This window comes from Triticum aestivum, chromosome 3D, assembly GCF_018294505.1.
Source record: "Triticum aestivum cultivar Chinese Spring chromosome 3D, IWGSC CS RefSeq v2.1, whole genome shotgun sequence".
Classification (NCBI taxonomy): Eukaryota; Viridiplantae; Streptophyta; class Magnoliopsida; order Poales; family Poaceae; genus Triticum; species Triticum aestivum.
Genome location: NC_057802.1, coordinates 514,532,671 through 514,603,896, shown reverse-complemented (window position 1 = coordinate 514,603,896; position 71,226 = coordinate 514,532,671). Strand labels below are relative to the sequence as shown.

The window sequence follows — 71,226 nt, the reverse complement described above, 5'->3', positions numbered from 1 at the left end:
TATTCAGGTCTAAAACTAATCCCGAAGGTAGATGTAGAGTTAGCGTGCCGACCGCGATCACATCGACTTTGGAACCATTTCCCACGCGCATCGTCACCTCGTCCTTAGCCAATCTTCGCTTAATCCGTAGTCCCTGTTTCGAGTTGCAAATATTAGTAATAGAACCAGTATCAAATACCCAGGTGCTACTGCGAGCATTAGTAAGGTACACATCAATAACATGTATATCACATATACCTTTGTTCACCTTGCCATCCTTCTTATCCGCCAAATACTTGGGGTAGTTCCGCTTTCAGTGGCCAGTCCCTTTGCAATAGAAGCACTCAGTCTTAGGCTTAGGTCCAGACTTGGGTTTCTTCACTTGAGCATCAACTTGCTTGCAGTTCTTCTTGAAGTTCCCCTTCTTCCCTTTACCCTTTTTCTTGAAACTGGTGGTCTTGTTGACCATCAACACTTGATGCTCCTTCTTGATTTCTACCTTCGCAGCCTTTAGCATTGCAAAGAGCTCGGGAATTATCTTATCCATCCCTTGCATGTTATAGTTCATCATGAAGCTCTTGTAGCTTGGTGGCAGTGATTGAAGAATTTTGTCAATGACACTATCATCCGGAAGATTAACTCCCAGTTGAATCAAGTGATTGTTATACCCAGACATTTTGAGTATATGCTCACTGACAGAACTATTCTCCTCCATCTTGCAGCTGTAGAACTTATTGGAGACTTCATATCTCTCAATCCGGGCATTTGCTTGAAATATTAACTTCAACTCCTGGAACATCTCATATGCTCCATGACGTTCAAAACGTCGTTGAAGTCCCGGTTCTAAGCCGTAAAGCATGGCACACTGAACTATCAAGTAGTCATCAGCTTTGCTCTGCCAGACGTTCATAACATCTGGCGTTGCTCCTGCAGCGGGTTTGGCACCTAGCGGTGCTTCCAGAACATAATTCTTCTGTGCAGCAATGAGGATAATCCTCAAGTTACGGACCCGGTCCGTGTAGTTGCTACCATCATCTTTCAACTTAGCTTTCTCTAGGAACGCATTAGAATTCAATGGAACAACAGCACGGGCCATCTATCTACAACAACATAGACATGCAAAATACTATGAGGTACTAAGTTCATGATAAATTAAAGTTCAATTAATCAAATTACTTAAGAACTCCCACTTAGATAGACATCTCTCTAATCATCTAAGTGATCACGTGATCCTTATCAACTAAACCATGTCCGATCATCACGTGAGATGGAGTAGTTTTCAATGGTGAACATCACTATGTTGATCATATCTACTATATGATTTCACGCTTGACCTTTCTGTCTCAGTGTTCCGAGGCCATATCTGCATATGCTAGGCTTTTAAAGTTTAACCCGAGTATTCTGCGTGTGCAAAACTGGCTTGCACCCGTTGTACGTGAACATAGAGCTTATCACACCCGATCATAACGTGGTGTCTCGGCACGACGAACTTTCGCAACGGTGCATACTTAGGGAGAACACTTGTACCTTGAAATTTAGTGAGAGATCATCTTATAATGCTACCGTCGATCTAAGCAAAAATAAGATGCATAAAGGATAAACATCACATGCAATCAATATAAGTGATATGATATGGCCACCATCATCTTGTGCCTTTGATCTCCATCTCCAAAGCACCGTCAAGATCACCATCGTCACCGGCGCGACACCTTGATCTCCATCGTAGCATCGTCGTCGTCTCGCCAACTATTGCTTCTAAGACTATCGCTACCGCTTAATGATAAAGTAAAGCAATTACATGGCGATTGCATTTCATACAATAAAGCGACAACCATATGGCTCCTGCCAGTTGCCGATAACTCTGTTACAAAACATGATCATCTCATACAATAAAATTTAGCATCATGTCTTTGACCATATCACATCACAACATGCCCTGCAAAAACAAGTTAGATGTCCTCTACTTTGTTGTTGCAAGTTTTACGTGGCTGCTACAGGCCGAGCAAGAACCGTTCTTATCTACGCATCAAAACCACTATGATATTTCGTCAAGTATGTGCTGTTTTAACCTTCACAAGGACCGGGCGTAGCCACACTCGATTCAACTGAAGTTGGAGAAACTGACACCCGCCAGCCACCTGTGTGCGAAGCACGTCGGTAGAACCAGTCTCGCGTAAGCGTACGCGTAATGTCGGTCTGGGCCGCTTCATCCAACAATCCGCCGAATCAAAGTATGACATGCTGGTAAGCAGTATGACTAGTATCGCCCACAACTCACTTGTGTTCTACTCATGCATATAACATCTACGTATAAACCTGGCTCGGTATTGTTGGATGAAGCGGCCCAGACCGACATTACTGAAAGTGCTAGTTATCGACTAGAGGGGGGGTGAATAGGCGATTTTTATGAAAGTCTTCAAAACATGAGAGTTTCGAAGACAAACTGTAACAGCACCAAAATTGGGTTATCAATTTTTGTGCTGTTATTCCTTCCTGGCACTCATTTTCAAAATCTTTCTCCTGAGTTTGTTGGATGACTCTGATGATTCTTGTCATTTTCAACCTTTCAAAACCTTGCTCATGTCCTTTTCAGTGGGCAAGACCTCACTTGCATCAGCTCAAATCCTTTCAAACCCTAATTCCAAATTTTTGGAATTTGGATATGTCCTTTGTGCTTACAAAGGAGCCATCGTTTTCCTTCATCTGTTGATCCTCCCAATTGTTCCCAGACATCCTCCTATCGTTCTCAACCTTGGATATGCAAAAATATTGCTAAGTCCAATGCAATATTTTTGAATTGTGATTTATTCCTTTTCTTGCCTTTCTGAGGAATAAAATCCAAAGGCATAGCTAGCCATCTCCTAAATTCATGAGAATTGGTGGAGTTGATACTTATGCCTAATCCAAGCTCTGGCAAGTATATTGGCCATAATTAAATAAGCAAAATTGCTTTTTCCTATTTAATGCCAATATTGCATTTCTGCCATTTTCCAAAGGAACTACTATTTTTATAGCAGAGAAAATTCCCACATAAATTGTGGAGCTTTTCCTTGCTATATAATCACTAGTTCCATCCTAATCTCATATTCCTCAGTTCAAAAATTTGGCACATGATCCAATGCAAGTTTCTGCCTTCTTTGAAATTTTGCAAAGGAAGTGCTTTATTACTAATTCCAATGGAGCTGCAATTTGGCAGGGTGATTAACATGGATAAATAACCCATGGATGACAAATATGAGCTTAATCCATTCATCCTAGCTCCCTGTGCAATTTTTCAAAGTTTCTGACCAGAATACAACTTTGTGAAGGAAGTACCTTCATAGGGTTTCCAAATGAGATGAAACTTTTCAATCCTCTCAAGTATCTCAAATAATTAGCCTCCACCCAAATTCAGTTCATTTCATTGAACTATGTGAGCACATGAGCAAATCTTGGTTTCTGTCCAATTTTTTAGTTTGTGAAGCAAGTGCATTTTATCTTGCTCCATTATGGCTGATAATTTTCCCAAGATTTCTCCTATCTATATGATCCATCTCCACAAGATTTTGGCTCATTTCATCTATCCATTTGCTGTGAGGAATTTTCTAAAGTTTCTGGGCAAAACTGATAGGTGTGAAGAAAGTACCATTTTGGCAAGTCCATTTGGTATGGTATTTTTGCAGCATCTACCTATGATCAAATCATCAGGCTTTGCCAAGTTTTAGCTTAATCCATCACTCCTAGTGAGTGCTTCTTCTTGATTCAGTTTCTGGGTCAGATTTGGTAGTTGTACAGCAACTATGGTAAATAGTTGTCCAGCTTACCTCATAATTTCCAGGACCGTAGTCCATCTATCTGCCCCGCGTTGACCCCGCCTCTGGGCCCCGCCTGTCGGCCTCTGCGCGTTGACCGGGCCGGCTCGCTGACCTGGCGTAAGTGGAGACGCCCCACGAGAATGCGCTTTCGTTTCTCGAAAACGTATTTCGTCGCGGCTTCAGAGAGAAAGGCGTTTTCGTTTTCTGAAAATGTACTTTCTGTCGCCTGCGGTTAGTAATGCGCTTTCCCTTCTCTGAAAACGTATTTTCCTTAGTGCGCTTTCTGTTTTAACCGACAAGGGCCTGTCTGTGAATATTTATTTTACAGATTAGTCCCTGTCATTCAAACGGCCGTATCTTTGCAAGCACAACTCCGATTGAGGTGATTCCAACGCTCACGTTCTCTGTTCGTCGAGCTCTTTCCTTTGGTATCATTTTCATAATATTTTCACACAGTGAAAATGACCATTTTGCCCTTGCCCGTAAACAGCCCCCTCCGAGAGAGAACTGTTTCCGGCAAATCTTTCCGCGATCATTCTGCACTTCTTCCCGGATTATTTGTCGACCCTAGGCAAGCCAACCTCTTATCATGAGCCCCGAACTTGCATGTCGACTTTGCTTGCACCTTGTGTGTGTGTAGTTGCAGTTGTTTCATATCGTTTTCGTCTACAGTTATTCCATTATGCCTGTCATGCATGGTTGTGTTTTCACGATATCGTTTGCCATGCTAATTAGAATGTTGTTATTGATAATGCCATGTCACTACTCTACTTTATTTGCATGTCATTGTTATAAAATGTTACTAGGATTGTAATGCACCATTGATATGCTATTACTTGGTATTGTCATGTTCTTTATGCTATAGTTGTGCACTTGAGAAGTTCAATAGTTTGTTCATACATTTGTATGTTGCATGCTCATTGTTGCATTCATGTTCATGATGATGGAGAAGAAATTAAAATGACTTAATAATAACAAACCTTCTCCGTCCTCGATGGGATCGAGTCATAGTGCCACCGAATCGAACTTTTGCAGTGCAGCCACATTTGCCTTTTTGGGAAGGCCTTAATGCGATCTATTGTTGTGCCTCTCGCTGGTGCCTCCCACTAGGGAAGGTTATGGGCATGCTTACCCTGATCAGGTAGGCGGACATAACCTTGTGTGCCCGTTGTTAAATTTTTTGGTACCGATCCCCGTGAGGGACGTTTCGGCCATGACGGTGGTCGTTGTGTCTTTGGTAGACACGGGGCCACCCAGGACTAGCCCAGTTGGGAGTGGGTCCGAGTGGCCGGGAGAGTGTCATGGCAGTAGGTCGGTTTCATCGGAATGCCGTTGGTCCACCCGAATGGGATGACGAGGCCATGGGTTCCGTGGTGTGGGTACAGTGCGCTACCTCTGCAGAGTGTATTCAATCTATCGATAGTCGCGTCCTCGGTCATGGGCATAAGTTCATAGTAGGTCCCACTATCAGGTCTTGGTCGAAAGGGAGGATAAACCTTAAGTAACTAAGTTGATAATGAAATTGTGTAACAAATAATGTGATGACTTGGACTATGAGGTAGTCCTGAGACAAGGTCTCGATAAGTGTTGGAGACCAAGTGATTGGTCATGGTTGTGATCGCCGGAAAGATCACCGTTCGGTTGCGAGACGACCCGTTGGTAAGAGAGTCCGAGGGACTCGGTGTACAAGTTTGGTTGCATTGCATGAGTAATATGTTGCATTTAAAGAACCAAGGCAGAACAGAAGATGGTTGCATATAGTTAACATGCTATGTCTGCATTGGATATAATCGGTAGTTTATTCTCAGCTTAGTTTCATGATGCCACGCCATGCTTCGATTGACATGTTAAATTATGCCATGATTGAGATGATATGCTATGTCTTGCCATTGCCATGTTAGAAGCAGGTTTTGATATGCCATGTCATTGCCATGTTAGTAGATGCTATGATGTTGTTCATGCTTAGTTGATTTGTATCATGCCATGTTTAGTAATTGATATGAGATAGGCTGTTGCATACGCTCGGTTCTCGCTTTGTCTTCTGCTTGTTTGGACGCTATGTATTTGGTTGTCTTGCAAGTACATTCAATGTACTGACCTGGCGTGTCATGCCAGTTTTGTAGGTCGTACCAGAATTGTTCGCTTGATCCGTCGTGCTAGGCCGTAACCTTGCCAGTCCTGTGAGTTGTGGAGCCCAGCCAGAGTTGTTATGTTGCCAAACCAAGACTTCCGCCGCCTTTTTAATAGACTTCCGCTGCCATTCAAATAGCCGTAGGGCTATGCCAGATGATTGTATTCATCAATGATGTAAGCTTATGCACATATATTTGATGAATATTATTGTACCTGGAATGCTGTATTATGGACCTGTCGTGCGTCAGGTGTTATCCTGGGCTGACGTGCGAAGGCCCCCTGCTCCATGCGGATCGGGGTGCCACAGGACATGGTATCAGAGCAGCCAGGCTGGCATAGGTTATCCTAGTATTGGAACACCGCTACCATTAACCCGTAATGGCCCTAAGGGTTTTGACCCATCCCTGGCATCCGGCATGGCCACTGTTAATCAACAGGTGGCGCAGTCGGGACCGACACGTCCTCACCCCGCTGTCCCCGCCTAGTTATCCGTGGAACGAATAGCAACCATATCCTTTCTGGTCGGCCGCACCGCTCACCCTTCGCCATTCAGGGAAAGGGGCCACACCATGTGAGCATGTCCCGCATAGCTGCCTATAAAAGCCCCCTTTTCCGCTCGCCATATCGCTCACCCCTCAGTCAGCCATGTCCCTGCAGAGAAGCCTAGCTAGTAGCACTCCAGCCATGACTGGCACTTTCAAAGCTCCCAAGTTTTACACCCGCATCGGTGCCGTCAACCACACCGGCTTTCCACCCCTTCTTACTGAGATGCTCACCAAAGCCTTTGGTTGTAAGGCTAGCCCCGATTACCTGGTGTTCCAATCGGCACCCGTCCCTCACCTTCATCGCTTTGATGCAAGAGTGCACATCAGCCTAGGTCCCGCAGCAGACGGCCAGCCCTTGGCTTTTCAGGGGAGAGCTATGCCTACCTCTGATTTAGCCATTCAGGCCGCTGCCATGGAGGCTATGCTTCACCTCCGAACCAGGTACCCGCATATGGCAGCGAGGCGGGATTTCTGCTTTTACCCCATTGTGACAGAAGTAGGAATGCAGCCTTCTCCCGCTATCCAGGGAGATGACCCCGCAATCGCTCGCCTGGTGCAGTATATCACCGCCCAGGGGATGATGATTTCCAAGATACTTGCCGAGTTTAGAACCTTGGACAATGATGCGGTGAGAGTCGTCAAGGAAGCTTACCGTGAGGCTCATAAATTCGCATCTCAAGTCATTTGCCCAACGCCATCCGAACCAGTGCTATCCTCTCAGCCTGTGTTGTGGCCTAGACCCGACATCGTTACCCTCGACAAGGCTCTTTTATGGATCCACCAGCAGCATTTGCTCGTATCAATTTCATCCACACCCCCAGCAGCTGAACCCCAACCCATAGTGCTGTCAGACGATGAAGATGGAGATTGGCTCAGTCTTCGTCCTCCCGGAGAGCCCCAGCAAGGGAAGTCCGCTGCATGACCTCAGTCACGCAGTGAGATGAGCAGTCTGTTGGTTCATCCCCGATATGAGGATAGAACTATGTATCCCGGAATGAGTTGTTTCGTTTAGCGCGTAGCGCGTTCGTGCTTTGTTGTATGCTTGTACTGTTGTGATCCGTATGTTGTGTTCTATGTATGTTTTTGTGCTTTTGTTTTTGTGTTGTTTTTTCTTGTCTCTCTGTCAAGTAGAAATGTTTGACAGGGTTGACACTGTTGCTAACAAGATTTTAATTAGTAGAGCACATACACTAAAAACAACATTGACTCGTCTCGAGCACTAAGCAATGTCAAACTCTTCCATGACCTCCGACAGGTTTCATGAGTGACAAAGGCATTCTTGGTGGCAAGATTGCGAATGCGATTGACATCCACCAAGAGACTTTGCATCTGTCGCTTCAGCCAGTAATGATGCTTATCCTGTTTCTGATGAAGGGCAACGAGAAGCTCTCGGTCATTGAGAACACGAGATCGCTTCCGAGGCCTTTGTGCAATAGTGCTTTCAGTGGCTGCCTGGTGAGGCAGGCGTGTATTGCCGGCCAATGGATAAACACGAGTGACTGCCTGGACTCCTTCAATGGGCCGTGTGAAGCTTTGGTGATCAGCATTGTGAAGACAAATAGGCTCCTTGGCAGGCTCGGGGTATATGGCTTCAACTGACATATCAACCTTTGGCAGAAAGATCAGATGGTTGCGAGCAGAGGGCTAATAGTTGAAAGCTGAATGAAGCTTGATGAGGCACATAACCCATGGAGCGTAGAACTTCAGTCCAAAGAGATCAGAGCCTGATGCAGCCAACTGCCTGATAAAGAAGTCTTGAGCATTGAAGCTGATGCCGTTAAAGATATAAAAGACCAAAGTCTTCATTGCTCCTTCAAGTTTCGCTGCTGAAGAATGTCCTTTGACAGGCCATAGAGTTCGCCTGATGATATGATAAATAGTGCGGGGCAGATACTCTAGGTCTTCAACAAAGAACTCCTTTGGGTAATCAGCGTCATGTGGCAGAGGCTTCATCATGCTCAGCATTTGGCTCATGTTAGGCTCTGGCTTCTAAAAGATGCTCTCCAATGCATTGCGGTGAAGTTGACAACCAGGTTCATATAGTTCACCTGGAGTGGGCAGACCAGTGAGCTCAATAATGTCAAGAGCTTTAGCTTCATGATGGATATTGCCTGTCATCCACTCAAGCACCCAAGTCTTCGGATCCCTGTTGTAGCTGCGAATGTGGAGGGTAGCATAAAATTGTAGCAGTAGCTCTTCATTCCAATGCTCCTTATCCGTCACAAAGTTCAGCAGTCCAGCATCACGGAAGCAATCAAGGGCTTTTTCAAGGCATGGCAATCCAGCAATGGCTTCACAGTCAAGACGCATATGAGGGAAGATGCGTCCTTGATCATATAGAACACATGAGTAGTAGCTGTGCTGCTGATAGCTCCAGAACCGATCAGATGAAATTCTTGGTTTGGAATAGGGGTTCTTGGCGCTATTAAAGAAAGTGTTGTGCGCAATGAAGCCATTTGCATTAAAGGACCCTGGTGAAGTAGCAGTACCTGGAAACCTGGGCAGTCTTGGCTTAGGCTTCTGGACCTGAGGCCTGTGCTCGACATGGTAATCAAATTGTGAACCAGCAGCAGGTGGAGGAACCAGAATAGGCCAACTGACATTGACCAGCTGACCATAATTGTATGCTTGCTCGATAGTATGTGGCCTAGGAGGCGGTGCAGGAGCAGGGGCAGTGGCAGTGGCTTCATGCTGCAGATTTGCATCGGGTGCAGTATTGGCTTCAGGTGCAATCACTTCGGGCACCACATTAACTTCAGGCGCCACATGATCGTCAGCCATGACAACGTCATTGGCTTCAGTGTTGGATTTGGTGGTCGCCTCAATGTTGTTAACCTCCACTTGAGTAGCTGGAGGGTCGGACACGTTCTCCTCGAGAACAACTTCAGGGTTGGACGGGGGTGTAGCAACACGTTCTTCTTCCAATCTTGGCTCTTCTTGTTCATCGGCTGATGCAGCCGGAATATCTTTAGCCGCGTTGGCTTCATACTCGGAGTTGTTCGCAGTTGGAGAGGCTTCAGGAAATACTTGGCGTGATACTGATTGGCGCTCTTCTCCTTCTAGAACACTCGAAAGAGTGACTTGTGGCCTTGGTCCTTTACGAAGCCTGCAGAATGCTGGCGACGCTTGTGGAGATGGAGTAGGTTGGGCCACAAAGTCTTCATCTTCAAGCACCGGAGGGGTGACTTGAGTTGGGGGAGTAACTGGTTGAGGGTGATCAGCCCATGAGTCATCCTGAGCGATTGGCGTCAAAGGACGACCAATGCTGATGAGTTCGCTGTTCGTGAGAACAGGCGATGATACCACATTGTGCTTGATCTGAGGAAGGACTTCATCATCTTCAACATTGTCTTGATGACCAATGTCTTCAGCTGCGGTGGGGTCAACAGCTGGAATGTCTTCAGCTTCAGGAGCCTCTGGGGAAGCAGGCTCATGAACTATCAAATGGCGCTCTTGTTGTGCAGATGCAGGACGAGCAACAGAAATTGGCTCGATGACAAGGGGCTCTGTGGGAGCAGCCTGATCTTTCTTCTTGGTTTTACACTTCTTGGTGGGTGGAGCATCGTCAGTGGTGTTCTTGGTCTTGCGCTTTCTGGCTTTGGCTTCAGCTGCCCTTGTCTTCTGAAGCTCTGAAGCCACTGTGGGGACCTTAGGCTTCACGCCTGTCATACTGGCTGGGAAGACAATGCGAGGTTCTTCCCGCCTGGATGGTTTAGCTTGGTCCATAGTAGGCTTCTTCTGCTTGGCAGCCATTTTGGGGTCGATGCCAGGACGCCCAAGTGCCTTGCGCTTCTCAGCTTCATTGTAAGCTTGAACACACTTTGCAGCCAGAAGCTTCATTCGCTCTCGAGAACCTTTGGCTTCTTCACGTTTCTTGTGAAACGCTTCCTTGAGCTCATGCAGCATGGTCTTGAAGTTTTGGACGTCTGTTACGCTGAGCTTGGCCATGTGCTTCTTGAACTGAGCCTTTTCATAGTCGATCTTGTGCTTCAGCTCAACAATTTTTTGAGCTAGAGCCAGCTCAGGAGCAATGGCGCCATGGAAGGAGACGCTTAGGCCAACGGGAAGTTGCAGATCATCAAAGCTGAGATTGGGGGTGTCAAACCACTCATCAATGAAATTGTTTAACACTTCCACGTCAAAGAGAGGCAAATCATTGAAGATTTCCGCCTCTTGCTTGCTCTTTATCAGCAGTTCAAGAGCGTCATCAGCAAGATCGTCATCACTCGACAGATCAATGGCGTCGTTCTCATTCCTCAGAACAGCAGCAGGGGTCAGAGCTGGACCAATGGTGTGCATGAGCTTCTTTTTGTGCTTCTCAGACTTGGAGATGCGTGAGAGATCTTCTGACTGCACACTTGGTGCAAGAGGAGTAGTGGCCAGAGGCTTCGCTCGCGAAGCTTTTGGTGTAGGGGAAGGCTTCGAAGCCTTGGATTTCTTCAGCTTCTTAGGCTTCGGTGGAGCAGGCACTTCGTCAGAATCAGCGTCATCTGCAGGTTGATCCACGGCTGTCCCTTGAACCAAAATGTGAGTGATGAGACCTTCTAGGTTGTAGAAGGGCCCAACAAGATTGGGTTCAGCTTCGCGTGAGCCATCGGCACGAGGAGCAGAGGGACCTGGGTTGAAGTCTAATCCCCGCGACTTCTTGTTCTCTTTGGCCGAGTTCTTGGCAAACTGAAGGTTGCGCTTGAACAGATTGTCGTCACGACGCCATAGCAATGAAGATGGGTCGGCATCAGCTGGCTGTGGTCCACGGACCATGCAAGGGAAGAAGCCTTGTTCAATGGCTTCAGCTCTGGACCTGGGTGGAAGATTTTTGTACAAGATGTCTCCCCAGGTTCGCTTGATGGCATTCTTCTCAGCATATTCCTGGGTCACAAACCTGTACTTGTACCATTGTTCTGCCCAATATCTTCGAGTCCATTGGATTCGGGTTTTTCGCAGATTGTAATCCTCTTCTGGATCTGTCTTGTATAGCTCATAGAGGTCTGGTGGCAAATCCTTCGATGTATTCCCACGGCGCTGTCTGCCACCCTTCCTTGCTGACTTATCTGTTTCCATGAAGTTCAGTCTGAATGGCTTCAAAACTGTCAAAGGCTTCCGTCTGCTGGTCAAACAGGAACTGCCTTCGGGAGAGTTGATATGATGATGTAAGAATTCTGCAAATGAATGCAGACTATGAGAACCAAGGAATTCTCCCACAGACATGTACCTGTGACAGCATTAGAGATGCGAGGGCAGGGGAAGAGGTCATATGCATTCTTAGAAGATTTTGAAGATAAATCAGTTTAGAAGACATTGACCTCATAGTGCGAAGACATTCACTTATATGTTGAGAGTTGGTTCCAGATTTGTACGAATTCAAGAATAAGTACAAGTGTGGAATCTAACTACGTGTGAAGCATAAGTGAATATACTTGGCATCATATGAGATGCAGAACAGGATAGATCCAAATTTGTGGAGGCAGAAACCACTTTTGGTAGAAAGGATGAATCTTTAGGATAAAAAGACGGTAAAAAAGAGAGTTTTAATATACCACACGATGAACTGCTAGACGGAGTAGAAGATGAGGCCGAGCAGTTCGATCTTCCGTGCCCTAACTTGGCGACGGAGGACACCTACGGCGGCGGCGGAGAAGACGATGCCTGCGGCCGGCGTGAAGACGGCGTCGGTGAGGTTGCAGCAGCTAAGCGCTTCGTCGTCGGTGTCGTCGTGAGCTAGCGGTGGCGCTAGGGTTTGTTGAGGTGGAGAGGTGGAAGAAGTGTTTTGACCACGATGGGATGTGCATATATAGGGAGAGGGACGGCACCATGCAATTACGCAGGTGCCCCTGGCGGTTCACATCTGAGGGACACATGGCGAACATGCAACACATTGGGAGTTGTCCCATGTTCCCACGCACGCCTGGACTGTCGGGTGGTCGTTCCGGCTTCTCTGGGTTTCAGGCAATAAGAATTGAGCATTTAAAACAGATTTAATGTTTGTCTCTGTATCTTCTGCTGACAAGGACGTAGAGAAGACATTCGACGGTTTCAACAGAATGCATATGATTTGGATAGATAGAGTTTGAGATAGGAAGCATAGAGAGGTTAGGGTCCGATCACATTCACTTAGTTCAAAAGGTTCAAACGAGAAGACATAGCTATAAGTGAATGCTGTAGAGGACAGAACACTAATATATGTATATATCAGAATAAGACCAAATCAACATTGTGAAGATAAATATGAAGTCATGATGATATTGAAGACAAACCAAATGCGAAGACTTAGCAAATGTAACGCCAGGGAAAACACTTCAAATAAGGTTTGGTGGTGGCGTTACCCACCGTATAGGAAGTATTAGACCCAGACACGGCGCACAATTATCGTGGCGCTCCGAAGTCAAATTCCGCATTAATGTATTCACACTCAGAGTGTAAGTCTTCATTGATTGAAGACATACATTACTTCGTGTGTTGCACATCTAAGTCATCAACATGCATAAGTGTTAGGATGTGTGCCTGATCACAGGACATTCGAGGATTCCAAGATATTTAGCTCACACCGCAACTTGCAAACATTTTCTCATCCAAGGGCTCTGTGAAGATATCTGCCAATTGCTCTTCAGTGTTGACGTGTATGATATCAATATCTTCCTTCATGACATAATCTCTGAGAAAGTGATGACGAATTTCAATGTGCTTTGTCTTCGAGTGCTGAACTGGGTTGTTGGCAATCTTGATGGCGTTTTCGTTGTTGCAGTAGAGTGGTACTTGTTTCAGATGGATGCCATAGTCCTTGAGTGTTTGCTTCATCCATAGAAGCTGAGCGCAGCAAGATCCAGCAGCAATGTATTCGGATTCAGCAGTGGAGAGTGATACACAGTTCTGCTTCTTTGAAGACCAACAGACAAGTGATCGTCCGAGAAAGTGACATGTGCCTGATGTAGACTTGCGATCCACCTTGTCACCAGCATAATCAGCATCCGAGAATCCAACTAGATCAAACTCTGAGCCCGTTGGATACCATAATCCTAATGTTGGGGTGTAAGCCAAATATCGAAGAATTCGCTTCACAGCTAAGTGATGCGATTCCTTTGGTGCTGCTTGGAATCGACCACACATGCAAACACTAAGCATGATATCTGGCCTAGATGCACATAAATAAAGTAAAGAACCAATCATGGAGCGGTATACCTTTTGATCAAACTCTTTACCATTGGCGTCAGGACTCAGATGACTCTTGGTTGGCATTTGGCGTCGTATAACCTTTGCAGTCTTGCATTACAAACTTCTTCAGGCAATCTTTGAGATATTTCTCTTGAGATATGAAGATGCCATTACTTTGCTGACGAATTTGAAGACCAAGGAAGAACTTCAGCTCACCCATCATGGACATCTGATATTGCTCTTGCATCATATGTCCAAACTCATCACTGTATTTCTGGTTGGTGCAGCCGAAGATAATGTCATCCACATATATTTGGCACACAAACAGTTCACCATCATATGTCTTCGTGAAGAGTGTGGGATCCAGGGAACCAGGTTTGAAGCCTTTGCTCTTCAGGAAGTCTTTGAGTGTGTCATACCAAGCGCGAGGGGTTTGTTTGAGGCCATACAGTGCCTTGTTTAGCTTGTACACCATAACAGGATGTTTTGGATCTTCAAAGCCAGGAGGTTGTGCAACATACACTTCTTCTTCAATCTTTCCGTTGACAAAAGCACTCTTCACATCCATTTGATACAGCAGGTTGTTGTGATGATTTGCATAGGCTAGTAATATGCGAATAGCTTCAAGCCTAGCCACGGGAGCAAACGTTTCATCGAAGTCAATCCCGTCAACTTGAGTGTATCCTTGAGCAACAAGGCGAGCCTTGTTTCTGACAACTTGACCATGCTCATCTTGCTTGTTGCGATATATCCATTTTGTGCCTATTATGTTGTGCTTGCGAGGGCCAGGACGCTTGACAAGTTCCCAGACATTGTTTAGCTTGAACTGTTGAAGCTCTTCTTGCATAGCTTGAATCCATTCAGGTTCCATGAAGGCTTCAGCAACTTTCTTGGGTTCAGATATTGAGACAAATGCAAAGTGCCCACAGAAATTTGCAAGCTGTGTTGCTCTTGAACGAGTGAGTGGACCAGGCGCATTGATACTATCAATTATCTTCTCAATCTGTACTTCATTTGCAACTCGAGGATGAACTGGACGAAGATTTTGCTCTTGCTGATCATTGTCATCATTTGGAGGATTTTGTTCAGGCTGAGCATTGTCTTCAGGTTGATTAGGTGCAGAAATGATAAGTTCCTCTTCAGGTTGTGCTTCATTTGGTATGATTTCTCCAGTTCCCATGAGCTTGATGGATTCACTAGGTGGAACTTCATCTAGCACATTTGGCAGGTGCTCTCTTTGCGAGCCGTTAGTCTCATCGAACCGCACATCCACAGTTTCAACCACTTTATAGTGAAAGAGGTTGAAGACTCTGTAGGAGTGCGAATCCTTTCCGTAACCAAGCATAAAACCTTCATGTGCTTTAGGTGCAAATTTTGAAGTGTGATGTGGATCCTTGATCCAGCACCTAGCACCAAATACTCTGAAGTAACTGACATTTGGCTTCTTACCAGTGAGGAGTTCATAGGATGTTTTCTTCAGAATCTTGTGAAGATAAACACGGTTGATAACATGGCACGCAGTATCAATAGCTTCAGGCCAGAACTTTCTTGGAGTCTTGTATTCATCGAGCATCGTCCGAGCCATCTCAATGAGTGTTCTGTTCTTGCGCTCCATGATGCCATTCTGCTGAGGTGTGTACAGAGCGGAGAACTCATGAGTGATTCCCAATGTATCCAAGTAAAGGTCGAGGCTGGTGTTCTTGAACTCAGTGCCGTTGTCACTCCTGATATGCTTGATCTTGACGCCATAGTTGTTCATGGCACGGTTGGCGAAGCGTCTGAAGACATCCTGCACTTCAGTCTTGTAGAGAATTATGTGCACCCATGTATATCTGGAATAATCATCAACAATGACGAAGCCATAGAGACAAGCAGTAGTAGTGAGAGTAGAGTAGTGAGTAGGGCCAAATAAGTCCATGTGTAGCAGCTCGAAGGGTTGAGATGTCGTCATGATTGTCTTCGAGGGATGCTTGGCCCTAGTCATCTTTCCGGCTTCACAGGCACCGCACAAGTGATCCTTCTTGAACTTGACACCCTCGATGCCTATGACATGCTTCTTCTTTGCGAGAGTGTGTAAGTTCCTCATGCCAGCATGCCCTAGCCTTCGATGCTAGAGCCAGCACTCTGAAGCTTTTGCTAGAAGACATACGACAAGCTATGGACCTGCTGAGAAATCTACCATGTACAGATCATATTTTCGGTACCCTTCAAAGACTAGAGATTTGTCAGATTCCATTAGTACAAGGCAACGATATTTTCCAAATATCACAATCATGTTCAAATCGCAAAGCATTGAGACAGACATTAAGTTGAAGCCAAGGGATTCAACAAGCATCACTTTATCCATGTGCTGATCCTTTGAGATTGCAACTCTACCTAGACCCAATACCTTGCTTTTACCAGTGTCAGCAAATGTGATGTGACTCTTGTCAGATGGACGTAAGGTTGAGTCCATGAGAAGACTTCGATCACCAGTCATATGATTAGTGCACCCGCTGTCCATAATCCATTCTGAAGCATGAGGTGTCATACCCTACAGTACAGTTAGGGGGATAGGCTTCACCAAGAGTATTGTGAAGCATAAACATTTGACGGGCAAGAGGATTATCAAAGCTCAGATCAAGATTAGGACTGATAGGATGATTGGCAAACGATTCAGGAACAAAATACATAGTAAGACCATTTGGGCATTTGATCTTGCGCCCTACAAGATGTTTTAGGTCCCCAGCAATAGCATCAGACGCCTTTGATTTCCGGCTAGAGACCTTACCCTGCAAAAGAAAGTTAATTCTTCTTAACCACCCACATCTTCAGGGGTGGCTTAGAAGCAATGAGTCTAAGTGCAGCATCTGAGAACTTCGGCTTTGGAGCCCTAGCAAATAGCCTTGTAGGAGATGAATGATACTCATATGAATAAGCAGAAAAGTTCTTAGTTTTATGAACATAGTGGTTTGAAGACACACGCTCATATTCATAAGTTTGAGTACGATGTCCCTGCAAAACATTGGCGTTAGGGTGACTTAGTTGAGTCCTGTATCTGTATGAAGCCTTTGGACCGTATGAAGCTTTTGGTCTGGGATTTGTCTTCTTCCCAGGCGGTGTCATGATGACATTCACAGGAAGATTCTCAAGACAACTTTTGGGAACCCAGATCTTCTTCATAGGTGGCCAATTCCTGCAGTTAGTACCAATATACCTGGCAAACACTACACCATTCTGATCCTTAAACAGTTTATAGTTTGCATCAAAGGATTCATCAATGACAATAGGATTAGCACAAGTGAAGCCAGATAAGGTGGATGGATCCACTGAAGGTCCCTTTGCAGCAACCCATGTGGTTTTGGGGTACTGCTCAGGCTTCCAGTAGGAGCCATCAACATTCATTTTCCTTTCGAACCCAACACCCTCTTTCCTAGGGTTTCGGTTCAGAATCTGCTTTTTGAGGACATCGCACAGTGTCTGATGCCCTTTGAGACTTTTGTACATCCCTGTTTCAAGCAATGTCTTCAACCTAGCATTTTCATTAGCAATAGTAGTGGTATCCTCAGCAGAGGGGTTAGTTACCACATCAACAGTTCAAGACATTGCAACAGTAGCAGCAGTAGAACATTCAGCAATAGAAGTAGTGTTATCACGCTCAAGGCATTTTAGACATGGTGGTTCAAATCCTTCCTGAGCGGGACTGATCTGTTGAGCGCGAAGTGACTCATTCTCTTTTTGAAGATCTTCATGAGCCGCTCTCAATTTCTCAAGCTCTTGCTTCCTTTGAAGATAATCATAGGAAAGCTTTTCATGAGTGGTTGAGAGCGTTTCATGACGACTTTGAAGTTCCTGGTACTTAACATGAAGATTTTTTATGTCTTCAATTAAGGACTAAGAACGGGTCATTTCCGCGTCCAACAGGTCATCGCTTTTGTCTAACAGTTTTTAAGTATGTTCCATAGCTTTTTGTTGTTCAGTTGCAATTTTAAGGTTTGGATTCACAATCAGAGTCATCTTCACTTGATGTTTGAAAGTAAGCATCGCGTGATTTTACCTTGGCACCACGTGCCATGAAGCAGTAGGTGGGAGCAGAGTCGTCCTTGTCATTAGCATCAGCGTTGGTGACGGGGCCATTGTCTTTAGTGTTGAAGATGGACTTGGCAACGTAGGCTGTAGCTAGAGCCAGACTTGCAACGCCAGGTGTTGGTGTCAAAACCGGCGGATCTCGGGTAGGGGGTCCCGAACTGTGCATCTAAGGCGGATGGTAACAGGAGGCGGGGGACACAATGTTTACCCAGGTTCGGGCCCTCTCAATGGAGGTAATACCCTACTTCCTGCTTGATTGATCTTGATGATATGAGTATTACAAGAGTTGATCTACCACGAGATCGTAGAGGCTAAACCCTAGAAGCTAGCCTATGATTATGATTGTTCTTGTCCTACGGACTAAAACCCCCGGTTTATATAGACACCGGAGGGGGCTAGGGTTACACAGAGTCGGTTACAAGGGAGGAGATCTACATATCCGAATTGCCAAGCTTTCCTTCCACGCAAAGGAGAGTCCCATCCGGACACGGGACGAAATCTTCAATCTTGTATCTTCATAGTCCAACAGTCCGGCCAAAGTACATAGTCCGGCTGTCCGAGGACCCCCTAATCCAGGACTCCCTCAGTAGCCCCCGAACCAGGCTTCAATGACGATGAGTCCGGCGCGCAAATTATCCTCGACATTGCAAGGCGGGTTCTTCTCCGAATTCTGAGTACCTGTCGAGTAGTGTCCGGCTTCCCATAAATGTTGCACTCCTTGGCTTCCACGCCTAATAATGGCTATCTTCCACGTGTCGAGCGAATGCGAGAAGTCGGGGCATTTTTACACTTGCCACCCTAACCATGTGAGTAAATCGTCTATTTAAGGGGCCAGGGATCCTCATATCTAGGTCACACCATCCTCCCTCAGCGAGTATCCATCGGAGCGCGCCTGAAAAAATCCATCCCATCATGGCCGGCCATCGCAACTCCTCTTCTCGCTCCCGTAGCCCTAAGCTAGGCAATTGGAAGAAGTGTTCCGTCTCCCACAGACAGTTAGTAGAGTTACAGACCCAGGGGTTTCTCCCTCCTGCGTATATGGTCCCCGTCCGAGCCGGACTAGCCACTTACAATGGCGGGGAGCAAGCGGAGAGCTTTCCCAATCCATCTATGGGGGAGCGGGTATGCCTTGTCCCTTACTTACTAAGGGGACTTGGATTTCCAATCCATCCGTTCCTCCGCGGGCTCCTGGAGTTCTACGGCCTCCAGCTGCATAATTTTACTCCCGCCTCCATATTACACATCGCTGTCTATGTCGCCCTTTGTGAGCTGTTTTTGGGCTGCGAAGCTCATTTCGAGCTATGGAAGAGGCTATTCTGCCTCGTACCCCGTACATAGGAGGGGTCATTATATCAAGTGGGCGGAGCCGAGATATGGCGCCTCGCCGGGACCGGATACCTGTCCGGTACTCCGAAGAAGACATCCGAAGACTGGCCTTCGGAGTGGTTTTATATGGAGGACGTCCCCCTTCCGGACCCTGTTCGGATGGGCCTTCCTGAGTTTAATAACGCCCCTTTGAAGAAACGCCGCAGCTGGCGCCCTCGGAGCCCCCAGGAGGAAGACAACAGAGAGGTCCTTTACCTGATGGGCTGGATACAAACGCTGGCCAAATCAGGATTGACAATAATCGAGGTTATGTCAATATGTATAATGCGGGGGGGGGGGGGTGCAGCCACTTCAATATCGGGGACAACCCATGTGGCACTTCAATGGAGAAGACGATGCCACCCGCTGTGGTTGTAAAGGTCCGGACTCCGTCGCTGCTCTAGCGAAAATAATGTCCGATTTATATAAAGGAGAGGAAGAGGAGTTCATCCGCATCAAGCCACGGGATGGATTCTCCATGTACAACCCCCCAAACTGGGTGAGCTGCTACTTTTTACTCCAGACCTTCCCGCATTCTTTGTCATAAATATTTACCTTGCTATTTCATAGCAGGAACTGCGAAAAGCTGTGAGGGAGGTCCACAGCCCATCTCCACAACCAGAGGACCCTGACCGGGCCCTCGACCCCGGACTCGAAGAAGATCCTGACACATTTGTGGAGCTCATCGACAGGACGTTCTATCAGTTAAGCTGCGACGGTGTCTTGGTGGCCATCATAGCCGATTATCCCGGACTGCTCCCTGCATCGCATGTAAGTAAAACCGGAGTCCCAACTTCTGAGAAGGATTCCGTTTTTTGCACTTCACCTACCTCACACATTTGGTGTCTTACAGGGAAGGCCCTCGGGACGCCATGCCGAACCCGCAGTGACTCACCAACAAGGGGCACCGAAACCGGGTAGGCTTAAAAGGAAGGCGGTCAGGACTGAGACGCCGTCGCAGAGGTATGGAAAAGGACCCTGCTCCGTGGTTATCGTCTTTAAAATATAATAACGTCCATGGTTCCTGGCAGAAAAAATGCTCGCCGGACTATATCCGGAGAGCCTGCCGGCCACGCCTCCACCAGCCGGGCTCCAGAGCCGGACTTAGAGGCAGACGCTAACGTGGGGCCAACACCGGATGCTCCTCCTACAGAGGATGCGGATAGGCTGTCCGCTACGAATTACGAAGTGGAGAGTGCCATGAATCACCGGCGTCGCCGGGCCGTACTCCGCGACGCTTGTTTCTCTCAAGAGGCGTTCGGTGCCTTCAACTCAGGAGACGCGTACATTCAAGCTGCTCAAAATGGTCTTGCCAGAGCCACGGACCAGTATGTAAAGGATATACGGGTAAGAATATCTGATAATTATGTATATCAGTAGCACGTGAGACTTGAAACAGTTGACACAACTGATTTAAGGATCATTATTTGTGTAGGTTCTTACGGAGAAGAATACCCAGTTGTCTCAAGAGCTGGAGGAGTGAAAAGCCCAGCTACGGGCCGCAATTGCCGCAATGAAGGAGTCCGAGAAGGCCCCATCTGGTAACACTTGTTTCTATCGAAAAGAATGACATGTACCGGTTAGTATGCGGCATGTATGCAAATCTAACAATAGATTCTGCAGATGATCCCGAAATGAATCCGGAGGTCGTGCGAGGGGATGAGCAACATGCTCAACGACAGTTAAAGGCTGGCGAGTGCGTGCTTAAGCAGGTTAGGCGGGAGAAAAACGATCTCCAAGATGCCAATATCCGGCTGAGTGTTGAACTGAAAGATGTTCGGGCCCAGCTTGCTGACTCCGTAAAGGAGAATAAGAGGCTTTGACGCAGCATTTTTAGTAAGTGCTTAAACGAACTTTTATAGAGTTCGGCGAAGAAACCGGCTAACAGAGTTATATCTGTAGGTATGCTGACGGGTCGTCCCGCAGAAGAGATGCATGAGTCTGCAGGTGATCTTCTGCCCGAGCTCTCACAACTGCACGAACAAGTTTGGCAGGTGATGCAGGGCATTTCCCAGGCCTTGTGGCCATCCGCCTCCCTGCCAGGAGGCATGGGGGAGCTCGTAGAGATGCTCTCGGGAGCACGGCGGCGCTTCCGATTATGGAAGATATCTGCCTGCCGACAAGGTGCGAGGGAAGCTTGGGCCATGGTGAAGACTTGATATACCAAGGCTGACCCGAACCATATGGCCGAAGTCGGACCTGTGGGGTCTGATGGGAAAGAAATCCCCGTCAGTTTGGTGTATGACCAGGTGAAATTAGCCGCAAAGTATTCCCAACAGGATTGTAGGCTAGACAGCCTGTTGGATGGTATAGAAGAAGAATTTAGTCAGTCTAAGTGACTGTGTACTTCAATTGACATATATTGTCACTAGCCGGATTGTAAATCATTTGTCATGGCGGACCTTTTCGCTTCGACCTCCGGACCCGACAGTCCGAAGTGTATCCGAATACCCGCTCAGTTATGTAAAAACCGGGGTACGCGTGGAAACCAGGCATAGGGGTCATAAGTGCTTGAACAGACAAGTACCCAACTAGCTATGTTATATTACATGGATAGTAAGAAACATCTTCCAGGGAGAATAGTTTCGTTAAGGGTTCCTTTCCCTGGGTACGCATGCATTAATGTGCATGTCCGAACTGCGAAAGGAGACGCAGGATATAAACATCTCGGGGCATGTTTTACAATAAATAAAAGTCATCTTTTGTTCACCGACCGAATATTCCCTTAAGAACGCTAGCTTTCGGCTTCACCCAGTCTGAGGTACACATCCAGCTGACCCGGCAGTAACAATCGCAGAGGTGCTCCCCTTATGCCCTAGCCGAATTAACGGGAACGTAGGGCATAAACACAAGAGCCAGGCAACCCATCTTGGCCAAAACTTAAGTCATATCGATGCATATAATGGCGAAGAAAAGGTACATGTGGAAAAGTAACACATGTGCGGGGGGCATAAAGCCCGAAACATAATTATATTAAGCTTCTGTATAAGAAGCCCCCAGGTATAATGAGCACGCCTAGCGTGTCAAGATTGTGTAGTCAAGACACATTTTAACCTTTTAAGGCTGTGAAGAAAAAGGGAAGAAAGAAAGAAAAGACAAATAACGGATATATAAAAAATTGACGGAGGTAAGGAGACGAACACATAGTTCGGAACTAGGCGTAGAACCTTCGGAGTCTGGCTGCGTTCCATGGGTTTGGCTCGAGTTGATTGTCCGATGCATCCCGCAGATGGTACGCTCCACCGGTTAGAACTTGGTCGATAACGAAGGGACCTTCCCATTTGGGCTTGAGTTTGTTCTTTTTCTTCTCTGGTAGGCGTAGAACTAGTTCGCCAACATTATAAGTTTTGGCCCGTACTTCTCTGCTTTGATACCGTCGAGCCTATTGCTGATAGAATGCGGAGCGGGCTTTTGCCACGTCACGCTCCTCCTCCAGGGCGTCAAAACTGTCCTGCCGATCAAGCTCGGCTTCTTTCTCTTCGTACATGCGCACTCGAGGTGAGTCATGAATGATGCCGTAGGGCAGTACCGCCTCTGTGTCGTACACCATGAAAAACGGTGTGTATCCGGTAGTGCGATTCGGCGTGGTCCGCAGCCCCCATAGTACGGAGTCGAGCTCCTCTACCCAGTGTGTGTCTGATTCCTTCAAGGATCGCACTAATCTGGGTTTAATGCCGCTCATGATAAGACCATTTGCCCGTTCGACCTGACCGTTTGTTTGGGGGTGATAGACAGAGGCATAATCGAGCTTAATGCACATGTTGTTGCACCAAGTTTTTACCTTGTCGGCTGTAAAGTTCGAGCCGTTATCGGTGATGATGCTGTGGGGGACGCCGTAACGGTGTACAACCCCGGATATGAAGTCTATCACTGGTCCGGATTTGGCCGTTTTAACTGGTTTGGCTTCTATCCATTTGGTGAATTTATCCACCATGACCAATAGGTATTTTTTCTTATGGCTTCCCCCTTTAAGGGGTCCGACCATATCAAGCCCCCAGACCGCAAAGGGCCAAGTAATGGGGATTGTTTGGAGAGCGGTAGGTGGCATATGGCTTTGGTTTGCAAAAAGCTGGCAACCGACGCAACGTTGAACGAGGTCCTGTGCGTCTGCTCGGGCCGTCGGCCAGTAAAAACCTGTGCGGAAGGCCTTGCTTACAAGGGCCCGGGCTGCGGCGTGGTGGCCGCCAAGTCCAGCATGAATTTCTGCCAAAAGTTGCCGTCCTTCCTCTTCGGAGATGCACCATTGAAGTACTCCGGTAGCGCTTTTCTTATAAAGCTCTCCCTCGTGGACCTTGTAGGCTTTAGACCGCCGCACAATGCAACGTGCCTCGTTTGGGTCCTCAGGGAGTTCTTGCCTAGTTAGGTAGGCCAAGAAGGGTTCTGTCCACGGGGCGATGACAGCCATAATCACGTGGGCCGAAGGCGTTATTTCGGTGGCAGAGCCTCCGGTTACGTCAGAGTGTTCGGTATCTGGTGTTGTGGCTGGGTCCGGACTGTTGTTGCCGGCCTCTCCTTCCCATACCACGGATGGCTTAAATAGCCTTTCCAAGAAGATATTAGGTGGGACAGGGTCGCGCTTAGCGCCGATGCGGGCGAGGATATCCGCCACTTGATTGTTTTCTCGGACCATAGGGTGGAATTAAAGCCCCTCGAACCGGGCTGACATTTTGAGGACAGCGTTGCGGTAAGCCGCCATTTTCGGATCCTTGGCGTCGAAGTCTCCATTTATTTGAGATATTGCGAGGTTCGAATCCCCACGCACCTCCAAGCGTTGAATGCCCATGGAGACTGCCATCCGGAGACCATGTAACAGGGCCTCATATTCTGCTGCGTTGTTGGAGTCTGTGTATAGTATTTGGAGGACGTATTGGACTGTATCTCCGGTGGGGGATGTCAGGACGACACCAGCCCCCAGACCAGCCAGCATTTTAGAGCCGTCAAAGTGCATGATCCAATTGGAGTACGCACCGTACTCTTTAGGGAGTTCGGCTTCTGTCCATTCGGCGGCGAAATCAGCCAGTACTTGTGACTTAATGGCTCGCCGTGGTTTGTATATTATGTCAAACGGGAGGAGCTCAATAGCCCATTTAGCAATCCGGCCCGTGGCATCGCGGTTGTTTATTATGTCGTTGAGTGGTACTTCAGAGGCCACCGTAATTGAACACTCTTGAAAGTAGTGTCGTAGTTTCCGGGATGCCATGAAGACCGCGTATGCTATCTTTTGATAATGTGGGTACCGTGATTTGCATGGAGTGAGGACAGTGGATACATAGTATACCGGCTTTTGAAGCGGGAACTTATGTCCGTCCGTCTCTCGTTCGACGACGAGCACTGCGCTTACAACTTGGTGTGTTGCCGCTATATATAACAGCATTGGTTCGCCGACATTTGGCGCGGCCAAGATTGGGTTGGTGGCCAAAACGGCTTTTATTTCTTCCAATCCGGCCGTGGCCGCATCCGTCCACTCGAAGTGTTCGGTGCGTCGAAGAAGGCGATAAAGGGGTAGTGCCTTTTCTCCTAATCAGGAGATAAAGCGGCTTAAGGCAGTCACGCATCCAGTTAATTTCTGGATTTGCTTGAGGTCTGTTGGGATAGCCAACTGTGACAGAGCTCGGATTTTAGCCGGATTTGCTTCAATTCCTCTATTGGAGACGATGAAGCCCAAGAGCTTTCCGGCGGGCACGCCGAAAACGCATTTTTCCGGATTGAGCTTGATGTCGTATGTTCGGAGATTGTCGAACGTGAGCCTCAAGTCGTCTATTAAGGATTCGACGTGTCTGGTTTTAATGACCACATCGTCTACGTATGCCTCCACTGTTTTGCCGATCTGTGTTTCCAGGCATGTCTGAATCATGCGTTGATAGGTTGCACCGGCGTTTTTGAGCCCGAAAGGCATGGTGTTAAAACAGAAGGGGCCGTATGGGGTGATAAATGCCGTTGCGGCTTGATCGGACTCCGCCATCTTAATTTGATGGTATCCGGAGTATGCGTCGAGGAAACACAATGAGTCGTGTCCTGCGGTAGCGTCGATAATTTGGTCGATGCGGGGGAGGGGGAAGGGATCCTTGGGGCAAGCCTTGTTAAGGTCCTTGAAATCGACACATAGGCGCCAGGATTTGTCCTTCTTTGGTACCATCACCAGGTTTGCTAGCCAGTCCGGATGTTTTATTTCGGATGAATCCGGCCTCAAGTAACTTGGCTAGCTCTTCTCCCATGGCTTGTCGCTTAGGCTCAGAGAAACGCCGAAGAGTCTGCTTGACTGGCTTGAACCCCTTTAGAATGTTAAGGCTGTGCTCGGCCAGCCTGCGTGGGATTCCTGGCATGTCTGAAGGATGCCAGGCGAATATGTCCCAATTCTCGCGCAAGAACTCCCGCAGTGCGGCGTCTGTTGTGGGGTTCAGCTGTGCCCTGATGGATGCTGTTTTTGTAGGGTCCGTTGGGTGGACCTGGAATTTGACTATTTCGTCCGCTGGTTTAAAAGAGGTGGACTTGGGTCTTTTGTCGAGTATCACGTCGTCCCTGTCCACTGTGGAGCGCAGCGCAGTTAGTTCTTCGGCCGTGCGGCGGTTTTATTTTCGGCGCGGAGTGCTATGTCCGGATCACTAGCTAGAGTGATGATTCCATTGGGCCCGGGCATTTTGAGCTTCATGTACCCGTAATGGGGTATAGCTTGGAAGATCGTGAATGCCTCCCGCCCTAAAAGGGTGTGGTATCCGCTACTGAACGGGGCCACTTGGAATGTGATTTCTTCGGACCTATAATTCTCCGGCGTGCCGAATACCACATCTAGTGTGATTTTTCCCGCACATCGTGCCTCCCGACTAGGGATGATTCCTCTGAAGGTCGTGCTGCTTTGCTTAATGTGGATCTTGTCTATTTCCATTTTGTTAAGAGTCTCCTCGTAGATGAGGTTTAATCTGCTGCCACCGTCCATGAGCACTTTAGTAAGCCGGAAGCCGTCCACAATTGGACTAAGGGCCAAGGCGGCTGGTGCTCGGGTTGTTCGGAGTTGAGGTTCGTCACTAGCATTGAAGGTTATAGCCATGTCGTTCCATGGATTTATTACTGCGACGTGGCAGACTTCGGGAAGGCTGCGGAGTGCTCGCTTGCGCCTATTGTTTGAGGAGAAGGTCTCGAAGACTGTCAATACTGTATTGTTATTTTCCACGGGATGGTGCTCTGCGGTATTGTTGATGAGGAGATCCTCACCGCTCTTGGCCACCTGCCGGAGTATCCAACATGCTCTAAGGCTGTGTGTTGGCATGGTACCCGGTGTGCTGTGAATTTTGCATGGCCCATTGAGCCATCCCTCCAATATAGTTCCACACCCTGTAGTAGGCTTTGGTTTCTTTGTGATTGGATCGGGTGACTTACGAGAGTACACCCTTTTAGTTCGGACGGGGGTCTAGTGAGAGCCGGGGGATCCCAGAATTTTGCTTGGGTTTTCCAGGCGCTTTCCATCGCACAGTACTTCTGTACTATGGACGCCAAGTCAGCGAAGTGTGCTATGTCACGGTGACTTAAGGCGTTGAGAATTCCCTTGTCCGTGCAATTTTTGCAAAAAGAATGAAATTGCATCTTCCTCGCGACAGTCCTTGACCTTGTTCATTACAAGGAGGAATCTGGCCCAATAGTGATGTACTGTCTCTTGGGGCTCTTGTCTAATGTGGGAAAGATCACTTATGTCTGGGTGGGTGGGTAGATTTAGGTCCAAACCCTGACCCGATCTGGAACCCAGGGGCGGAGGAGTTTCCGAGCTTGGAAGTTCGGGCTCCGGGATGTTGCCCAATAGTTCTGGCCCCATGCCTGATTCTAAGTTCGAAGCTTGGGCCATGTCCTCCCGTAGACGGGTATCCGGCTCGGAGAGCTCGGGAATCCGGACATAGTTCATCCTCAAAATAGAGGAAGAATCGCTACATTGCTCCTCCACCACCGCTATCTGATGGGTGACCGGCGGAGAGTTAATCTCCCTTTGGTCGGGTTTGAGCCCGATCCGATCATAGTCCGTAGCGACTCCCAGGGCGGCGATGCGATCCAAGAGCTCGTTCAAAGAAGAGAGCTCCATTGGGTCCATCTGCTCGGCGAATTCCGAGCCGACGTGGAGGCTGTTTTTGATGACCTGAGAAGTCATCGTCGGCGCGACGGCCGAACGGGCGGTCATGACGAAGCCGCCTAGTCGGAGAGTTTGGCCTGCAGCCAGGGCTCCCCCAGAGGTAATGCTGTCCTTGACGACAAGGCGAGCCATCAAGCCTTATCGTGACGGCACAGTGGAACTCTCAACGAGAGCACCAATGTCGGTGTCAAAACCGGCGGATCTCGGGTAGGGGGTCCCGAACTGTGCGTCTAAGGCGGATGGTAACAGGAGGCGGGGGACACAATGTTTACCCAGGTTCGGGCCCTCTCGATGGAGGTAATACCCTACTTCCTGCTTGATTGATCTTGATGATATGAGTATTACAAGAGTTGATCTACCACGAGATCGTAGAGGCTAAACCCTAGAAGCTAGCCTATGATTATGATTGTTCTTGTCCTACGGACTAAACCCCCGGTTTATATAGACACCGGAGGGGGATAGGGTTACACAGAGTCGGTTACAAGGGAGGAGATCTACATATCCGAATTGCCAAGCTTGCCTTCCACGCAAAGGAGAGTCCCATCCGGACACGGGACGAAGTCTTCAATCTTGTATCTTCATAGTCCAACAGTCCAGCCAAAGTACATAGTCCGGCTGTCCGAGGACCCCCTAATCCAGGACTCCCTCACCAGGGTCGGACTCCTCCTCAGACTCCACCTCCGCCTCCTCAGAAGCAGACTCCTCCTTTGAATCCATCTCCTTGCCAACAAAAGCACGAGCCTTGCCAGATGAGCTCTTCTTATGAGATGAAGACTTGGATGAGGACTTGGAAGAAGACTTTGAGGATTTCTTCTTCTTGTCACCAGAATCATATTCCTTGCTCTTCTTCTTCTTCTTCTTGTTCTCATTGTCCCACTGTGGACACTCAGAGATGTAGTGTCCAGGTTTCTTGCACTTGTGACATGTTCTCTTCTTGTAGTCATGAGTGGAAGATTCATCATTTCTTGAGCTGGATCGTGAAGACTTTCTGAAGCCCTTCTTCTTAGTGAACTTCTGGAACTTCTTCACAAGCATAGCAAGCTCCTTTCCAATGTCTTCAGGATCACCAGAACTGCAGTCAGATTCTTCTTCAGATGAGGAAACAACTTTTGCCTTCAAAGCATGAGTTCGGCCATAGTTGGGGCCATAGATATCTCTTTTCTCAGATAGCTGGAACTCATGTGTGTTGAGCCTCTCAAGTATGTCAGACGGATCGAGTGTATTGAAGTCAGGACGTTCTTGTATCATCAGGGCAAGGGTGTCGAGCGAGCTATCAAGTGATCTCAGCAGTGTCTTGACGATTTCATGCTTGGTGATCTCGGTGGCGCCGAGAGCACGAAGCTCATTTGTGATGTCAGTGAGGCGATCAAACGTGAGCTGGACATTCTCATTGTCGTTTCTCTTGAAGCGGTTGAAGAGGTTGCGAAGAACACTGATCCTTTGATCTCGCTGGGTTGAGACGCCTTCGTTGACCTTGGAGAGCCAGTCCCAGACTAGCTTCGACGTTTCCAGAGCACTCACACGGCCATACCGTCCTTTGGTCAGATGACCATAGATGATGTTCTTGGCAGTAGAATCCAGTTGAATGAACTTCTTGACATCAGCAGGGGTGACACCTTCACCAGTCTTGGGGACACCATTCTTGACGACATACCAGAGGTCGACATCAATGGCTTCAAGATGCATGCACATCTTATTCTTCCAGTAGGGATATTCAGTTCCATCGAAGACGGGGCAAGCAGCGGAGACTTTGATTATCCCTGCAGTCGACATAGCTAAAACTCCAGGTGGTTAAACCGAATCACACAGAACAAGGGAGTACCTTGCTCTGATACCAATTGAAAGTGCTAGTTATCGACTAGAGGGGGGGTGAATAGACGATTTTTATGAAAGTCTTCAAAACATGAGAGTTTCGAAGACAAACAATAGAAATGAACCTATTGATATGCAGCAGAAGGTAGACTACACTAAGCAAGCCATAGTCAAGTATTCAATGAAGTGAAAGCACGAAGACTAATAGCAGCTAGGTAGTAAAGATCGGGATGGAAGACAGTATGAAGCCAAACAATGATAGTAGTCACACAGTGAAGTCAAACAGGTAGTGCAAGCAGGCAATGACTTCACGAAGACAAACTGTAAGTAAAGAGAGGGAGAGGATAGAACCAGTCACTTGGTGAGGACAAGGATTTGTTGGACCAGTTCCAGTTGTTGTGACAACTGTACGTCTGGTTAGGGAGGCTGAGATTCAGAAGACCGTGTCTTCACCTTATTCCCCTTGAGCTAAGGACACCCAGTCCTCGCCCAATCACTCTGGTAAGTCTTCAAGGTAGACTTCCAAACCTTCACAGACTTCGTTCACCGGCGATCCACAATGACTCTTGGATGCTCAGAACGCGACGCCTAACCGGCTGGAGGATTCACAGTCCTCAAGTGTAACAAGTCTTCAGGTCACGCGAACAGAAAGACTTCAGTGATGCCTAACACTCTTTTGGCTCTGGGTGTTTGGGCTTTGTCCTCGCAAGGATTTCTCTCTCTCAAAAGCTTCGGAGGTGGGTTGCTCTCAAACGACAAAAGCCGTGCACTAACTCTGAGCAGCCACCAATTTATGGTGTAGGGGTGGGCTATTTATAGCCACTAGGCAACCCGACCTGATTTGTCCGAAATGACCTTGGGTCACTAAGGAACTGACACGTGTTCCAATGGTTAGATTTCAAACACACGCGACAACTTTACTTGGGCTACAAGTAAAGCTGACTCATCCAGCTCTGGATAAGGTTTGCTCTCATTGTCTTTGCTCAAAGACATAGGATTTGGTTGAGCATCACTTCAATCACTCTGACTTTGTTCACTGGGACCCCACTTAACAGTACGGTGGTTCCTATGACTCAACAAAGAAGAAAAGGAAACAACGAAACAACTAAGTCTTCACGGTCCATAGTCCTCACGCAATGTCTTCTCTTGTCATAGTCTTCAATGTGAATATCTTCACATACCACCATTGTCTTCAATGTCTTCATACATTTTTAGGGGTCATCTCTGGTAGGTAAACCGAATCAATGCGGAACTACTACCTGTGTTATCCTGCAATTCTCACAAACACATTAGTCCCTCAACCAGGTTTGTCGTCAATACTCCAAAACCAACTAGGGGTGGCACTAGATGCACTTACAATTACGTGTACGCTTACGCGAGACTGGTTCTACCGACGTGCTTTGCACACAGGTGGCTGGCGGGTGTCTGTTTCTCCAACTTTAGTTGAATCGAGTGTGGCTACGCCCGGTCCTTGTGAAGGTTAAAAAAACACATACTTGATGAAAAATCGTTATGGTTTTGATGCGTAGGTAAGAACGGTTCTTGCTCAGCCCATAGCAGCCACGTAAAACTTGCAACAACAAAGTAGAGGACGTCTAACTTGTTTTTGCAGGGCATGTTGTGATGTGATATGGTCAAGACATGATGCTAAATTTTATTGTATGAGATGATCATGTTTTGTAACAGAGTTATCGGCAACTGGCAGGAGCCATATGGTTGTCGCTTTATTGTATGAAATGCAATCGCCATGTAATTGCTTTACTTTATCACTAAGCGGTAGCAATAGTCGTTGAAGCAATAGTTGGCGAGACGACAACGATGCTACCATGGAGATCAAGGTGTCGCGCCGGTGACGATGGTGATCATGACGGTGCTTTGGAGATGGAGATCAAAGGCACAAGATGATGATGGCCATATCATATCACTTATATTGATTGCATGTGATGTTTATCTTTTATGCATCTTATTTTGCTTAGTTCGACGGTAGCATTATAAGATGATCTCTCACTAAATTTCAAGGTACAAGTGTTCTCCCTGAGTATGCACCGTTGCGACAGTTCTTCGTGCTGAGACACCACGTGATGATCGGGTGTGATAAGCTCTACGTTCATATACAACGGGTGCAAGCCAGTTTTGCACGCAGAATACTCGGGTTAAACTTGACGAGCCTAGCATATGCAGATATGGCCTCGGAACACTGGAGACCGAAAGGTCGAGCGTGAATCATATAGTAGATATGATCAACATAGTGATGTTCACCATTGAAAACTACTCCATCTCACGTGATGATCGGACATGGTTTAGTTGATTTGGATCACGTGATCATTTAGATGACTAGAGGGATGTCTATCTAAGTGGGAGTTCTTAAGTAATATGATTAATTGAACTTTAGTTTATCATGAACTTAGTCCTGATAGTATTTGAATATCTATGTTGTAGATCAATAGCTCGCGTTTAGCTCCCTATTTTATTTTTGATATGTTCCTAGAGAAAACTAAGTTGAAAGATGTTAGTAGCAATGATGCGGATTGGATTCGTGATCTAAGGATTATCCTCATTGTTGCACAGAAGAATTATGTCCTTGATGCACCACTAGGTGACACACCGATTGCAAGAGCGAATGCAGACGTTATGAACGTTTGGCAAGCTCGATATGATGACTACTTGATAGTTTAGTGCATCATGCTTTACGGCTTAGAATCGGTGCTTCAAAGACGTTTTGAACGCCATGGAGCATATGAGATGTTCCAGGAGTTTAAATTATTATTTCAGACTCATGCCCATGTCGAAAGGTATGAGACCTTTGACAAGTACTTTGCCTACAAGATGGAGGAGAATAGCTCAGCTAGTGAGCATGTGCTCAGAATGTCTGAGTACTACAATCACTTGAATCAAGTGGGAGTTAATCTTCCAGATAAGATAGTGATTGACAGAGTTCTCTAGTCACTATCACCAAGTTACTAGAACTTCGTGATGAACTACAATATGCAAGGGATAACAGAAACGATTCCCAAGCTTTCGTGATGCTGAAATCGACGAAGGTAGAAATCAAGAAGAGCATCAAGTGTTGATGGTTGACAAGACCACTAGTTTCAAGAAAAGGGCAAAGGGAAGAAGGGGAACTTCAAGAAGAACGGCAAGCAAGTTGCTGCTCAAGTGAAGAAGCCCAAGTCTAGACCTAAGCCTGAGCTAAGTGCTTCTACTGCAAAGGGACTGGTCACTGGAAGCAGAACTGCCCCAAGTATTTGGCGGATAAGAAGGATGGCAAATTGAACAAAGGTATATTTGATATACATGATATTGATGTGTACTTTACTAGTGTTTATAGCAACCCCTCAGTATTTGATACTAGTTCAGTTGCTAAGATTAGTAACTCGAAACAGAAATTGCAGAATGAACAGAAACTAGTTAAGGGTGAAGTGACGATGTGTGTTGGAAGTGGTTCCAAGATTGATATGATCATCATCGCACACTCCCTATACTTTCGGGATTAGTGTTGAACCTAAATAAATGTTATTTGGTGTTTGTGTTGAGCATAAATATGATTTGATCATGTTTATTGCAATACGGTTATTCATTTAAAGTCAAAGAATAATTGTTATTCTGTTTACATGAATAAAACCTTCGATGGTCATACACCCAATGAAAATAGTTTGTTGGATCTCGATCGTAGTGATACACATATTCATAATATTGAAGCCAAAAGATGCAAAGTTAATAATGATAGTGCAACTTATTTGTGGCACTGCCGTTTAGGTCATATTGGTTTAAAGCGCATGAAGAAACTCCATGCTGATGGGCTTTTGGAATCATTTGATGCTTGCGAACCATGCCTCATGGGCAAGATGACTAAAACTCCGTTCTCCGGAACAATGGAGCGAGCTACTGACCTATTGGAAATAATACATACCGATGTATGCGGTCCGATGAGTGTTAAAACTCGTGGCGGGTATCGTTATTTTCTGACCTTCACAGATGATTTGAGCAGATATGGGTATATCTACTTAATGAAACACAAGTCTGAAACAGTTGAAAAGTTCAAAGATTTTCAGAGTGAAGTGGAGAATCATCGTAACAAGAAAATAAAGTTTCTACGATCTGATCGCAGAGGCAAATATTTGAGTTACGAGTTTGGCCTTCATTTAAAACAATGTGAAATAGTTTCACAACTCACGCCACCCAGAACACCACAGCATAATGGTGTTTCCGAACGTCATAACCGTACTTTATTGGATATAGTGCAATCTATGATGTCTTTTACCGATTTACCACTATCATTTTTGGGGTTATGCATTCGAGACAGCTACATTCATGTTAAATAGGGCACCATCTAAATCTGTTGCGATGACACCGTATGAACTATGGTTTGGCAAGAAACCTAAGCTGTCGTTTCTTAAGGTTTAGGGTTGCGATGCTTATGTGAAAAAGTTTCAACCTGATAAGCTCGAACCCAAATCAGAGAAATGCGTCTTCATAGGATACCCAAAGGAAACTGTTGGGTACACCTTCTATCACAGATCCGAAGGCAAGATATTTTGTTGCTAAGAATGGATCCTTTCTAGAGAAGGAGTTTCTCTTCAAAGAAGTGAGTGGGAGCAAACTAGAACTTGATGAGGTAATTGTACCTTCTCCCGAATTGGAAAGTAGTTCATCACAGAAATCAGTTCCAGTGATGCCTACACCAATTAGTTAATGATCATGATCATGAAACTTCAGATCAAGGTACTACCGAACCTCGTAGGTCAACCAGAGTACGTTCCGCACCAGAGTGGTACGGTAATCCGGTTCTGGAAGTCATGTTACTAGACCATGACGAACGTACGAACTATGAGGAAGCGATGATGAGCCTAGATTCCGCGAAATGGCTTGAGGCCATGAAATCTGAGATGGGATCCATATATGAGAACAAAGTATGGACTTTGGTTGACTTGCCCGGTGATTGGCAAGTCATTGAGAATAAATGGATTTTCAAGAGGAAGACGGACGCTGATAGTAGTGTTACTATCTACAAAGCTAGACTTGTCGAAAAAGGTTTTTGACAAAGTTCAAGGTGTTGACTACGATGAGATTTTCTCACTCGTAGCGATGCTTAAAGTCTGTCCGAATCATGTTAGCAATTGCCACATTTTATGAAATCTGGCAAATAGATGTCAAAACTGTCTTCCTTAATGGATTTATTAAAGAAGAGTTGTATATGATGCAACTAGAAGGATTTGTCGATCCTAAAAGTGCTAACAAAGTGTGCAAGCTCTAGTGATCCATTTATGGACTGGTGCAAGCCTCTCAGAGTTGGAATATACGCTTTGATAGTGTGATCAAAGCATATGGTTTTATACAGACTTGCGGTGAAGCCTATATTTACAAGAAAGTGAGTGGGAGCACTACAGCCTTTCTGATAAAGTATATGTGAGTGACATATTGTTGACCGGAAATGATGTAGAATTTTCTGGAAAGCATAAAGGAGTGTTTGAAAGAAGTTTTTCAAAGAAAGACCTCGATGAAGCTGCTTACATATTGAGCATCAAGATTTATAGAGATAGATCAAGACGCTTGATAAGTTTTTTCAATGAGTACATACCTTGACAAATTTTTGAAGTAGTTCAAAATGGAACAATCAAAGAAGGAGTTCTTACCTGTATTGCAAGGTGTGAAATTGAGTAAGACTCAAAGCCTGACCACGACAGAAGATAGAAAGAGTATGAAATTCATTCCCTATGCCTCAGCCATAGGTTCTATAAAGTATGCCATGCTGTGTACCAGATCTATTGTATACCCTATACTGAGTTTGGCAAGGGAGTACAATAGTGATCTAGGAGTAGATCACTGGACAGCGGTCAAAATTATCTTGCGTGTGCGTAGATTTTTTTTGAAATTACTACGTTCCCAAACAGTGATATCAGAGCAACGAGAGGGGAGAGTGTTGTCCACGTACCCTCGTAGACCGTAAGCGGAAGCGTTATGACAACGCGGTTGATGTAGTCGTACGTCTTCACGATCGGCCGATCCTAGTACCGAACGTACTGCACCTCCGTGATCTGCACACGTTCAGCTCGGTGACGTCCCACGAACTCACGATCCAGTAGAGCTTCGAGGGAGAGTTCTGTCAGCATGACGGCGTGATGACGGTGATGATGAAGTTACCGACGCAGGGCTTCACCTAAGCACCGCTACGATATGATCGAGGTGGAATATGGTGGAGGGGGCACCGCACATGGCTTGGAACAATCAACTTGTGTGTCCTAGGGTGCCCCCTTGCCCCCGTATATAAAGGAGCACGGGGGAGGCCGGCCGGCCCTTGGTGCGCCCCAAGGAGAGGAGGAATCCTCCTCCTAGTAGGAGTAGGATTCATCCTTTCCTAGTCCTACTAGGAAGGGGGGAGGGGGAAGGAAGGAGAGGGAAAGGAGAAGGAAAGGGGGGGCGCGCGTCCCCCTCCCTAGTCCAATTCAGACTCCCTATAGGGAGGGGGCGCGGCTGCCCCTTGTGGGCTGCCTCTCCTGTTCCCTATGGCCCATGAAGGCCCAATAGTCCCCCCGGGGGTTCCGATAACCCCCCGGCACTCCGATAAATATCCGGTGACCCCCGGAACTCATCCGGTGTCCGAATATAGTCGTCCAATATATCAGTCTTTATGTCTCAACCATTTCGAGACTCCTCGTCATGTCCGTGATCACATCCGGGACTCCGAACTATCTTCGGTACATCAAAACACATAAACTCATAATACCGATCGTCACCGAACGTTAAGCGTGCGGACCCTACGGGTTCGAGAACTATGTAGACATGACCGAGACACATCTCCGGTCAATAACCAATAACGGAACCTGGATGCTCATATTGGCTCCTACATATTCTACGAAGATCTTTATCGGTCAAATCGCATAACAACATACGTTGTTCCCTTTGTCATCGGTATGTTACTTGCCCGAGATTCGATCGTCGGTATCTCCATACCTAGTTCAATCTCGTTACCGGCAAGTCTCTTTACTCGTTCCGTAATGCATCATCCCGCAACTAACTCATTAGTTACATTGCTCGCAAGGCTTATAGTGATGTGCATTACCGAGAGGGCCCAGAGATACCTCTCCGATAATCGGAGTGACAAATCCTAATCTTGATCTATGCCAACTCAACAAGTACCATCGGAGACACCTGTAGAGCACCTTTATAATCACCCAGTTACGTTGTGATGTTTGGTAGCACACAAAGTGTTCCTCCTTTATTCGGGAGTTGCATAATCTCATAGTCATAGGAACATGTATAAGTCATGAAGAAAGCAATAGCAATATACTAAACAATCAAATGCTAAGCTAACGGAATGGTTCAAGTCAATCACATCATTCTATAATGATGTGATCCCGTTAATCAAATGACAACTCATGTCTATGGCTAGGAAACTTAACCATCTTTGATTCAACGAGCTAGTCAAGTAGAGGCATACTAGTGACACTCTGTTTGTCTATGTATTCACACATGTACTAAGTTTCCGGCTAATACAATTCTAGCATGAATAATAAGCATTTATCATGATATAAGGAAATATAAATAACAACTTTATTATTGCCTCTAGGGCATATTTCCTTCAAGAAGTACCCATTTTCTCAAGGATAACTGGATTCCCTCTACCCCTCCAGCTTTGCTTCGGCCCCTATCTCCTATCCCAGAGTCTGCCAAAGGTTCATTGCTTGATCGATGAGGATATTAGGTGTTGGAATGTGGATACTGTGAGAGCTTTCTTCACGGAGGAGGTAGCCAATGATATTCTCCAAATTCCAATAAACTTGGCGGGTGGACCGGACTTTGTGCGCTCGCCTTTCACTAGATTTGGTGAATACACTGTCTGTTCTGCTTATAACATGGCCAGGACGAGCCGTTTCTTGTCTGGCCGGAGTGGAAATGGTAGGGGGCAGCACTCCAGTTGGTCTTTGGAGGAAAATTTATGGAATATCAAGGCTCCAAACAAGATGAAAGTGATGCTCTGGCGGTTTGCTCATGATTGCCTACCCTCGGGAGAGCAACTTCTCCGCCGCTAGGTGCCGACGAGGACTGACTATTACTCCTGTGGCCGATCGGAAGGCATTGAGCATGCTTTGCTTTTTTGTGGACATGCCCGTGCTATCTGGGAGGAGATCAAGGGTGCGTTTGGGATCAAGCTGTATCGCTCTTCCTTTACATCTCCAAAGCAATGGCTGTTCAACTTCCTATCCTATGGATCTGATCGAGATGTCTCTATCCTGACTGTCACTCTATGGCACATTTGGGAGGCTCGGAATTCTGCTCCTAATGAACCTGTTGCTCCTCTCCTGAAGCATACAGCTGCGAGGGCGCGTGCTTATATTGATTTGATTTTCCAGCATCTTTTCAAAACTCATCCTGCTGCTAGACGTGAGACCCCTGCTTCTAGCTCTCATTGGTCTCCGCCACCACATGATACTTTGCTGGTGTCTAGATGCAGCTGTTTCGCTGGACCGGGGCTCTTCGACAATAGGCATGGTGATTCAGGACCATACCGGCCAGTGTGTTGCTGCTGCTTCAGAACCCTTGTCGGGTGTTTCATCCTCGGAAGTGGCAGAGGCGATGGCTCTTCGTCGTGCGGCTACTTTGGCTCGCCAAGAGACTATATATGCATGTGATCTTCCAATCCGATTGCCTCTCGGTGGTGCAAAGGTTGCACTCTTCTGCACGAGACCGCTCCATTGTGGGTTATATAATCGCTGATATCAAGTTGGCGTGTGGGGCTCCGTCTTCTGTGACTTTCAAGCATGTTCATCGGCAATCTAATGTTTTAGCTAGATCTAGTATGAACTCAGTGAGTCTTTGTATTTTCCATTCTGCTCCGGATTGTATCCGGGAGACTCTGTGTAACTTAGTTGCTTGATCAATAAAGGCCGACGTTCTCTCTAAAAAAAGGTGGCAAGTTTAACGGGCAAACATGGCAATTTTCACAAAATTTGACGTTCAAAACTAAGACAATAAACAACAAAAGAAAAGAGCAGTTGTTGGATAATTGAAAAAGGGAACTTATGACCCGTTGACGCGAAATGGTAGACATCCCTTGCACGTGACGGAGAAAAACAGAACTCGTGGACGGCGGAGATTGACCGGAATGCATCCGCACCACACCCCACTTCCGTTCCGGGATGCCTCCTCCCACTGTTTTTGTCGCCTCCGCTCCGGCCGCCCATCGCCAGCAGCACCACCCGCCCTCTCCCTCCCATTGGGTCACCCACCAGCGCCTCCGGCATGGAGCTCCGCCTCTGCCTCCACCTCCACCTCCACCCGCACGCCCGGCCCGCTTCCGCCCCGACGCCGCCTCCATGCCCCGCGGCCGTGCTGCTTCCCGCGTCCCGCCCCGTCCGCCGCCTGCGGATTGGTAAAGGACTGCTCCTGTTGCTCCAGGCCAATCGCCTCTAATCCCTTCGTTTTGGCGCCCCTGGAGCTGCGTATTTGCCGGAGCTCCAGTCCGATTGTCTGTAAATTCTTATCCGCTGCTGCTGCTGTACTGAGGCCTTCCTGTTTTTTGGGGTCAACGGTGGCCAGGTGGGAGCTGCGGGGTTGCTCAGCGGCGGAGCACGAGGCGTTCGCATTCAGCCATCTGCGGTGCCGAACCGGACGGCGCGCAGGTACGTGGATTTTGGATGACACGCCTGTGTGATGTGAGCTCTTTTGGCTGACGGAGGGTTCTGTTTCGCCAGGGCGGGGAGGCTGTCAAGGAGAGGAGCGTCTCGGTGATCCTCTTGTCCGGAGGGCAAGGGAAGAGAATGGGGGTATTTCTCTTATCTCATCATCATGCTCCAAACTTAGCTTCCACGAAGTGGCTGTTGTTCTCAAGTGTATTATGTCCTTGACAGTGTTCTGTGTATTGCTCCGGGTCATGTTCATTACATTAGTGTGACAATTCTGGTGGGAAATGCCATAGCTGTCCTTCTATTGCTGATATGCACTCTGATGGTGTATCTATACGACTTTTTCGTGCTATAAGTGAAGATAAATGCAGTGTACAAGAGATTTTGTATATTTCTTGAACATTAGGAGTAGTGTTAAACAAAATGAACAGGCATCAGTGCAATGCTTGATGATATCAATTTTAGATACGCTGTGAGTTATGCTGCTTCTGAATAGTTTTACTATTTCGCAGTGAACTAGCGAATCATTTCAGTGGATGATGAATGTACCTAAATTTCTCTCCATCTTTTGTAACAGGCCAATATGCCTAAGCAGTATCTACCATTACTGGGAGTACCGATTGCACTGCACAGGTTCATTTCCTTAGCTTAGAACTCAATAGTTCCCTGATTTGGCAATGTCATTATGTCCCGCAGACATGAAATACTTACATTTCTGTCCCACAGTTTAAGGACATTCTGTGGAATGAAGGAAGTGAAAGAAGTCGTGGTGGTGTGTGATCCATCCTACAAAAATGTATTTGAAGGTTCGTCTGGATCCATCCTATACTCATTGTCTTTACTATTCTTTTATCTACCTAGCATCTACGCCTTATTAAAATTAAGTTCTGTGACTACATTTGAAGAATGATACAGTACAGCCTCCGAGTAAGATGTTCATCAATTAACTGTTTCTACAGGTTCTGTTGAAAACTTGCAAATACCTATTAAATTTACAACCCCGGGAAAAGAGAGACAAGACTCTGTTTTTAATGGACTTCAGGTTAGTGTTAGCCTACTTGTTAGGTTGCTTGCTTTTGTACAGCCACACAGTATCTTCAGAATTTGTAAATCTTGCGAACAAAAAAATTTGTCCGCAGGAAATTGATGGAGATTCAGAGCTTGTTTGTGTCCATGATTCTGCAAGACCCTTGGTATCCTCTGAAGATGTGAAAAAGGTTACCTTCTATGATCTAGCCTGAATTATCCATCATATCGTGTCTTGTAAGATGTTCTTGAATCTGTTTTTTTTCTATAAAGGGAATTCTTGCACAATCATCAACTAACAGAAAACTCTCCCTTCGAAGTTACAAATGATATTTTTGAAATTATACTACATGCATGATAAATTATCTGGCTTTGAACTTACTTAATCCTGATGCTTTGGTATTTCACAGTAACTTTGTAAAGAGAAAAAAGTAATATTTGTAAAATCTTGCAGGCTGCTCAAGGAATAATATTGGTTTTGATTTCACTGACTAGGTCTTAGAAGATGCTGCGGTGCATGGAGCAGCTGTTCTTGGTGTTCCTGTCAAAGCTACTATAAAGGAGGTGACTGTTTATACATCCCGATATTCATCAATAAGATGAGCTTGCAAAGATCCTTGGTCAACTTCGAGATATCTAATAATAATAATGCATAAATGACAACGGAATTCTGGCTGTGCAACCATAATCCTCTCCCCCCTTCTGTCTCCAGGCCAATAGCGACTCGTTTGTCGTAAAAACTCTTGATAGGAAAACCCTCTGGGAAATGCAAACTCCACAGGTAGTATTGCCTCTGTAACAAGAACATTTCATGATTTGTGTTTCCATTTCCATTTTTTATGTGGGCAGAACAGATATGACTAGGAAATGTATACTGATTGTAGGTGATGAAACCCAATTTGCTCAGGGATGGTTTCGAGCTTGTTAAACGGTTAGCCGATCACAGCATATAGTCCACTGATACACTAATTCCCATCTCTCCTTGCTGACTAAACTCTGCACTCGCAGGGATGCCCTTGAGGTCACTGACGATGTTTCCATCGTAGAATACTTGAAACATCCTGTTTATATCACCGAGGGCTCTTATACAAACATCAAGGTATCATGTTAGCTATTTGAACTAGTCTGTTCTGAACCGTTAAGTTTGAATAAACTGATCCTTAAAATGTGAACTTGTTGCAGGTGACTACTCCTGATGACATGCTCCTAGCTGAGCGTTTGATGAACGATAAATAGGGCCGATATTAACAATGTTTACTTGATTTGAGAGGCACCTGTATGAATTTGTCAGTAAGATATCCATTGCCTTTCCACAGTTTTGGCCTCTTGGGAACTAGAAAAATAAACATGTACGTAGCTCACACACGAGATAGATAGCCTGTATGTAACATGTGCCAATGAAAATATGGCAAGGTTTTCTGTTTGAGTTCATACTTGACAGTTGACACAACGCAGCAAATGTACACACAAATGTGAAAAGTAGTTTGGTAATAAAAAGGCGCTGTATCGCTTAAAAGTAGATCCAATTTGTTGAAGGCATCATCAAGCGATGGCGACATGTGAAAGTACAATTGCACTGTACAACAAGAAGGTTACAATGGTGTGCGACAAACAAGCAGGCATGATGATGGCCCTGTATAGCAGTATAGGACAGACCCTGTGTATGTTTTGCATTTCTTGCGCCAGGGAATTGGGCATAAGCTCCAATGGCATGCCATGAAATCATAAGCAATCAGACACCTTGGCACCTGTGGCGCAGCTGAAGATGATAACATTGTAAAGGGGCATCATCTTAGTGGCTTCAGTCCCTGCAGAGACAGATATGTGGTTAAGATCTTCATTAGAGTAGCAAGCATGCAACAAATTGCAGAATTTGGGACTGAAATGTGGCTTCAGAGTTCAGCCAAGACTCAAAACTTAGGGTGTGATGGGGAATATGACAATGCGGTTTCAGTAACACAAATTGACCCATGATTTAGCTAGCATAAATTTTCAAATAATCTTATTTCTAAAAAATGCTACTACACCTAAGCTTGGGTACCCTGGAAGCTGGGTGACATAACTAGTTATTGCTGGAACTCGATTATGGAGTGCAGATTTTTTGCATGCGATCTGTATTGTTCTTTTCTGAACGAACAGACATGTATAACCAGCTGGACACTGATTTGCAAGAAAGAATACCTTGGAGGCTCGTAGTTCATTGGCAGCCGCTCGGAGAGAATCATCTGATAGAATTAACCTTGACAGGGCACCAGTGCTTAGGCTGCATTATGTCAAGTAGTTCAACATATTGTATAGAAGATGGTTTCATAAAACCAAATGGAGTGAACATGTTGTAAACTAGCACCCATTTCTGATAACAGGTTGTTTTGTTACACTTGCCAAAAAGACTAGAAAGTCACGCATTACCCTAGAATTTTCGCTGCCTCTGATACAGAACCTTCAACAGCAAATAGAAGATCTAATAAAGCTTGCATTCCCTGCTCACCAAAAGAAGAGAACGTTGGAAACGGAGGCATTCAAATTGGCAACATTGAGCATGAGATAAGAAGAGAAGCATACTGGAGAAAATTTTGGATTATTTGGGCCAATTTGGTTACCAACATCCTTTGATCGAATGGTAGACTTCAGTGGCAATATCTGAAGAAGTTCAACTGGAGGAGTGTAGTTATCAAGGTTTATCGGCCTCCTAACTGATAAGATGTGAACGACCAAAATGTTAAATGACTACCATGGAAATTGAAAACGAACGATGTAAACATAACCCGATCATTCTTGCTGCTGTAAATTATGAGTAAGTGCATGGTGATCAAGATAAACAATTATTGTCCCTAAAAAAAGATAAACAATTATTGAAACATTAGGTTGCTGCTTGGGGTTATTTGCAACTAACATAATAAGTTTTGAGCCATTTAGGTCACGTCGTGGTATTGGGTGTGCATGATATTACTTAAACATTTACTGAGCTAAAACATGCATAACTTGAAGCACATCAGATTTACCTTTAAGAGCAATCAGGGTCCGAAGCCGAGATAAAGCAGATGATCGATTCTTATGTTGTGACCTATCCTCCACAGCCTGTGGGGAACCATGATGAGATAAACTATCACACAAAGGAGTGGAGAAAGAGCTAGTTCTACCACATAAGATGGCTGACATGAAGGGAAAAAATGATTAAGAATCAGACATTTGGTTGGTTTGAACTTTGAAGTTCAGTGTGATGATCGTATGAATTCAGTGGGGAAAGCAACATTCCATACTTGTCAAACACGAACATGGCAAGCATTGCATAGAATGTTCATTTAAGAGGGTTAGTGCAAGATGCTGTTTGGGTTCAAAGACATCGATGAAGGTTGTCGCGGCACTAACTGAAACAATGATAGATTGATCTTTGTTGGTACAAAAATAAAATCCTGTCCGCCATGATGGCTACATATATTGTTGGTTGATGTTGTGGACACACTAATTATGCTAGTTGACTTGAAACATAAATCTCTCAATTAGGCAATGCGCCTCTAAAGCTCAACTGAAAATGGTATGGATATTCTGGGAAGTGCCAAGTACTCCTATTTGAGATGAGAGGAAGCCCCACCTCCCGGAAGCTACAAGTCCACCGTTAGAACCAACATCCGTCAAGCACTCAAGCACTGGGCTGGACATCACGGCTAAATTAACCACTCTGTTTTGGGCAGCACACTCCCAGAGCAACTTGACAATGGAAGCTGACCTGGGCGACGATACCGGTGGGGTGGTGGCGGAGCCGGACGGCGGACTCGCGCTTGTTGCGGTGCTGGCCGCCGGGGCCGGAAGACTTGAAGGTGCCCATGTCGCACTGTGCCATGAGCTCGTCGTCGCTCATCCCCAGGTAGTTCTCGTACCCTCCCTTGTCATCCTCCCCTTCGGCGCCGGCGTCGCCGCCGCTGGGGCCGTGCGAGCTGGTGGACGCGGCGGAGGCGGAGAAGGAGAGCGCGGGGAAGCAGAGCTGGGGAGCGGCGGCGTGGCTGCGGAGCCGCGGGTGGAGGCGCGGGGCGGCGGTGGGGGAGTGGAGAGGGGAGCAGCAGCGGGCGGCTGTCCGGAGGAGGAGGGCCCGCGCGGCCATCGCGCCACCGGAGCGGCGGAGGAGGAAGGAAGGACGATGGGTTGGATGCGGCGCGGCGGATGGGTCGCCTTCGGTCGGACGGATTTTTTGGTGGGTTTGGCTTTGGGCTCCGACAGTGGCCGGGCTTCGCTACTTGGTGGGCTTCGCCGTGCGGCCCGTTCTCGGCCTCGGCGTCGCGTTGGCCCAGACCTGTGAGGAGGGTGCCCCTAAAAAAACCTGTGAGGAGGAACCCGTGTATCCTGTAGGCCAGTTTTGCAACACAAGCAAGACATACAGCAGGGGAAAAAATCACTCAACTATTCCAGTGTCAAAAAAAAACACCACCCAACTACCAAAGTAGTACTCCATATTTGCAAGGATGTTTGGTCAATACTGCTACGAATGATGGAATTGTAGTATTAACCAAACATCCTTACAAATATGTTTCGATCAACAGAGCAAGACGGCTTGAAGCAACCCAGGATCAGTGCAAATTCCAACACGAATGACGGCAACAGAGTCACGAACTACAGAGGATCCACGAATAATGAAGAAATGGTCAGCTGGCAGTCGACAGAGTTTACATGCTAGAAAGAAAGGCTGGTTGATGTCAACACACACGAAAATCTCAGGTTTTTTAAAACATGATAAAAACACGCTTACAGACTAGGAAGGAAACTAAGCCATGAATAAATGATATCTAGAGGCCGGGCGAAGATTGCTTGGTTTTCCTCGCAGCAAGCGCGGCGCGGCTTTCCTCCGGCGCCGGCGCCGCCCGCTCATGTCTTGACCCTCTTGTTGCTGTTGGAGCCGCCGTTGGTGCACTCCGGGCACCGGTAGTGCTTGATGTGCTCCGCCCGGGCGGGCGTGATCTTGACGCACTTGCCGTGGTACCACTTCTCGCAGTTGTCGCAGCAGATCCAGAACTCGTCCTTGCCGTCGTTGGTGCCGCAGGTCCCGCACAGGGTGTTGTCGTGCTCCTCCTCCTCCTCGTCGCCCTCGTCCTCGCCGCTCTCCTCCTCGTCCTTGGGGGCTGGCACCTTGGCCTTTGCACGGGGCTCGGCTCTCGAGAGCTGCACCCAGCAAACATAAGCAAGAGTGGATCAGCGGCGATTCCAAAACACCAATACACCATCCATGGCAGCGAAAAAAAAGGGGCTGTTGCACTTACCACTTTCATACTGGGCTTGCTGCTCTTGCTACTGCTGTTGGGAGTCTTTTCCTTGGACTGCTTCTTGGCGATTCCTGTCACTACCTCGTATATAGTGGGCAAGTTGTTTATCATGTTGAACAGTCGCCTCCTGCACAAGAAAATAATAAAGTAGCATCAAAATGTAACATTGGAATTTGGAAGGTAGGCAAACTTGACTTGGGATAAAATAATCAGTTGCAGCAGGGATATGTTTTCTAACAAACAGATGAAAATGAGAACACAGCAAATTCAGATAGAGTGCTCCCCATTCCCCTAATAGCAAAGACTTCTGGGTAAAGACTTTGCAGAGCAACTTTTGGCAAGATACAAAGTGCTCCCCATTCCCCTAATAGCAAAGGTAAATACTTTAGATAGTGAAGATAATCTAGTTGGTTTGTATTTCCAGCACACCCAACCAAATTTCCATGCATGGCACATGTTCTTTTATCACACTGTAAATCTGTCTATTCTTTTCTCAGTCTAGTTGGTTTGTATTTCCAGCACAGCCAACCAAGTTTTCATGCCCGCCCAATGTTCATGTAAACATGGCTATTCTTCCCCGCAAGCTTCAAGCCATTTTTGACAACCACGCAGGAAACTCCTCTCCTGTTTTTCTCAATGGTTGTGAGATTGTTTTGACTCTGGCTACAACTATCAATACTATTATCCCCGCATTAGTCAGACACTCGGCACTGTTTCTTACTTGGAAAGAAGTGGATACAGGCTGGCATCCTAGGTTCTTATGGAACACCCAGGAGAAACAAAGTACAAGAGAACAGCAAGATGTGCAAAACAGAAAAATAGCAAAAGTCCTTTGTAAAAGAAGACCAGAGAACACTAGTATGATTTGATTCATCCCGATACCCCATTCTTAAGCCCTGGGCATTCTATCAAATCATCTGCACTGAGAACTACAGAACACTGACGACTCTAATGTCCAGAAGGAGGTCTTCATGCTTCTAATATTGAGTCGGTAAATTTTTACAGTATATCAGAAACAACTCAGTGCAAAAGGAGAAAGGATACAGAAACAGGAGAGGGAAAAAACAAAAGTGTTTACTGATAGTGAAGCTATAACTTTTAAGGAGGTGGACATAGCTCTATATCTCTACTACAATGTCTTTCAGACCAAAAAAGAAATCCATGGTTGCCAAAATCATTTAAGCATGAGTTGTTCAAACAGACAAACAGCCAATGGCATTTAACACCTTAAACAAAGAAACTCTGCAAAAATGGACTCAGCCTAACACAGCAAACAACAAAACATTCTGTTTCACAGCCAAGATTCATTCTATTGATCAGTAGACTCTGTGCATGGAATAGAGCAAGCAGTTTGTGTGTGACTGTGAGAGTGGCTAGAGGCGTGCACGTGCTTACGCCAAGAAAACAGAAACATCTTAAGACTTCAATGTCATTGCTTTCTTGGTGAAAGATCGCCACAAAATTGCAAACAACTTATTGTAGTTCTTACTTCAACTGTAGAAATCATGGTTGCAATCACATTGTCTAAAACAAGATAACTAGTTGCCATAGAAAACGAGTGGTTAATATGGTGAACTATGTTTATTTTGTAGGATACAAACCCTCTTCAACCATTGTGCACATTTTCTAAAGTGCCTGGCAACATTTTCCAATATCTGTGAAATGTGAGTAGCAGTGGATATACACCATGCTGTGCCAACAAGTACATTACGCTGCTACAAAACAAACATAACTAACTGCAGTAAGGCAGCGCCTACTCCAAATAGTAAAAGATCCATTTTCTCAACTAAAACCATCTTTTGAACCACACAAACATGAATAATGAATCAACTGTCAAAAAACATATTTAAGTCTCGTATGATATAGCAAGGAAAGATGAGAATTAATGGAGTAACCATGAAGCATCACGTAAAGCCTATATTCCAAGTAGCAATTCAAAAGTATTTGCAGCAGTAATAGCATGTGAACCAACATCATCATCGCTTCGCTCTATGCAGCACAACTGACATCCACAAAAGGTAGACACTTGTTGATGCACTAATAAAGTAATAAGCAGTGCCCTAAACTTCAAACATGTCATATTTCTGACAGTAAAGTAGACAGGACAATGACGTGCAAAACTGCAAATCATGTCATGCCGCAGCTCTCACCAATACATGCATTTAGCATTTCAGATACAGAATGACTCATATTATACATGAAAAGACAGAACAAGATACTGGAAGGTAAACTACATTATGTAATCTCTATGAATCATGATGGTAAAATAACCTATAAAAATCATGCTAATACATGGTTCTAGTGTCCAATCACTACTGACAAAAAGATGTGAAATTATAACTGCCAACAGAAAACCCTGAGAGAACATAATTAAGTAAAACGCATTTCCAGAATCCCAGGCCCTTCTTGTTCATGTCACAACAGGGCCTGGAAACTCATAACTTTCAGGCTAAAATATAAATTTCAAATATGACAAAGCTATAAAGTTTATAAACATATGCTATAACCAATTTAGGTTTTGATATTTCTCACTAGTTTAACTTGCCAGTGTAATATCATTTTTTTACATGGTCCACAGTAAGAAATAGAAATATGCACAGAACACATTCCATTTGACAATCCCGACAATAAACGATTGTGTGTGTGAGCAACAGTTAACATCCATTAACAGGAATCCTAACACATGAACCATACTAATTTAGTGTTCACAATGAGATGAAATCAAGATGAAAAAAAGGAGTGCACAGGAGAGGGGAAAAGAACCCCGCATAGTTCAACAATAGAATAATTACCTATTCTCTTTGTCGAAGCCAAAGCGGGCTCCAAAGTAGAATGCGACGGACAGTAACCAGGAATCACTGTGAACTGCAACTAGCGCCAACCAATCCTTCTCATTCATTCCATCCCTTGCGAAGTTGATTCCTAATGCTGGTTCAGGGATCTCTGGGGGCACTTCCTCAGCTGGCAAGGTCACTTCCCATGTCTCATTGGGATATCCATAAAGGCACAAGTTCTCCTTTTCTGTTCAATAACATGGGATTAGTAGCAGTAGCAATAATACCCTGTACAGCATCAGTCAGACTGAGTAAACATGCCCAGAACTACAGTGCTCACTAGAGTGGAATTGTCATGCATATACCGATGTGGACCAAATCGTAATATAATGTTCAATGATGGTAAGCAACGAAAACTTCACAGTAATTAGGAGTACATGAATAGGGTAAGCAATCACTTATTACAACCAGATGCACTGATATCGATGCCCTGTGGTATCAATGCAACGAAAGGACATTGCCAAAGTCAGTTTCACTACTACCCAGCCCCGGCGTCATGTCACTAATGCCCACGACTCCACTAATTGGCTAAGGCAACAGCGATGAACCTAACAAAGAAACGCACACATAGAGCTGCAAAGACACCCAAACACACCAAAAGTCAACTAGTCAGCAGCAACTTGCCTAATATATTATGCATTTTCAGTAAAATTGACCGGTGAAGCTACCAATCTCAGTCTGATGGCAACAACCGAGTGCTACAATTCCACAAGAGAGGAAGAGCTAGCCCTGACTCCCCAGTTCCAATCAACCCCCGGAATACTTTTCTCTGTTGAAGAACTACGACCCAGGGTTCCAATCTTTCAAGAAAACCCAGCATCCGGAACCCAGCACAGCATTGATGTAAGGCACCCGAAAAACACCGATAATTCCAACTCGAAGCAGCACGTGAGGGAGAAAACGGAACCGAAAATTCTCCAATTTCAGCTTCCAATCTAACACTAAAGCAACGGAACTCAAACAGCCGAACACGAAAAGACCCCGTCATTCAAGAATCCCCGGCGCAGGCGAGAAACCCGAGGAGATCGGAGGCGCTCACCAGGGTCGCAGAGCTTGAAGAACTTGTCCACATCTGCAACGACAGCAAGGGGAAACAAACAGCTCAGCCACGCGAATCCAGGGGAAAAGAAGCGAGAACCGGGAGGGGCCGATTCGGGTGGGGGGGCGGGGGCGGGGGCGAGAGCGCGGGCGCACCTTCGGTGAGGGCCTTGATCATGCCGGCGCGGCGGCCGCGGAGGTCGCGGAAGACCTCCTCCGCCGTGCGCGCGACGTACGCCCCTCCTGCGCCGGCGCCGTCCATGGGGGCGTGGGCAATGGCGTCTAGGGTTCCCGGCGGGCGAGCGCGGCGGCGGGGCGCGGCGACGGGGAGGAGGCGGTGGTGGGAGCGCAGGGGGGAGAGAAAGAGGAGGGGCAGGCAGCCTGGAAGGTGGAGGTGGAGATGGAGGAGGAGTGGGTTTTATTTCCGGGGAATCCCGTGGGTGCTTCCGCGAGTATTTGCGCCCCGGCTTCGGCCGATCCGCCTCCATCGTGCGTTCGGCCCTAGGGCAAAATCTCGGCCGTCCGTTGCGCGGGAGCATGATTTCCCAAGAGGCGAGTGCTACAAAACGTGACTCCAAATTTGGCCATCGATTGCGAACCATTGGATCTCCATCCCTAGATCAAGTCTCCGGTTTTATCTTCTTCTTTTTTTAAACCTAAATATAGACGTCGCGTTCCCTTCTTCCTTTCGTTTCGGCAAGGGTTTATGACATTGTTGATTCTTTCCATTCCTTCCCACCCTTTTTTGCCGATCCTGATCTCGCCAGCGAGGTTTCGTACCCGGTCTTGCTTGTCATCGTTGTTCCTGCATCGATGGGGGCTCTGGTTAACCGTTGTACTAACAATTTCACCTTAAAACCCTAATCTTACCATCAGCGGCACAACTATGTTGACTCCTGCAGGGGCCATGGCCCCCCCAGCCTTGGTGCAAAACTGCAAATACATGAAGAATTTTTTTGACACAGGCTAGATTAGGAAAATAAAGTAAATGATCCTTGTAGGGCTTCGCCAGTGCTTACCATCATGGTGGGTGTGGTTGACTCCTTCTTCGCTTCGAATTCCGCCAAACCCTAAGAAGGAGGAAGGGATTGAAAAGAGCTCGATTTTAAGTAGAACATATGTTTCTCTTGACACAATTCTATCAACATGTCATACGCAGGTTAAAACATTGTAAATTTTCCACCATCTAGTTAAAACATTGTAAATTCTAATCTAACAACTAGACCGAAGTCACTCAACTCTCTAGGGACCACACTTACCCTTCAGATCTGTTTACGACTCTCATCCTTCTCCCCCTTTCACAACGCGACAATAATCATGGGTTTTTCCTCTTCGATGGCGCCGCTATCGCTCTCCTCCTTCAGTTCTAAGTTAGATTGGGGCCATGTGATTTTTTTGTATATTTCTGATGTGAAATTATGTCCTTTCATTTCTCTTGTAACTTTTTTTTGTTATGGAAATTTCTTGTAACTTATATTTCATAAGTTCTTATTAGGTTGGGGCCATGTGATTTTTTTGTATATTTCTGACGTGAAATTATGTCCTTTCATTTCTCTTGTAACTTTTTTTTGTTATGGAAATTTCTTGTAACTTATATTTCATAAGTTCTTATTAGGTCTATGTCATTGTTACCATAGCATGACTGAAAATTATGGACAATGTCGCAAAAAATTACTACTCTCCCCAATCCGAATTAAATGACGCAACCTTTATACAATGTCCATTTACTTTGTATAGAGGTTGTGCCATTTAATTCGGATCAGAGGAAGTATCATTGGTTAAAACTCCATCCAAGAGAATACATGTGCAAATTGAAGCAAAAGCCAACAACATAGTGTAGTTTATTCTTTGCAAAAGAAAAATACTACTCCCTCCGTTCGGAATTACTCGTTCAAAAATGAATGTATATAGATGTATTTTAGTTGTAGATACATCCATTTTTGTGACAAGTAATTCTGGACGGAGGGAGTAAATACTAGTACTATTTTGTGTGTGACTACCTTTTTTTGGGCAAGGTATTGGGCTAGTTAATCTGTTGTAAGAATACCACAGTGCAGATGACTGAGGTTCCAATTGCATAGCCGCGGCACATGTACCGGCCCCAACAAATATGTGACCAGATCACTAGTGGGGAACGACAAAGGAACGTACCAACCAAAAGGACACTCTGAGGCGCGAGCGACCAAACCAACCACAGCTCGAAGCAGGTAAGGTAGGATTGGCCATGGCAGACTGGCATGCATGCTCCTACTTTCTTCCAAAACCCCAAGAAGTAGCAAGATATCACGCTGCTCTCCCCGTCTCCAAAGATGACAGTTCATGATGTCCCTGAATTTCCTCCTCTTCTTATAGGATACCAGAGATTCAGAGAACTGCGTACTTATAGTATGCGAGAGGAGCTGCCTTCGCTTGGCCATGGAGCACGATGGACTGATGGGACAGTTCGGTTGGGCACTGACTGGCCTACATCCGGGAAAGCTCGGGTTCACTGGCGCCGTCGCGCTCGCTCCTGTTCCGCTGTTCCCGGGGCATGGGCAGGGAGAATCGCAAGGACGCCGCGCTTTCTGTTTCCGGAAACGAGCACGCACGCTCTGGAGCAGTGGGAGAGCAGTGTATTACTTGGCCGAAGAAACCACCCACGTTCTCAAGTAGTACTAGTATAAAATAGTGCTACGACCAAGGACGTGGGGCACATGGCACGTACTCCCTCTCTTTCAAAATAGATGACTCAAATTTGTATTTGGGTCATCTATTTTAAAACGGAGGGAGTATGATTCTCGCCGCAGGTCAAGCGGAAACAACACGTCGGAGCAAATTTTGTTTTCGGCAGTAGCATGGCGGTGGACAGAGCGGAGAGGCAGAGATGACCTTGCAGCGTTTATCGGTCTGTCAAATACGAATGATGTGCGGCTTGTCAGAATAATTCGAGGCCCGCGTTAATCTGACAAGCAATTACACAAGCATGAGCACGGCATCAAGATTTATTAACAAGGTTCACCAACATGGCTACATTCTGGGGCAATGACTACGGTCGCGGAGGGATAAAAAAGAAACTAAAAACGCCCCGCGTCGCTCCCATGGAGTGGCACGGGCGGAGCCCTATTTCAGCCAAGAAAACCCGCCAATGCCACCTCTTCTCCACCCCTCGCCGCCGCCAGGGCGTGTCACCGGGCAAAACCGGCGCCGGCAAGGCCGACCTGCTTGCGGCACGGCGTCTTGGTGTGGCAGCGCATTTGTCCATGGTTTTGTGATGCGGCTAGGCGAACGAAGGTGTAAGGCGTAGACCAGGTGCCATGGGTGGGCGGCGTGGATGTGCAGTGTCGCTGCTGCAGCGCGTGATGGAGTGGTACGACACACTTGAGACCAGATCTGGCGTTGTGCATGACTGCTGGCTTCTCCATGCCTGGCTCAGGTAGGAGGCCGTCCAGGGGCGTGTATGGCCTGCCGAGGCGGTGGTTGAGTTGCTGGCACGACTCGTCATGGCTTTCTGCTAGAAGTGGATCGCGACGCCGAGGTGCTAGACTTCTGAGCGTGCGGCGGCCGACCGGCAACGCTATGGTCCACGGTTTGGTGGTGGTGATATAGATCCGATTGGACAGATGGTGGTCACTGCAGTCTATACTACAACAACCATTACATTTAGCTGTTGGGGTCGCGAAAAAGTGGTGGCGACAACACATGACTGACTTTGATGGTGGTGCTACTCGAGCACCCGATCTTGAGCTCCGGGAAAAGCCTATGTCAAACCCGATTTGGTTATACCTGCAATGGCGATGTTTTTTAGGTTGTTACTATGTTGAAGGCATTGTTTGGATCTATTCGGACTGATTTTTCAGGGTAAAAACTTAGCCGTGGCCTTGTTGGTTGGATCTGATGACGACGATGCTTGAGTATCACCCCCTTCCTGAAGGCATTGCTGCTAAAGAACCTTGCCGTACATGTGGTGCCATGAGATGGTTGATGCGAATATGATCATTGTTGTAGTTTGTCAATCACGCGTCTGACCGCTTTGTTTTTTTTTCATTTTTCCTTGCGCTATGCATGGCTTTGGTCAATATATGACTTTGCTCTTTGTTGATGTTTGTGTGCGTATGTTGATGTTGGCTGTGTGCATCTTAGTCATGCAGAGCTCGAATGTGTGCTCATTTTGTTGCCTCTCCGAGCAAATAAAATCCACCATTTGTCGAAAAAATGACTACAGACGCTCTCCCCGTGTATCAAATCACATGATATAGTCGATGATAAGCCCTTCAAGATCGCCAGACAGCGCTCCGACCACTATACCATGGCCGGTCCGAGTATCCCTGCCACGGGTGCCCGGACTGTCTGTCTCATGATCTCTGTCTTAGCCTACATTACAACTTATTATGTCCAGTCTACTAGATGACTTGTTGCGCCATTGGCGCAGAGGCCAATTGCAGCCCAAAAGGTAAGTGAATTATTTGAAGGATTTTCTTGCTGAACTATCTGCAAATATCGGACTGTGTTGATATTTGTCTTGAATATGATCGTTCCCCTAGCTTTATTGTCAACATATAAGCCGTTTGCTTGAACAGGTGAATGGTCTACAAGATTTTTCTTAGCTTAAGGCGTCATGAATACTTCTTTATCTTGCTACTGTATTATTAACCACTAGATCGGAATCGCGCCTTGACGCAAGGGTGCCGGTCCCAACGTTTTGCCGAAACATGTAACACTATCTTAGTAGGAACCCGGGTATAGCATTTGCACTTATACAGGGTAATAATAAAGTAAAGAAACAATTTGCGTTCATACGACCACAAATGATAACCATTCGACATGAAGTTCAATACCAAAAGTGAGAACACATAAGAGGAGGTAATAAGAACAAAGGAGACCGGGATCGCGCCTTAGCGCAAGGGTTCCGGTCCCAATGTTTTGGTCAAGTTAAGAAACCTCATTTACCATATGCATTCAAACAAAAAAATAAAATAAAATAAAGAAGAAACATTAATTTGTAACAGAAGCAAGACAAGAAAAGATAACCATTTGACACCAAGTTTAGTACTAAGAGCGCAAACATGAGAGGAAGTACTAATCTAAAACAAAGTTTGCAACATATCCATATATAAGCAAAGCAGCTACCCACTATATGCTGAATTTATATCAAAAGCAAATTCACTACAAAGGGAACATCTCAAGAAGCAGTAGGTAGTAAACACTTACTAATAGCTACAAAACATTACAGTAGCGAACGGTTCCACGTTGAACAGCAATGCATCAAATATTTGATCCTATGAGTCCAGTCAAAGTAAATATTGCCCGGTATGATTGAGATATATAAGTTTGGCATAAAGAAATAGACAAAAAATCGACACAGTTGCATGGATCAGGATTACAGCAAGTTGTTCATATAAAAAGCAACACATCTCACAAATCTAAAGACCATTGGTAATAATTAGCACAAGTCGTTTACAAAGAAATGCCCCAAAACCAAGTAGGACATTACAGGGCAGTTGGACAGTACAGTACAGAAAGCAAGGCATACAAAAGGCAAGGGACAAAATCCGATAGCATCCTTGATAAGTACACAAAATGAATCAATAGTGTAGCTCATCATGGCAAGTGATACCGCTGGAAGCATAGTTCCAATCGCCGATCAGTAGTGTTTTGCTGGTGGAAATAAACATTGTAAGGATACAATAAACATTTGTTTACCAACATGGCTAACAGAAATACTCAAATGCGTGCATCTTTCTCCAGTAGAAAAGCACATTGACAGTCAATGTGTTCTGTGAGTACATCCTTCTCCGGTAAATAGCTCTAGGAATTCCAAGATGATCCAACATAGTATCAAGAACCATTATGCCAAAAATTCCCACAATAGTATGGTCAACCTGAGTGTTTGGAAATGGCATAGAGAAAAACATAAATATGTGACTGATAAATGAGGGTCAACCTGAGCATGGTATAGAGAAAACATAAATATGTGACTGATAAATGAGCCGCAAAGGAACATATAGGGGCAGGACAACGGACCAATTTTAATTGGATTTCTTGCACAAGCATATAAGGCGCATGATATAAGGCTCCGTTCGATCTGCAGGAAAAACAAAGGAAATCTACAGGTTTGCAAACCCATAGTTTTGTCTACCTCTGAACCGTTCGCTTCATATGATTGTGCTACAGAAATTTGAAGGAAACCCTGCGTTCGAGTGCTCATTCCAGAGGATTGCAAAAATCCACTACAATCTCATTTTTGGGCGGATGCCCGAGGCAAAGCGACACAACTTCAAATAAAAAACCTAAACAGTACAGCCATGCATGAGGCAAGAGACAAACTGACAGCGTAACATGCGAATAAAAAATACCACCACAACGTACACAGTCTCGTCGGTAACAAAGCTTTTCACACCTACACTTCGAATGCCCCGCATGCTTCTCTTCGTCTGTTATACAACCCCATAGGCTGGTACTGTACAATCAATCATATTCCTTTGTAGTTTTCTGGTCCTGAGTTTTCTATACCTACAAACCGAACGCAGCCTAAAGTTAGTTGATAACCTGTGTCTAACCTTTCTAGGTAGGCGCATCCTTTTGTTACTGGAGCAGTAAACTAACAAGCACCATGACCGAACTAATAAGCAGTAACCTATAACAAACTAACAAGCAGCGGCCCCTCCCTGCAAATAAAATCACATCTAAATCAACTATCTAACAAGAAAATGACCATGAATGAATCATGGACAGTCAACAAAAATCAAAACTAACTAATTGACCTCGTTGATAGAAACAAAAAATATGATTGGAAGAATATACGTAACTCTGCATAGCTAAACCGTAGTTAAACCAAGTTCACATCAGCAATAACCAACAGAAAGATACAAAAAAAAACATGATTCGGACCCAACAGAAGCTCCTGCCAGGACAAAATTACCATGAGCATCTTTCCCAGAGGACCTATCCTACCCACATGGCAATAGCACCTGATGGCTAAAAGAGAACCATACAAGCCCCTAACTACTATGGCATTGACTTGTTTGGTAGCTCCGGCAGCATCTCATAACTGAACCAAAAAACAATATGAACCAACAAGCATTTGGCAGGACCAAACAGAATTAATAAACAAAGCAAGGAAGAATACAAAAGCCTACATCGACAAAGACAAGCACAATTGTTTTTACAACAATATGCATCATCAAAAGGCTATGCAGAGTTGTTCTTTAGAGGCTATGCTAAGTTGTTCTTTAGAGGCTATGCAGAGTTGTGTATATTCTTGCAATAAAGCAGTTGACATGTATGATGAGATCCATGGACGCGCGACAACACAAGAAAAAACAACTACCCTCTAAAGAACCCCATGCTAGCCATAGACAGACCGCACAGATCCTCCCTACAACTCGAACGAAGAGGACCACATCAGACACCGGCCAAAATAGGGGAAAAGAGAGGCAGACCTGCAGGTCCGTGGACTCAGCCGACGTAGGAAGACCATGTTGAGCACAAAACGGACGAAGGCCAGGACGAGGCGGGACACAACAAACCTGCAACAAAATAATCATAGGGATATCAGGGGAAACCAAGAGAGAGCAGGGGAGGAGGAAACTTTACAATAATATGCATAATCAAAAGAAGAAAAGGATAAGAAATCCAAGATGAACTCATCATACCGCTTTGCTGTTGGGGGGCCTTTGGTGCTGGCTTGGTCGCAACCGCCGATGGGGAGGAGGAAGATGAGGCCACCAATGAGAAGGAGGGCAGCATCAGCAAGGGGTCGTGGATGAGAAGGAGAGCGGCAGCAAGGGGTTGTCTCTGTAAGGAATCACTGCTTGTTAATGAAGATAGCCAGCAAGATAATGGGGGAAATAAACACTCTGTCAATCCTGTGGCTTAGAATGCAACACTCTGAATGAGCAAATTCATGTTAAAACTAAAATCCTACATTACCATCTACCTGGAGCTAAGAATACAAATTAGTCTAGCTAACGTCCTTTTAAACCTTAATTAAAGTTTCCCCTGATTGAGTATAGTCCTTGTAAAAAAAAGTTGCATAAGCAATTATTCACTGGAAACATATTAATTTTAGTACTGTATATTATGTACAGATGGACATCTACACACAAACAACTCAGGAGTCAATCCAAACTACACCATGAGTGGTGCATATTAATAAACTGGTATATCCATATATATAAAGGATATTAAGAAAGCTAACAGGATTATCAAGAACACAGTGTAACAATCAGAGGGATTCCAAAGCTATTAATTATTTAAGAAGGGACTAAGCTGGAAAGAGGAAAGAAAATACAACAAAGAGAGCAATAAAAATTCAAGCTTATATTCACAGGCTTTTGAAAAAAAATACAGCTAGAGGCTATCTTGCATACTCTCAAGCTCCAACAGTATCTGTAGTACCTTTGGAGGAGGTGATTCTTAGCAAATCAGGAAAGAAGCTACTTTCTACCAAACTGGCCTGACCGTGAACAACGCCATTGGAAACAAAAACAGAACGATCAAAGACTCTAAACTCTCCACCATCCATGCATGTCACTACCACACCAGCTTCTTCAACTATCTATTGAAAAATGACTAAATTCACCAAATAATTATATACTGGCAAACTCCACGGAGTAAAGAGTTGCTTAGAGAAGTAAATAAGAAGCCATACTACTCAGGATCGATGAAATTTATCTAACTGAAATAAAGACTGATAGATAAATATATTTCAGAATATCAATATACACATCACTTTGATACTCCCTCCTTCCCAAAATATCTCATATGTTTTTATAATAATTTTGTAGCATACAATAAGTGAAAATAATAGTCAAAGTTATGCGACGAAGATCCAAAAAGTCAACGTGCGCCTTATATTTTGGGAAGGAGGGAGTACTTCTACTATGCGAATTCTAGATTTTATTATAGAAAATGAAATCAATTTCTTTCAAAGATTAGTTCAGAACTGCTCAATGATATCCTTAAGATAAGATTAACTATGTTATTTTCAACCCAAATCACTACCAAAAAAGACACATCCGTGACATTTTGGGCCGAACGAATTTTTTTTCTGTCATACATATGACACTTCTATGACGATAATTGTGACAAAACCCGGTATCATCATAGATGTGGTGGGCTCCTACTTCTATGACAAAAAATCATGACAGAAAATGGGCTTTTCGTCGTGGGCGGGCCGGAGACGCAGCTGCATGACATTCTTTGGGCCGTCCATGACGGAAAAAACCGTGGTAGAAGCGAGGGCGAGGAAAATTTCGGGGAGTTCCCGGTTACGGTGGGAGGTCGGGGGCCGAGCGATGCGCGTTTCTCTCGTACACGTACGCGCGTGTGTGCGAGGCGTTGGCTCTAACTGAACCCGAGCGAGGCGTTGGGCTCTAACTGAACCCGAGCGATTGCACTGCAGGCTACGCGTTACTGAACCCGAGCGATCGATCGATGGCTGTTAACTGAACCCGATCGAGCGATTCCTTCGCTACTGCTGCTAACTGAAGCCGATCGATGCTGCCTCTGGGATGAACAGTGAGCGTTGCCGGGGGGGGGGGGGGGTTGGATGAACAGTGAGCGGTGGCGTTGCCTCTGGATGAACAGGACCCCGTGGTGTGGTGGAGGGCTGGATGAACAGTAGACGGCGGAGGGGTGCCTGTGGAGGGGTGGTTGAACAGGACCCCGTGGTGTGGAGGGCTGGATGAACAGTCGACGATGGAGGGGTGCCCGTGGAGGGATGGTTGAACAGTAGCCGGTGGAGTAGCGCGCGGTGGAGGCTGGATGAACAGGAGCCCGTGGAGGCTGGAGGAGGTCGACGGTAGCCCATGGAGGCTGGAGGAGGTCGACGGTGGAGATGAACAGTATCCCGTGGAGTCCCGTTTTGCGGTACGCCACACCCCTCCCGATGAACGGGACCCCCGTTTCGACTGTAGGAGGTCCGTTTCGTCCGTTTCGCGGCACGCCACACCCCTCCCGATGAACAGGACCCCCGTTTCGACTGTAGGAGGTCCGTTTCGTCCGTTTCGCGGCACGCCACACCCCTCCCGATTAACAGGACCCCCGTTTCGACCGTAGGAGGTCCGTTTCGTCCGTTTTGCGGTACGCCACACCCCTCCCGATCAACAGGACCCCCGTTTCGACCGTAGGAGGTCCGTTTCCTCTGTTTTGCGGTACGCCACGCCCCTCCCGATCAACAGGACCCCGTTCCGAACGTAGGAGGTCCGTTTGCTCCGTTGTGCGGTACGCCAGGCCTCGTTTCCATCGCCTGTTCCATCCAAGCCCTCCTGATGAACACGACCACGCATTCCGTTCCGACCCAGCCGGTTGGCTCCCACGCGTTCCGTTGCCTCCCGATGAACACGACGCATTCCGTTGCCTCCCCATGAACACGACGCATTCCGTTGCCTCCCCATGAACACGACGACGACGCTGTTTCTCCGTTCCGACCCAGCCATGTACACGAGCCCTGGCCGTACGTATGCGCGAGTAGGCGTTCGAGACCCCGCCCGTATGTACACATACGTGGCCGTATTTTTTTTCTTGCACCCTGGCCGCTGTACATACGTGTACATGCTACGTGCACGCCTCTACTACGACACGTACGCGCCTCTACTACGACACGTGTGCGCCTCTACATCCACCAGTATATATGTACGTACACGTTCGCGACCAGAATGACAACGCTACGTACGCTTCGACTAGGTGGGTCCCGACTGTCAGGCACTTCCTTGCCTGCGAAGATGTAGCTGGTGGGTCCCAGCAGTTAGGGGGGCGAATCGTTTTTTTGCCCGGACACACTTCCTTGCGTGCGAAGATGTAGCTGGTGGGTCCCAGCAGTCAGGGGGGAATGTTTTTTTCGCGAAATACAGTGGCCCATCCGGTGGGTCCCAGCTGTCAGGTGGAGGAATCATTATTTTTCGCGTAATAAGGAGGCACTTCCTTGCTGCGGCCGTGGACCCAGCTGTCAGCCTCTCCACGTACAGTCCACGTCCGATGGAAGTCGTTCCTTGACCACGTTGACCACGCCGCGCCGAGAGCACCAGGGCGGTGGACGACAGCGAGGCCTAGGAAGGGGACGACGGGGAGACGGGGAAGACGCGGCAGTGGAAGCCCGCGCAGAGAGGAGTACGAGGGTTCACTGGTTCGGCTGCGATGTGAGGCTGCCGTCGCCGCAGGGCCTGGCCAGCGGTGGGAATAGTAGGGGGCGGTGAGGCCTCCGCGGCAGCACAGCCGACCACGGGAGGCAGGAGCATGCGGCACGACCGGCGCTGCTTTGGGCGGCTGGAGCAAGAAGACCAGAGGTTGAAGAAGCACTACGGCCGTTGGATGGACATCGTACGGTCACTGGAGCTAGAATCATTCATATTGACTAAAGTTGACAAAGGCCCCCGTCCCAGTCAACTTAGTAGGCCCACAAGTCAGCCTCCCACCATGGTGGGTCCCAGCTAGCAGGGGGAGTATTCAATTTTTTTGTGCGTAATAAGGAGGCACTTCCTTGCGTGCGAAGATATAGCTGGTGGGTCCGAGCTGTCAGCGGCGGTAACATTTTTTTCGCGAAATACAGAGGCCCTTTCGGTGGGTCCCTGATGTCAGGTGGAGGAATCATTATTTTGCGCGTAATAAGGAGGCATTTCCTTGCGTGCGGCCATGGACCCAGCTGTCGGCCTCTCCACGTACAGTCAACTTTAGATGCATGTCGGTCGTTGACCACGTTGACCAGGCCGCACCGAGAGCACCAGGGCGAGGCCTAGGAAGGGAACGACACGGAGGCAGGGAAGACTCGGCAATTGTTTCCCACGCGAAGGGGAGTACGACTGTACGAGGGTTTACTGGTTCGTCTTCCATCGCCGGAGAATAACAACAGGTGTGGGTGAGTAGAGGGATGGCTAGGCCAGCGATGGGAGTACGGTGGGGCGGTGAGGCCTGCGCGGCAGCAGAGCCAGCCGCGGGAAGGAGGGAGCAGGCAGTCCTGCCGGCGCTTGTTTGAGCGGCTGGAGCAGGAAGAGCAGAGATTGAAGAAACACGACGGCCGTTGGATGGCCATCCAATAGTCACTGCTTGTGCGTCAACCTTTTTTTAGGAAAGCCTCAAATCTGTGGAAAACAGCATACAGCCCATCTGCCATTATTTCTAATAATTTACAGCCCATTTGCTAATTATTAAGGTTTTTTTTGGAGCCCATATTCTTTTTGTTAGCATTACAACCCATATTGTGGCCACGGTTAAAAAATTATACGAAATTTTGCATATTTCGGTGCGGTCCGAACTGTTTTTAATCCCGAAATTTCGACTCACATTCAAACCGATTTTAAAAATAAATGTATATCAATATAAATCCAACAAATTCTCCACACATAAAAATTAATGTAATTTAAAATCTCGAAATAAAAAAAGATATTTAAAACTAATTGCCGGTTTGATGTGTTTTAAAAATGTACAACCCATTTCTCATTACTGATGGGCCATTTTCTCGGCCAGCCGAATGAAAGCTCTCCTCGTCTTGAAAGATTTGCAGCCCAGCAGGCCTGACAAAGCGACTTACTTGGCAAATCACAAAAAACTGGGTTGTGGCCGTGGACCCAGCTGTCAGCCTCTCCACGTACAGTACTCTTCCGATGAAAGTCGTTCCTTGACCACGTTGACCACGCCGCGCGGAGAGCACCACGGCGGTGGACGACGGCGAGGCCTAGGAAGGGGACGACGCGGAGCCGGGGAAGACGCGGCAGTGGAAGCCCGCGCGGAGAGGAGTACGAGGGTTAACTGGTTCGGCTGCGGTGTGAGGCTGCCGTCGCCGCAACGCCTGGCCAGCGGTGGGAATAGTAGGGGGCAGTGAGGCCTCCGCGGCAGCACAGCCGGCCACGGGAGGCAGGAGCATGCGGCACGACCGGCTCTGCTTTGGGCGGCTGGAGCAAGAAGACCAGAGGTTGAAGAAGCACTACGGCCGTTGGATGGACATCGTACGGTCACTGGAGCTAGAATCATTCATATTGACTAAAGTTGACAAAGGCCCCCGTCCCAGTCAACTTAGTAGGCCCACAAGTCAGCCTCCCACCATGGTGGGTCCCAGCTAGCAGGGGGAGTATTCATTTTTTTTGTGCGTAATAAGGAGGCACTTCCTTGCGTGCGAAGATATAGCTGGTGGGTTCGAGCTGTCAGCGGCGGTAACATTTTTTTCGCGAAATACAGAGGCCCTTTCGGTGGGTCCCTGATGTCAGGTGGAGGAATCATTATTTTGCGCGTAATAAGGAGGCATTTCCTTGCGTGCGGCCGTGGACCCAGCTGTCGGCCTCTCCACGTACAGTCCACTTCAGATGCATGTTGGTCGTTGACCACGTTGACCAGGCCGCGCCGAGAGCACCAGGGCGGTGGACGACAGCGAGGCCTAGGAAGGGAATGACATGGAGGCAGGGAAGACTCGGCAGTTGTTTCCCACGCGGAGGGGAGTACGATTGTACGAGGGTTTACTAGTTCGTCTGCCGTTGCCGGAGAATAACAACAGGTGTGGGTGAGTAGAGGGATGGCTAGGCCAGCGATGGGAGTACGATGGGGCGGTGAGGCCTGTGCGGCAGCAGAGCCGGCCGCGGGGAGGAGGGAGCAGGCCTAGACGGGGCAGCCCAAAACCATGTCCAACACTTGCCAAAACTTCGTCCCTCGTTTTCTCTGTGTTTCGCACACTCGACATTGTGTGGGCATTTTGACTGTGCATCATATGAAGATGTGCTATGCATGAATGTCGATCAGCATGATGTTAACTGGCTGGTAGTTCCATTTTCGACCATGAATAAAACTTCCAACATGATGTTAACCCTGTTTGAAAAGGCCGTGTTAATATAAATGCTCTGCCTCTGAAAGTTGAAGTTTCTTATCTGAAACTGAAAGTTGCAGTTTCTTCTCTGAGAATCACATTGTCTGCACTTTTATACTCCTATGAAACTACATTTTTTAAGTGCTAAAAATAGATCTCTAGAATTCATAAAATACTTCATATGCTCAATACTGCAAATCTAAAATTCAAAAGACATTCATATCTGAAAGTACTCTCAAAATACACAACACAAAACACAATTCACAACCTGCAAATACTGACAACCCTAAGCTCCTCCTGACAATTCACAACCTGCCCGACTATTGGGTTGGGGGGGTGGGGCAGCCCCCTCCTATTCCTCGGCGGCAGACAGCCGCCCCGTGAGACGATGTGAATGGCGAGGGAGACGATGGCGGGGAAGCGCCGTCGGGCCAACTGCTTTTCTCCTCTTGCAGTTGGGTTCGGTCGACGAAAATTCCACTGGCTCGCTCTGGCAGGACCCCTCACAAACGGCACTCAGTTGTCGCTGTTTAACCCTCGCAGTGATCCGAAGCACATGACACCTAATTTTGCGAGATGACAAGAAACCTTTTTTTAGATTTCTCACCACAATTACAGCCATGTACAACACAGCCTGCATGATATGTAGACGATAGCCAATCCAGGCATGTCTGCTGGAGTCTGGTCACATGCATGGACAAACTGATCTTCCGTGTCTTACAGGGATCGTCCAGGCACCAACGTAGTACAACACTTCTCTAGTACTATCGCTCGTCTCCCTCTTCTATTAAGTCACCCGACTTGCGGGGTCGGGGAGTGTGCCTATGGTCGGTTCTCAATTGCCGTCCCACGTGTGTGCAAACGCAATATGACGCGCGTTCCATTCGGAGAGCAGCGTGCCAGACCGACCGACCGTCTGGGGTGTGACGCGAACGCGACGGGCGTGATGTATACTCCGTACATGTGTACCGCCGTTTTCTAGACGCTTTGCTCCATGGCGCGGGCGCAATCCATGGATACAAAATTAGTATACTGTATACTATTTAAAAGTCGAGGGCGGGGCTTTTCCTGCGCGGTAGGCGGGGCAGTTCCGCCTAGTCGGTTCGACAGAGACGCGAGAAGACGAGGGAGTAGGCTGCTGCAAACGTAGGGCTGTGTGATTTGACAGTGAGTTACTGCTGGACAGGTGGGGCCCCGTGATTTGACTTGCCATTATCATTTTAACTGCGGCGCTACGACCGGCGTGAGTCTCCCGATTCCTGACCACCTCCATACAGGTGCCTCTCCCAATGCTCCACCATGTAGTAGAGGCTGGCTCTTGCATGAGAGCCCACTTCACTTTTTCCTTGCCTCTCTTTCCTCCACATATGCAAAAATGCCATGTAAAGCGCACTATTGTACTTACTTTTACTTGCTCCTACAGGTGCTTAAGCTTGCCACATAGGCATAAAGTCTGATGTGGCAAGTTAATCAAGAAGAGAGAGACTAGTTTGGTGACCCAAGGAAGAAACGGTGCTAAGCACGTGTACCTAGGTGAAAAGACAATTTTGAGTCTATAGCTAATTAAATGAAGCAAACTTAGCAACACCATTTCATTGGAAGAGGTCACTCCTTGGCAAATGCAATACATACTAGTACTCCCTGTGTCCCATAATATAAGAACGTTTTTGGCACTACACTAGTGTCAAAAACGTTCTTATATTATGGGACGGAGGGAGTACGAAGAAAGAGATAGAGAGGAGTAAAAAAAATTACACTTATAGCCAACCTTGTTGTAGTATGAGTGACTAAGTGATGACTATGTATGACATGCCAATATCAGATAGCCTAACGCACAGTGTTAAATCTCCAAGGGCGCGACCGCGCGAGCGACGCGACGGTCGTGGTAGGCGCGACCATGATACGGGCTGCTGGCAGCCCTTGGATCTGAGATCAAACGGTCGCATGCTAAGTTGCTAAAAATTTGCAGAATAACCCTCCAGGATAGGATATTCACCCATAGGTCTAGAATCACGCCATGCAACCGTTCGATCTCAGATCCAAGGACTCTCGGAAGCCCGTATCATGGGAGAATGGAAAGCCACTACCCTGCCGTTCGCACGCTGGCAGTTCGCTCCTACTCGTCCCCACACGTCCTTCAATACTACGACGGTTCGCTCCTAGTCGTCCCGTCCATTCACATTACGGCAGTTCCACTAATCCTAACCCTCCTCCCAAATGCATGGCGTCCCAAATCTCCACGATCGGCGGTGAGTACAAGGTTAGAACCATCACCGGCGATGAGTTCGACGTCATCTACACCCGTTCTTCCGCGACGGTGAAAGGATGCCTTTCTCGCTTCAAATGCATGTTCGAAGACTCAGATGATGAGTGGGTCACTGGGCTAGATGTTGAGTACACCACAGTCCTGGGACGAAAGAAGGATCTAAAGGACGAAGAGAGGAAGAAGCCCGCCGTGATCCAGGTTTGCGTGCATGACTTATGCTTGGTCTACCACATATGTCATGCCGACGTTGAGTGCCAGGATTTGAAGGACTTCCTCGATAGCAACCTAGTCAAATTCGTTACTGTAGACTTTGGTAACGACAAAGAAGTCCTGCGTCGGATATGCCTCGTTGTAGGCAACACCTTCGACCTCCAGAAGAATCGGCTGGTGTCCTCTCGTCAGCCTTCAATGCTGACCCTGGCAGGAGCCATGGTTCTTCCTTCGTACGGTAAACTGGAGAAACCTCCATAAACGTTTCATCGTCATGCATGGCAGCGGAATGTACTAGATATAGACCACATCCACTACGCTACAATGGATGGCTACCTTTGCTTCAATATCTACAAGGGTTGGATGAAGAGCAACAGCCAAGTGTGCGGTTCAAGCAAAGAAGTATCGGCCAAGAGGAAGAGGGACAAGGACGAAGTCGAGGACATGGACGAGGACTCCGAGTAAGGTGGCAGTGTCGTTGCTCATGGTGGTTCTAATGCAGTGTCTACCGGAATAGTTGCAAAGTTTAATTTCAGGTGTGCTTAATTTAATTTGAGGGCAAGGTTGTTTTGTTTATTGGGGGCTCTGCTAGACCCCTATGTTGGAGATTGCCAAGGTTGTTTTCTTTTGTCAATAATGATAGGATCTCTGTGCGGGAATTTCTTCAATCCCAGGATCTTTACTCTATGTTTTATTTGGCTCTTTCTCATGAGGCTGCTGCTCAGTTACACATGCTGGAAGGTTGGATCATGCAGTTAGACAGAGACCCCACTGTACCTGATGTTTGGATATGGCCTGGTCAATCAGGAGGATACACTGTCAAGAGTTTTTACATGATCATGCGCTCACACTTACCTACAATACAACCTTGCAAATGGCTATGGCAGAGTAAGTGCACCATGAAGATCAAGGTGTTCGGCTGGCTATTGTTCTTTGACAGACTTAACACCAAGGATATGCTGGTTAGGAGACACTGGCGATCAAACCAGGATGACAATCTATGCCTCATTTGCAGTGAACTGGCGTATGAGGATAGAATCCATCTGTTTTTTAACTGCACCTTCAGCTGTAGAGTCTGGAGCTACTTGGGTATTGATTGGTCTGGAGGCTCAGATATTCTGCAATGTATCCTGCATGCCAGGTCCAGCTTCACACACCCTTTCTTCGTTGAAGTTATGCTAATAGCAGCATGGAATATTTGGATTTTGAGAAATGGCAGAACCTTCAGAGCTGAGAGAGCTACTTTCAGTGCTTGGAAGTGTAAATTCATCCATGATATTTCTTTGCTTGCTCATAGGGTGAAGGATTGTACAAAACCAAAACTCTTGGCTTGGGTTGCTTCTTTGTTGTAAAGCAGGTAGAGTTGGTTAGCCATAGGTAGACTCTTTTCCTTTTTCCTTCCTTGTATAGTCTGTAATTTGTTTGTACAGTTGTGCTTTCTTTAATAAAGGGCTGTGGGGCTTTGCCTCACAGTAAATATTCAAAAAAAATGTTTGTATATTCAACTGCTCTTCCTGTGCATCAGCCATTTGAATTGGTGATGGAGAAATCTGGAGTGAAAACAAGGTCTTCAGAGCAGACAATGCTACCTGCTGAAGCAGATATCTTGCTGGTTACAGATAGCTCTTCAGAGGAGGATTCAGAGGCAGATGACCAGTCCTATTATCCCCCTGAGGTGTATGTTCAAACTTGGCAGGGTTATATTACTCATATAATGCATATGTTGTATTGCAATGCTTAGTTTTTACATCATATACACAATATTGAATGCCATCTCCTTAGTTGACACATCATATATGCGATTGCCCTCTGCTCACTTACTTAGTATATAAATCGTATATTTGAATTATGTCATGCCATGATGTTTATATAGACAGCATGTATCTGAATTATGACATGCCAACCCATTTTCTAAAGACATAATATAGTTATACATCTCATCCTGTTTACATAGTCATCATATTTTAAATTATGTCATTCTATCCGTGAATTATATCATGCCATCATGTTTCCATCGACGGCATGTTTGTGATTTATGGCATGCCAACCACTTTAATAGACACATCGTATAGTTATATCATGTCATCCTGTTTACATAGTCATCATATTTTGAAGTATGTCATTCTATCCTGTTTAGTTAGCCATCATACATGTGAAATTGTGTCATACTATCCTGTTTAATTAGCCATCATATATGTAAAATTATGTCCTGCTATTCTGTTTGCTTAGACAACATAAATGTGAATTATTTCATGCCCTGTTTTCTTCCCTACTATCCATTGCATCTGTCTATCTTACAATGTCTGTACATTCAATTACTTTTCTTGTTTATCAGCCATTTCAATTGGAGGGAGTGATGGCAGTATCTGTGGGAGTAAAAACACGGTCTTCAGAAAAAAATCATGCTACCTGTCGATGCAGATAGAACCACGGTTATACTTGCCCAAGAACTAGCCCCACCACACATAACCCACACTCATGTAGATTGTACCCCTACCCAGTTGGACAGAGAACCAGCTACATCCCTTCTAACCCAACCCCAGCAGATAGACACCCAGTTCCCGTTGACACAGCACCGTCTCCACCACAGAGCACCCAAACACGAGCAGTTAGTAAGGCAACTGCAGTGCCCAAATCACGAGGACCACCACTCCAAACCCAAAGTCAACACTTAAAGCAGAAGAAGAATTGTTCTCAGGTCAGGTTCCGTAGCTGTGGTTCATACTACTTTGCTCTTGCATCACTGTATTTACGGATACCAACTAATTTCAAATTTGAAGGATGCAATTGAAACTCCAATGGCGCAACAGGTATGTTTTAAACCTATTTCTTCAACGTGTTTGGCTGTTTGCTGTTGTAACTTGCTCTATGTTGATTTCAGTTTCAATTGAATAAACAGTTATGTTCTCATGCCATGCACATTACAAGTGTTGTTATTGCTGTGTAATTTCCCACACTTATATTCTGTCTATGCTGCTTTGTCTTAAATAGATATGATTCAAACTGTATCTATCTTGATTTGGCAACATAAACTAGAATGATATAGACCATACAGTGACCATACTACATAGATATATGTTTGTTTCATGTTGTTATCCTGTCCACCTTACTACTGAACTGGTTTACCAAAATGAGTTTCATATACTACATTGTAAACCTAAGATGTGTTTGTTTGTTTCTCTTTTAGAACGCAGATAAAATATTGGAGAAGATTACCCTGTTATGCAATGGTAAAGAAAGTAATGCAGATAAGGTTCAAGATAATGAGACATCCCTGTTGGTCTCCAAGAAAGTTGATAAAAACTATATTGAAGACACTGAGACAACCCCAAAGTCCTGTCTTGATGTAGTGTTCGAGTTACTGGCTACCACTGCTGGCACCAGCTCTTCGAACTTGTTGCCTGAATCAGTTCGGCTTCTTGAGTCTCAACTTCAAGTTGAAAGACATCGATCAGATGTTATGCGACAGGAAGCCGAAGGACTGAGGAAGTCCCTGCAGAATTCAGATGCATACTTTCTGGTGCAACAGCAAGCGCTGGAGGACTTAAGCGCCAAACAAGAGAAAGTTAATAAGCTTGGTAAGCATCTTGCCAGCATTATGGGTACCCAGGATATTGTTTCTTGAGCTCTTCTGAAGTGGTTTCAGTTCTGGACTTGTTTTGCTGCGGCGTTTATATGCTGCTGTGTTCCCTATATTTGCACTGGTGGCGAACTTTGATGCCCAATGGATGTAATATGTGTAATAGCCGTGATAGCCTAGTGTAAGTTGCTTGCTTATTTATTTCCTTGTTGTCTTGTTTATTTGTTTGCTTGTAGTCAGTGCAGTTCTTTTTCTGCGGTTTGCTAGTGGCTGCAATAACCTATTTTTTAAAACTAGGCCACAATAACCATGAGCTAATATTTACTGTAGTGACACAGGGCCTCCTACGGGCCGTAGAAACAGTGGGCCTTCTACGGGCCATAGAAACAGTGGGCCTTCTACGGGCCGTAGAAACAGTGGGCCTTCTACGGGTCGTAGAAACAGTGGGCCTACTACGGGCCGTAGAAACAATGGGCCTTCTACGGGCCGTATCATCAATGGGCCTTATACGGGCTGTATGCTCGATTGGCCAAACAGACCGCATTCTGGCCGTAAACGGGCTAGAGTTGGAATCGTCCGTTCATGGGCCGACCATAACGGGCCATCGTTAATAGGTCGTATTTGATGACGCTATGAAAACGGCCAACGTATTAACGGACCACAAACGGGCCGACTGTAACCACGGGCTGAATTTGGCCCACAAGCAGAAAATGACAGTAACGGGCCGTAAGTAAACGAATGTTGGAAAATAGCCCAAGAATAATTGGGCTCTGAGAAGGCCGAAAGATAACATGGGCTGGAAACGGCCCAACGGAATAACAGGCCGTTAATGGGTATAAAGTGATACACTGTTCTTTACGAGCCAGTTTCACCACGGGCCGTTAATGGGTGTAAAGTGATACACTGTTCATTACGGGCCAATTTCACCACGGACCGTTAATAGGCCAAGAGTTACATAGGGCCTCATATGGGCCGAAAGACGTCATGGGCCATACATGGGCCAGAAGTGAAAACGAGCTGGAATCATATTGGATGGCCCAGATGACGCTACTGGGCCTAATTCGAATAGGGCGTAACGGGCCTTGGGTTAGCGGGCTGTAAATGGGCTATATGCGAACAGGCCGTTAACAGGCTTTCCATGGGCCGGCCCGCCACCTTTTGACCAAGTCAAACGGGCCGGCCTTTTCACAGGAATGGGCCTCTGTTGGGCCGTGCCACGTGTCGACGTATCATAAGCGCCTTCTGTCCAATGAGTGGATGACATCTGTCCCAGCGATGAGCCGACACGTGTTTCCTCCAGCCAATGATGATTTTACACGTGGAAAATCCCCATTGGTCGGGGCTGTTAACGGGTTATCGGATCCAAAACCCGACCCGATAGCTTAACGGCGTTCCGTTACGGTGGATGCCACGTGTCGGTCACCCTTGACGAAAGCACTTCTGTGACGCGCGATTTATCGTCATGGAAGTGGACACTTTCATGATGATAATTTTGGTAATGTCATGGAACACTTCTACGACAGCACAAGTATGACTATCTTGATTCTGTCATAAATTTGTCATGGATGTACATGCATGACGAAAAACGCGACCTACTGTGACAAACACGTATCATCACGGAAGTGTATTTTTTTTGTAGTGAATTATGAGAGTACGAAAATATAAGAACCATCATAAACACGAGGAAAGATTATCTGAATGAAAAGATGGTAAGGTTTGGAAATAAGCAAATAAGCCAGTCCCACTTTCTACCAAACTGATGATTATTTAGCAAATCTGATTCCACGGTGTAAGGAGTACCAGAATGCCAGCAACCATGTCACACGGCTTAAGCCGATATTCCCAGTAAGCCTCTGTAATGCCTAGACCAACATGGGACATATCAACAGCAGCAGAGCCTAGCCTTCGTACTCCACGAAAGCATGTACATTTTGAAAAATGATTAAAGAAACAACATAAAAGAGGAAAGTGGTGCACGATGTTTGGCTTCCTTGTTACTGAACCCATGTCCAGAAAATAAAGTAACCCTTAGAATCAGAAACACTACAGGAATTTATACATCCAATTCTATAAATGATGGTTGTTCATGACTCACTCAGTTTATCTGAGCTGAACAGAAGGATAGAACAATAAATCCACCAAGTGAGAACACATACATAAATTTAAGGACCACGTTCATACAAACTGAAATCAATAGCAGATGCAGAAATAAGAGTGTACATGAGAAGCATTCTTACTCTGTCACCAAGTCTGCAACCCCCTTGTGTTGGATATTATGCAGCTTAATAACAGCTTCCATTACAACCTAAAACGGATGGAAGACAAGAAAAACTGGCCTGAGAATTTATTCATCAAAATTAGAACGAGGGGGATGCGACGAATTTGCATAAGGGCATGGAATGGAAGTACCACGGCCCTCTTACGAAAATGGCGAACTGGGCACTTAGAAGGTCGTGAATTATGCAACACATAAAGCATAGTAGTATACCCCATATGTTTGTCTTCTCTTGGTTAGCAAAAGAACTAATTTGGACTCTCTAAATTGTCAAAATAGTGGAATTTGTCAAATTTATCCTCGGAAACCAATGAAACCAGTAGTTGTCATCACATTAACCAGCACGGCTTGAAACTAAGTGGCATCGCAATCGAAGCAAGCAATTCCATCTACGAA

At 46.3% G+C, this 71,226-nt stretch overlaps 3 protein-coding genes and 1 long non-coding RNA gene across 4 annotated transcripts; 1 reads left to right on the top strand and 3 right to left on the bottom strand.

Moving 5' to 3' along the window:
* The first annotated feature begins 38,033 nt into the window (after positions 1–38,033).
* Positions 38,034–41,038, top strand: LOC123080105 (2-C-methyl-D-erythritol 4-phosphate cytidylyltransferase, chloroplastic). Its single transcript, XM_044502985.1, has 12 exons — positions 38,034–38,328; positions 38,496–38,578; positions 38,651–38,722; positions 39,159–39,214; positions 39,308–39,387; positions 39,541–39,623; positions 39,721–39,798; positions 40,103–40,171; positions 40,320–40,388; positions 40,492–40,538; positions 40,616–40,706; positions 40,790–41,038. The coding sequence occupies exons 1-12, from the start codon at positions 38,199–38,201 to the stop codon at positions 40,841–40,843; spliced, it is 912 nt and encodes a 303-aa protein (XP_044358920.1). The 5' UTR covers positions 38,034–38,198; the 3' UTR covers positions 40,844–41,038.
* A 42-nt stretch (positions 41,039–41,080) lies between these two features.
* On the bottom strand, positions 41,081–43,795 carry LOC123080106 (uncharacterized). The gene is made up of 6 exons (XM_044502986.1): positions 43,335–43,795; positions 42,610–42,685; positions 42,170–42,300; positions 42,017–42,087; positions 41,789–41,870; positions 41,081–41,415 (listed from the first exon to the last, which is right to left on the bottom strand). Exons 1-6 carry the CDS (start codon positions 43,704–43,706, stop codon positions 41,395–41,397), a joined length of 753 nt encoding a protein of 250 aa, XP_044358921.1. The 5' UTR covers positions 43,707–43,795; the 3' UTR covers positions 41,081–41,394.
* Positions 43,796–44,153: 358 nt separating this feature from the next.
* LOC123080104 (PHD finger protein ALFIN-LIKE 6) lies at positions 44,154–49,169 on the bottom strand. The gene is made up of 5 exons (XM_044502984.1): positions 48,888–49,169; positions 48,733–48,765; positions 47,652–47,880; positions 44,857–44,986; positions 44,154–44,758 (listed from the first exon to the last, which is right to left on the bottom strand). Exons 1-5 carry the CDS (start codon positions 48,991–48,993, stop codon positions 44,465–44,467), a joined length of 792 nt encoding a protein of 263 aa, XP_044358919.1. The 5' UTR covers positions 48,994–49,169; the 3' UTR covers positions 44,154–44,464.
* Positions 49,170–54,013: 4,844 nt separating this feature from the next.
* Positions 54,014–56,528, bottom strand: LOC123075155 (uncharacterized). The gene is made up of 3 exons (XR_006436103.1): positions 56,363–56,528; positions 56,150–56,236; positions 54,014–54,589 (listed from the first exon to the last, which is right to left on the bottom strand). It is a non-coding gene; the product is annotated as an uncharacterized lncRNA (long non-coding RNA).
* Between the last annotated feature and the right edge of the window lie 14,698 nt (positions 56,529–71,226).

What these genes read in the sequence shown, in the direction of transcription:
- LOC123080104 (XM_044502984.1), bottom strand. Translation starts at nt 48,993, where the DNA reads ATGGACGGCGCCGGCGCAGGAGGGGCGTACGTCGCGCGCACGGCGGAG. An exon ending in GATCAAGGCCCTCACCGAAG is followed by an intron (nt 48,766 to 48,887) that starts GTGCGCCCGCGC and finishes CTGTCGTTGCAG; the next exon opens with ATGTGGACAAGTTCTTCAAG. An exon ending in CTTCAAGCTCTGCGACCCTG is followed by an intron (nt 47,881 to 48,732) that starts GTGAGCGCCTCC and finishes GTTATTGAACAG; the next exon opens with AAAAGGAGAACTTGTGCCTT.
- LOC123080106 (XM_044502986.1), bottom strand. Translation starts at nt 43,706, where the DNA reads ATGGCCGCGCGGGCCCTCCTCCTCCGGACAGCCGCCCGCTGCTGCTCC. An exon ending in ATAATCCAAAATTTTCTCCA is followed by an intron (nt 42,088 to 42,169) that starts GTATGCTTCTCT and finishes TTTGGTGAGCAG; the next exon opens with GGAATGCAAGCTTTATTAGA. An exon ending in GAGGCAGCGAAAATTCTAGG is followed by an intron (nt 41,871 to 42,016) that starts GTAATGCGTGAC and finishes GACATAATGCAG; the next exon opens with CCTAAGCACTGGTGCCCTGT.
- LOC123080105 (XM_044502985.1), top strand. Translation starts at nt 38,199, where the DNA reads ATGGAGCTCCGCCTCTGCCTCCACCTCCACCTCCACCCGCACGCCCGG. An exon ending in CCGAACCGGACGGCGCGCAG is followed by an intron (nt 38,579 to 38,650) that starts GTACGTGGATTT and finishes CTGTTTCGCCAG; the next exon opens with GGCGGGGAGGCTGTCAAGGA. An exon ending in GGTTTCGAGCTTGTTAAACG is followed by an intron (nt 40,539 to 40,615) that starts GTTAGCCGATCA and finishes CTGCACTCGCAG; the next exon opens with GGATGCCCTTGAGGTCACTG.